This window comes from Haliotis asinina, chromosome 11, assembly GCF_037392515.1.
Source record: "Haliotis asinina isolate JCU_RB_2024 chromosome 11, JCU_Hal_asi_v2, whole genome shotgun sequence".
Taxonomy (NCBI): domain Eukaryota; kingdom Metazoa; phylum Mollusca; class Gastropoda; order Lepetellida; family Haliotidae; genus Haliotis; species Haliotis asinina.
In genome coordinates, this window is record NC_090290.1 from 12,214,141 (window position 1) to 12,286,229 (window position 72,089).

Sequence of the window (72,089 nt, forward strand, 5' to 3'; positions counted from 1 at the left end):
TATCTCCATCGAAGTATAAAGGTTAGAAAACTGCAAAATCATACATTATACGAGTGAGTGAGTGAGTGAGTTTAGTCACTGGGTGGGATCGTAATAGAATTGAATGCATCGTAAATAATATCACATTCGTAATGCACATGGTCTCTTATTTATTGCATAGTGTATATATATACACCTGGAAATTAATCAAGCAACACCCCAATTTTTTCTATTGGAGCAACTTTGAAGTGTTCTGACAATCAAAATATGCCGGGTTGATATAGTTTGACACTTTTTTATTCAACAGACGATCTCTGACAAACAACTTAAAGGGAAAAAGTATCAAGACTTTGCTTTATTGCAACGAAATCCAAATTCTTAAAACTGTCTTAAATTCATGAAAAAATGGACACAATTTACTATTCATCCACAGACGTTGTTGTCAGGTGTATTAACACAAATGTCACATGGAAAGAAAGAACAGTCATCTGAGAGTCTGCACACCGACTTTCATCAATATCTAGTGTGTCCTCCCTGCGCACGCACCACCGATTCCAGACGCCTCCTCATTCCTTGGATGAGTCTCCGGATCTGATTCTGGGGGATCCTGTTCCACTCCTCATGCAGGGCAGCCGTCAATTCGTTGAGATTATGGACTGGTGGGTCTCTCTGCCTCACACGACGGCCAATAAAGTCCCACAAATGTTCAATGGGGTTGAGGTCAGGGCTCATGGCAGGCCATGGAATTCTGTCAATTGCATTTTGCCGCAAAAAATCATTTACAGCATGCGCCCTGTGAGGTCTAGCATTGTCGTCCATAAATATGGGTCTCGTTGCCAGAGGATGGTTCTCAAAATGAGGTACCACAGCCCTGTCAAGAACCTCCTGTTGGTAACGAACACCGTTAAGGTTGCCACGGATGGTAATGATATCCAACTTGCAGTTCATGGAAATGCACCCCCATACCATAACGGAACCTCCCCCAAAGGCCACAGTCTCCTGGATGTTCCGTGGAGCCATTGCTGTGTTCCTCTGCCTCCAGACCCGAGTACGACCGTCCACCATGTGCAGCAAGAACCGGCTCTCATCTGAGAAATGGACCTTCCTCCAAGAGGCAATGTTCCAGTGCAAACGGTCATTACACCAGGCCAGTCGGGCTGCCTTATGGGCTGGAGACAGTCTGGGTCGCTTGATTGGCCTCCTTGCCCGGTATCCTGCAGCTTTCAGACGATTCCGAACAGTCCTGTTCGAGATGGGTCTCCCTGGAAGCCACTCCTGTCTCAACCGAGAGCTCGAGTCGAAGGACCTGCGCCGTACAAGTCTCAGTAAAGCTCTGTCCTCCCGGACTGTGGTCTTCCTGGGTCTTCCTGGTCTAGGCAGGTCTTTAACTTCATTAGTGGCCCGGTATTTTTTCAAAAGTTTTGAAATTATGGAATGATGTCGTCCGATTTGAGTCCCGATTTGTCTTAGAGACATACCAGCATTCCTCATGCCGATTATTTGCCAACGAGTGGCCTCTGATAATTTCCTACGTGCCATGACATTGAAATGAATGAAAAACCGAATGCAATCGACAACCTGCGCTTGTAAACACCCCAGGGAAAAAGTGCATTTTTCGAAAGTTGAGGTTAAAGCAATGCACGTGCGCTGTGCAAGCTTCACGCGCGTCATATCAACCCATGAAAAGCTCATGCTGTATGTCAATACATCAAAATTGAATAATCAATCATCAAAATTACTTCGTTAAACTTTGTTAAGTTTTTATGTGTCTTTGAATTTGGTGTTGCTTAATTAATTTCCATATGTATATTTTGTGACTGTTGAATTTTGTAATGAAAGGAGGGTATAGACTTTGTCTGGTCGGGGATTCAAATAGAAATCTTTCTTCATGTTCTCTTTTCTGATATTTGTATACGATGGATAAACAAGCAAGACCTCCTGATAAGCACAATATTTACAAAATCGTTTTTCCCGGGGTATCCCTAAATGTCTACCTAGTTCTATTAGAAGATCATGGGAGTTACATCTGAAGCAAGCTAGAGATGTTCGGAAATTCTTAACATGTCTAGAAGATATTTTGTGTAAGAATGAATGATTTAAATCAGGAGTAATGGATAAACTTATTGAGTAAACATAAACATGCATGGATATAAATCATAGATACGAATCGTGTTTAATGATTACGTCGCTTTTTAGCAATATTCCAGCAATACCATGAGAGGGGACACAAGAAATGAACTTCACATATTGCACCCATGTGGGGAATCGAACCCGGGTCTTCAGGGCGCTTTAACCACTAGGTTACCGCATCGTGCCTATAATAAATGAAAAAGCTTTCCTCGTGTTATAAAGACTGTTTAGCCACAGGGCTGTGGTATTATAATCAGGAGATGGGAAGAGTTTCTGTTTAACATCTCCCTTGGAGATATATACTTACAGTTGTGATTATCACACATCAGGATACACAAACCGTCCCACACAATTCTCCTGGGTCAATATGTTAAACAACCAACCCATTACCTCTCCCTACTGACAAGACAAGATCGTTTTATCAAACGCCGTTTGAATTTTAAACACTTTGAGTGTAAAATATCACCCTCAATTTCGAAACAGTAGTGTAAATCTACATTTATAGACTTCACTCAACATAATAAACTATTGCGTCCTCATAGATCACTTCTCCTTAGAACTCGAGGAAACCACAATAGTTTGCAAAGCAGCCGGATACACGAGTGAGTGAGTGAGTGAGTGTGGTTTTGCGCCGTATGTAGCCATATATTCCAGCAATATCATGGCAGAGGACACAAGGAATGGGCTTCACACATTTTAACCATGTGGAGAATCGAACCCAGGCCTTCGACTTGACGAGCGAACGCTTTAACCAGTAGGCTACTCCACCGTCCCCAACTGAATACATGGAATATATGAAAGAATAGGTAAGTGATAAATATTCTGTTTAATCCATCATATTTTGAATAGGTAAAGGAGATATATAATCATGACGGAAGGTGAATCAAATCCTGTCGGGGCTGTCTACCAGTATTTCTATCTGCATGTCTCATCGCATTCATAGTTTCCCATTCACTTTCAATAGCCACTTCGTATTTAAAAAAATGGTTCCAATGAGAAGGTCGATAAAGACAATCTGGGATTACAGGGTAAATTGCCGGCGAATTATCCTATTGCAATCCCCAATCACAAGAGGTAAGAAATGTTCAGTGTTGAGAAACATCTTCATCTTAAGTCAATCTTCCATCTGTCTGAGGCAGTGAAAAACGATAAGCCGCCCCCGCTTCTTCTAATTAGTATTCATGCGTCGTTGTCCATATGGATGGGGTCGAGCTCGTCTCAGGCTCAGATTGTAATATCCGACACAAACAAGGAGCTCGCTTCTTCCTGAGCACTGTTGTTCTTCAGATTAGGACCGCTGTCTGTGAAATTTGGTGGATTGGGTTAGCGTTACTTGACTGTAACAGGTATTCGACAGATGCGTTCTGGCAGCTTCATTCTGCTGAAGAAGGCTGACAAGACATCATTGCATTCAGGCATGGGTTAACCGGGGTCGTGTTGGTCGAGGTACTTCATTACTATTAATTTCGCAGAAATCTGTTATTACTGGATACAACTAAACTCTATTAATGTGGAAACTATTCGTCCGGACACTTTGGTTTCCAATACACGAGAATAAGTCGTTGTTCATCTATGGTCGTGTTGGTGGAGACGTGAATGGGTTTCAGACATATAACGTATGTATGGAATGGATACCGGGTCTCGGGAGTGATGAACGAACCACGACATACTTTACCGCCATACTTTTCCTGTAGTTACGGCGCTACATAGTGTCACTCCTACATCTACACGAGTAGAGAAGTAGGAGATATCCCATGTTCAGGGATATCATATAGGCTTCACTCATTGAACCTGTGTAGGGAGTTGAACCCGGGTCGCCAGTGTGACAAGCGAACGACCTTACCACTGGACTTGAGATGCTATTGGGATGCTACTCTGTGACTCAGTGAACCCCTGTCAAATGGTATTTTCTCCAAGATATTCCGTTGTGCACATGTATTGTTTCTGTTACGCCAAAATGGACTTCTGCCATCAGGCATGAACAAAAGCAATCGTGTAACTTGGGGCCCTGCTCCATGACCACCATTTTCAGTGATATTCACCTTGACACACAGCGACTCGCGCTGATGTGTGCTCCCCATGGTCTGGCCCTCATCGCCTGTCGTGTTTAGACGATTTCGGATCGTTCTGTTGGCCAAATGACGATATGGAAGCCATTTTGTTTTTAACAGGCTGTCACATGTGATCAACCTGGACCTTGAGGGCCCTTAAGGTCACCATTCGTTGCTGATTACTTCCGGTCCACTCTGTTGATAGTCGATGACGGACAACTAAGGTCTCTAGCATTAGCCCTCGGAAACATGTCTGTACTCTGCATACAAATAACGTGCCATTTTTGAGGAGTTGTCAGGAGACATCATATTTGCCCATCAACAACGAAATCAGCTGATGTTCCAAGTCATCGAGCTAAAAAAATAGTTTAGTAATATTTGCATAATTATGGGCACTCGGATTGCACATGAAGCTCTACTTTGGTGATCGCATGTGCATTTTTCCATGTGTACATATTAACTGCTTTTGTACATGAATGATTGCAAATTTGAACATTCAGCATAATTGATTCGCAAAGGTCATAAATCTATGATAAGAATTCGTAATCCTGCAGTGTCCATGGAAAGGGGTCTGACGCGTTGAGTACCACTCGATTCGTTTTATTGTTTCCCTCTTTTTCAATTTGCACTTTAAAATATATTTTCGGAAAGTACTTATTGCAATTCATGCATTTAAAACAAAAGAGCTAACAAACAAAGCTAACAAAGAGACAATATGTCCCATAGAACGAAACATTCGGACGCACTGTGACAATGTTTACAAAACACTGGATATAGAAAACCCGTGAAGACCCGGGTCTCAACAACCCATGTTTGTCGAAAGAGGATCGGGTGGTCAGACTTGTCATCATGTCCAGGTTACGTGGATCGAGGCTCAAGCTGTCGATCATTTGATTATATGGTCGCGATTCGATTATTTACAAACCGCCGCCATCTAGTTGAAATATTGCTGAGTGCGGCGTAAAACAAAACAAAATAAAACAGCGAGACCCCGCATTCCGCCAAGACGCGATTTGTAGAAGGGCCAAATTAACCCTTCCGCTAGGTAAAAGACCATCGCTTGAGAAAGTCGGTAACGTGATATGTATTTTCTGCCTCGCGACGATCACGGGTTTAAGTATCAGTGGAGAATTCCACTGATTCGCTCTCCTGTACGGCTTCAACCCCGACAAGGGTTTGCTAGGCTTCCTCTTTTGTCTACTAGGAGAACTGAATCCTCCAATTATCTCCACCAAGCATGTGTTAAGTGGGCCGATGGCAACAACAACGCTCATGTCGTTGCTGGAAGGGGATTAACCCTTGTATTTGTTCACAGTAATTTGGACGCTGGTTACAAAAGACCAGTCAGTAATTTTTGTTAAAGAAATGAGAATAATTTAAACCAAGAGAGGTAGTAATTTCCAAATTTTTAATTAGTGAGTGAGTGTAATTCTATCCTGCTTTCATCGGTATATCAGAAAAAGGAGTAAAGTTGAGATGGGCATTAGTTCGGCAATGTTTATTTAATATAAACATATTTATATAACTTCGGAAAATTTGTTCGGTGGGGTAGCCTTGTGGTTAAAGCGTTCGCTCGTCTCACAGAAGACCCGGGTTCGATTTCCCACATAGTACAATGTGTGAAGCCCATTTGTGGTGTACCCCGCCGAGTTAGCTGGTTGGTTGGTTGTCGTCGCAATATCCCAACCACGTGGACGCGGACTGTAAATAATCGAGCCTGCACCAGACAATCTAGTGATCAACAACATGAACATCGATCTACGCAACAGTGATACGATGATCTGCGTCAACCAATCGAGACTGTGTAATCCGGATCTTCATGGGTTCTCAATATTGTTGGAGTAGTGTTGAAAACGGCGTAGAACACAGCTCACTCACTCACTCACTCCAAACAGCACGAAACGCCAGATACCTGACAGGTTTCCCATTAAGGTTTTTGAGAAACCTTCCCAAAATGTCAGGCGCATTTTGTTCAATTCCGATTAAAAACCAAATTTGGTCTCCAATAAATAATGTCCATCTGGGATATGTTCCCGCTGTATTAATTCATTGCAGCATGGAAATATCAAGGAGGTTTCCTGAAAACCGAAGCTTGACTCGTTTATGCTGTTAAAGAACCATCCATGTTCTTGCAGAACGAAGTCACCTCACTTATACAATTTGAAGAAGCAACCATAAAATTAAGTGCATCCGTGGATGTCGCACTGTACAGCCAAATTCAGCAAATAGGGAACGCAAATTAACCAATTCACTGAAGGCATAGAGGGCTTGACGCATGGGGCTTACGACATGGCAACCAACGAAACTGTCTAAACACTGAATATTTCTGGTGTCCCCCGCCGTAATGTTCCTGGAATATTGATAAAAGTTTCGTAGAACTAAATTCATTCACTCAATCCTGAGCATTTCTCGTGTTACCCAGCCGTTATATTGTGGAATATTTATAAAAACTGCGAAAAACTAAATTCACACTCCTACAAATTGGTATTGCATTGATTGTAGGATAATTCACTGACAATGTACCCTTAATCCAAGATTGTCTTCATCGTTTTTCTTTTTGGAACCTGTTTAAAGACGTGGTGGTTATGGAAAGTGAATGTGAGAATGTGAATGCAATGAGACAGAAAACTGCGAGAGAGAACAACCTCAAGATTGAATGCGACACTCGCAATCTGATACGTGGGTAGATCGTCACTCGGTAATTCACAGAGAGTCATCATATGATGACAGGATATGATTCGAAATAAGTCGACACTCTCCATCTGCTTCTCGTGTTGGGAATGATCAATCGAACCCGTGTCAAGAGCAGACGCTCGAACAACAGGGCTAACTCCATGTTTTAGTTGACACCAGTGATATGTTTATTGAGTCAAAAAAAAAGCAACGCTCCTTTCTATATGAGATGAGACTTTGCATGTCTCTCGTCAAACAGTGACCCTCCATGTTGTCCTTCAATCGATACAACGGGATCGGGTGGTCAGACTCGGGGAATTGGTTGACACATGTCATCGGTTCTCAATTGCTCCTCAGATCGATGCTCATGTTGTTGATCACTGGATTGTTTGGTCCAAACTCGATTATTTACAGACCGCCGCCATAAGGCAGGAATATTGCTGAGTGCGGCGTAAAACTAAACTCACTCACTCACTTCCATCGGTACCTCGAGACCGGCGTTTCTGGAGTGAGACAAACATTGTTTGTGGTTGTTTTATGGAGGCATGGTCATTTCTTGATGGTCTTCATCTGTCTTTACAATGATTTTTATACGAAGGTGGACATCTGCAGCCACAAGAGTTAAAGCCCTCCATTCTTCATTACATCTTTCGAAGTTACAGGATATATTCTGTTGGCATCCTTCCAGTACTCCCATGAACGAGCTTGAGAGTATGCACAAATGTCTCGTGCTGTTCCGATAGGCATGATGTCTTAAAGAACGAATAAACTCATTTTTTTGTTCTCTTTTTATCAGTGGGTATGAAAGACTTCTGGTTAGTCATAAACGGAACACCATTGTTTTAAATCACTTGTTGCTAAAAAGCCGTCTGCTGCTCTCTCGCCCGCAAACGAAACCAGAGACGGGTTACGTAATTCTGTCGCCAGTGCCCTGCAGTGACGTCATAGAAGGAACGAGTTTCAGTTAGTTGTACAGAAAATGTGTAGGAAGCTCGTCATTTTGCTGATTTCACAACGTCACCAAAGACATTCCGGATTGTTGTGCTGCCGTCAATTGCTCCTTGGGGTCGAGTGATGGTGTCACTAAGCACAGATTTCCACCGGACCCCGTAATTTGTGCTTAAATTGGTTGTTTGTGTGTGCGAAGCGAGCGTTGTGAAAGTCTGTGGTATATACTAAATCGGATGGTTCGCCCCCTACCACGCTTCAATTACTGAAAATAGTGCTCAAGTTTCATTGCTGACCATAAGGATATTGCATGAATATAACGCTTGCTTCCACGGAAGCGAGGTTGTGGTCGAAGTGACAATATTATCGTAAGTAATATTATATCGACCCCCATCTCGCTTCCACGAGTGAAATTGTTATGTTATAAGCAATGCCATGTAAAATACTAAATATGTCCATCAATAAAATACATATAGTACTACCAGTGAAAAATAATTTTTGATTTTGTAAATCGGTGAAAAAAAACTTAAATAACATTTATTCTCAGACAGGGCGCCGCCATTTTTGAAAATCATGACGTCACGGACTAAAGTCCATTTGAATTAATGAAATTATGGTTTGTTTTTATCAAGTTAGAAAATCAAAAATACTTTCTACTAGTAGTTAAATATGTGCTTGAATCATGACCAAAGGGAGTTTTCATGACAACATAACATAACATGTAACATGTAACATAACATAAGCGGGGTCGAAGTGAAAATGCTGCTTATACTACTTCACTTGCTAAATTTACTTGGTTTGTAAACGTTCACTCACCAGTATGTAGACACTTGTCAATATTCGTGTTTATATAAACAGTACCTTTTGACAAATTCCCATTTAAATCCACATAAAAGTGATTAATCAGTCAGCGTGTTATCGGTTAATTATTTGATCGATCCAGATACAAGAAATGCCAAATGGCGACCTAATCTGAATCTCGGGTAATCTGAGTGGGTACCACTAATTATACCCTTTATAAATTTATTAACTGAGCATCAAGTGGATGATGACAAATAACGTGTAGGTTTATACCACCTGACACGAATTACAGCCTAGCTACACCAAGTGATTTTGACAGAATCGTCTATGAAAACAAGGGTTGTAATTCGGAAATTAGGTAAAGCAGGAGACTAAATCATAACAGATTGTGAGAACATATAGCTTTCATTTTTCACAACAGCTGTCGCAATTTCAGGTTTGTACAAACCTGTAAACGAAATGGTTTACCTCCTGAAATGTAGATGAATTCGGCATAGACCCGCATATCTATACCTACTATTACGTCACGGAGACGCGCCGCTCTGATTGGTCGAAATTACGTTTGCGACTGAGAATTGTGCACTGTTGTCAAGAAGGTCGACTTAAGGTAATTAAAGATCGAAATGTGCAGTTTTAGTGAAGGGGTTTCATTTCTAACGATGTCAATGAGTGATTATGTATTTGCACCCCCTAGAGTACATATGATCTTTAATGCATGCTGATAAAACACTTAGGAAGTGAAGCAGCCCCAGACGAAGAAGATTATCTACGTTGACAGCAGCTGTTTGCTGCACACAACCGCATCTGTGAGACAGGACGGTCGTGCAGGCGTAAAGACAGATGCAGATAAAGATGTAGATACAGATGGGCAGCTCTGATGCAGGAGCTGGTGACTACAGGTGACACACACACTCCATGTTAGCTCAAGGCGTTGGCCGTAACAGTTTGTGTGTCTGGACTGTACCAGTGTTACCCCTGCCTGCATGTGTCTGTGGTGTTGCCCGTGTCTGCCGTGTGTCCGAGTGGCTTTGCCCGAGTGCATCTGGATGGTGTAACTCCTGTCTGCATGTGCATATGTAATGTTTTGTCTGCAGGTTTTTGTCCGTGTTAGATGTGTATCTGTATTGTTTTGTCTGCATGGTTTGGTCTGTTTCTGATGTGTATCTGTAATGTTTTGTCTGTTTCTGATGTGTATCTGTATTGGTTTGTCTGCATGGTTGGTTTTGTCCGTGTCTGATGTGTATCTGTATTATTTTGTCCATGTTTGTATGTGTCTGCATGGTATTGTCTGTGTCATCACGGCGTTATCTATGCCTGAAAGTGGGCCTGCATGGTGTTGACCGACACCGGTGTTCAACGTATTTGACTACAATGTATGTGGCGTTCTCCTTGTTTATAAGTGCACCTCTACTGTTTTCTGTTTGTGTCTGACACCATGTCTGCATGGTGTTAGTAGATCTGTAAGGATATAAGCAGGCACAAATCACTATTCCCCTTTATATTACCTGCGCCACCGGTCCGGTCACTTCATGGCGGTGTTGTGAGGTCAGTCAGATGTCCGAGACCTCTGGAAACTCGCTGCCTCAGATACTCTTGCCAATATATCACAGAATCCATTTAACGTCTGCATTGATAGCATTGTAATCATTGAATCTGCCCCGTCAGCTATTGCCGGAGTAGGTCAGTGGGTTAGCTGTAATTATATACCTTGTCTGTGACTTTACTTTAAGTCCCAAGGTCTACAGGAACAGAGGCAGTAGTAACCGTAATGTGGCTCTCATATCCAGGGATATTGCCTGCACACGGCGCCACGTTCAATTCTATCCCCGGTCATAGAACACTGTCGTACTTTAAGATACTTTTTCAACTCCCATGGGATCATATAACCATGCTGAATGGGCGCAATGAACTAAGCAGTCACATTGCCAGTACATCCTCACGGGTACCCATTTTGCAGCTTTGGGAACCAAGAAATGTGTCAGAAGACCACCTCCTAAGTGTTGTGGGTAGGTCATGTGTTCGGTGACCAGATCCTGGATGTAGTGGGTAGAGGATGTCACTGGAGACCACCTCAGTGTTGTCATGGGTATTGCATGTCTCCAGAGTGTAGTGGGTAAAGGATGTGTCCGGAGACTCCTGGGTGCAGTTGTTTGAGTGTGTGTCCAGAGACCACTTCATGAGTGCAGTGGTTATTTTGTGTGTCCGGAGACCACCTGCTGGGTGCAGTGGTTAGAGTGTGTGTCCGGAGACCACCTCCATGGTGTAAAGCAAACACTCTAACCACTAAGCTTCGTCACCGCCCCTCCAGATCTGAGATCCAATCTGTTATTATCTTCAGTTTTTCCTATAAACAAGAATCCCCTGAAATACATCAAACAAGGCGATGTGTAAAACATAACCACAATAAAACACCGTTAATTTCCACAACCACTGAAATGTTGCGTATCTAAATACTTTCAACATTTGTACATTAAATGAAATCGTATATTCACTGATTGAATTTATGAAAAATTTTCCTGATTCCATAAATGTTGTTTTTTCCCTCCGGTCCATACCTTCAGGAAATGTTTTTGAAACTGGAGTTATTCCTAAGAAGTTGGATATCACACAAGGTTTGATATTTTTCCCCCTTTCTTGTCTTTGTAAATTTAGGAGATAATGCAAGCTCAAAAGACAGTCTTGTTAGACATCACAGTTGTCCGTTATCTGATGCCATATCGTGGTAAGGCGTGATGGAAGAAGCGGTAATGCTTGTGAATGGTGACAGGCTGCATTAACTTAGGAATTAACACTCGATATGTCTCATTAAAACGGATACCATTTCTCTGGCTTCTTGGACACATTTTCCCGACGTTGCTTCTGTTATTAGATCTAGATGTCAATCACTTCAAAACAAAAAGCTATCGTGTTTACCAGTAACACATCAATGGGAAAGGGTCGAAAAGATGTTCATACGAAATTGAAATTTGTTAATGAAATGTTTAAAGCTTTAGATGTCTATTATTGAGTCGGCCATTGTGTTACGTCTTATGTTATATGTATTTAAGATATTTTGGTACAGTTTACTTTGTTGGTAGTTCTGGTACAATAAACTGTTCTCTCCGGGTCTCGGGAAATGCCCGATTGACAAAAAATACCACTTTGGTATCTTGTTTGCATACCATGGGTAGGTGATACCATATATATTGAACAATAAACTTTAACTGGCCTTAAGCCGATAGCGTAGACGGTCTTTGGGGAAATGTTGACGGGTACGTGTTTCTTTTTAAATTTCTTGTGTTTATTGATAAACTTTTCATTTCCATTGCTGATGAAATCCCTGGATTGACATCACGAGCATCGATCTTTGGTCATGGAATACCATCATTAGATCTCGATAGTAAAACAGGAACGCTGAGCCTCTCTGCTGATATTCACCTGCCATGTAGCACGTCGAGAGGATGTATTGCGCTAAATAAATGAATATGTTTTCAAGAAATTTATTAATGAAATATTTAAAGCTTTAGATGTCAAGAATACCTTTTGTGAGACTAGTACTGTAAATGATGGCTTAATTTCATCAAAGTATAGCACACATGCTCGTGGTTTCGTTACAATACCCGCGATGCTTCGTGATTCACATTCATGTAGTAAGGATTACACAGGGTTTATGGATGCCAGCAGATGACAAACAGATATATCAATAGTAATGTTAATACTTGGCTGCTTCATTTGAAAAAAAGGATCGTCCTTCTTATCTATCTACACATGTATGTGAGTCTGAACATAGTCGCCTGCCAAATGGCGCCATTGTCAAACACACACAGACAGACACACACAGACAAAGAGAGACACAGACAGACAGACACAGACAGACAGACAGACAGACACACACACACACACACACACACACACGTACACAAACAAAATAACAATAAGAAAAATGAACATAAAATAGACAATACAAAATGTACACAAAGGCACTCAGTGTAAGCTTGTGGGAACTTGAACACAAAAGCGCATGTAAAATATCTCAAAACCGTGAACACAGCCCTGACTGGCAAACATTCAGTCCATGAGCTCATTACGCAATACATCATTCCAAAACGTTTTTGTGTGATGATTCCCTATACCTTACACTAGACTTGACTACTCCTGTAGTTCTATTGGTTCCATTAAGATATCTGCAGATATTTCACAGTGCTGCCGCTGAGAGGAGAAATATCGAAAGACTGGCTCTGATTTCGCATGTGTCATCAGGAATGGGTTATGCGTGATTCACTCCGGTGTATCAGTGTTCGAGCAGAAACACCAGGGTAAGTCCGAAAACGCCGCCTAACACACACACGCATGCATGTAGCACTCAACTACTTAACATGTAGCCATATACAGTGGAAGCTGTCTAAACCGGCACTCATTGAGACTGAAGAAATAATCTGGTTTAAAGAAAGAGATAGATTGTAGAGCTGATGGTAAATGAACAAGCCACGGATGGGTTTGAGATTGTTGACAGCTTGCCGGATTGGACAGATGCCGGTTGACAGCTTCCACTGTAGCTGGACAGTTGTACGGCGTAAAACTAATACTAAACTAAATACTTCACACATCTTCAGCTGCTGCTACTACATCACCACCACAAGTAACGACAACAGCTCTTTTACTTCTCCTGCTACTATTTACTACGTGTACAACAGCGACTGTTACTACCAATACCACTATTTCTCCCACAAGTACTTAATCTTGTCTTTGCCGTGCCTGTTCGTCATGAAAGACCTTGGTTTTGATCTGTCCCGCACTGAAAAACCCAGCCATCTTATATGACTATTAATAGAATAAACAGGTGCCGTCGATTCAGCCTGTTTTGATACGTGGCCTTTGTGTACATGGTAACACAAACGGTAAATTCGGTCAGCAAGCTCTACAAGTTCTGAGCGGAGACTTTGTCACTGAAATCGCAAAGGTCATGATATTTTGAGCTTCTGAAGCCGGTAGTTCCTAAAGAACGGCTTTGATTTTGATCTATGTCTGATTTGTATCTGCATCTATTGACTTGAAGTACGTGTACAGCTTCATGGGGATATTTACTGTGATCAATGGTGAATTCGTCCTTGAACAAACTTGGTGTGTTGACCTCTTTATTTTCCTTTCCTTTTGATTTTGTGCTGATACCTTCCAAGGCCATCTACATTGATGCTATTGTTTGTATTGCAAGCCGCAGTGGACAAATCACGGATCACAAAAAGCAAACCAGCGATCGATCAACTTCGATCATTTATTTAGCTTCTGATGCGTATTCACGTTCCCCGACATCTTTGGTACGTTGCCCGACATCTTAAGTACGTTGCCACTGGTCATATCCGATGAGTGAATGATTCAGTTTTACGCCGCCCTGAGCAATATGCCTATAAGGCGACTGTCTGTAAATACTCGAGACTGGACCAGTCAGTCCAGTGATCAACAGTCACCACAGTTAGGAAGTGATGGCATGTGACAATCAAGCCAACATTTCGTGTTCTGTGGTGGTGTAGCTTAGTGGTTGAAGCGTTCACTCGCCACGCCACAGATCCGAGTTCGATTCCCAACATCGGTACAACGCATGAAGCTCATTTCTGGTGTTCCCCGCCGTGATTTATGGCATATTGCATATAGTCTGCACGATGTAAAGAATTCATTTTGAAAACATACAAACGCTGATATTTGTTTTGGTGTAATCGCTGGCCTTATTTTGTGAAAGGGTACAATCTCGGCGTTTTAGATAAGACTATGGGATTGTCAACGCTATAAAACAACACATACAGACGTTCATTCACACCAGGCGGTAACCATGGCGATGTTTGCGGTGCTTCTCGTAGCTGCGTTCCTTGGAGCAAATGCTGAGAAACGTGAGTAGGGACGTGTGATGCCTGTAATACAGCTGGTGTTATTGGCTATTTTCTTTGTTTCTTTTATTTTTTTTAAATTGTACATTAAATATGATATCATAGTAATGAGACGCGGTCACTCGCCATTTCTTGTTTTCTAATGGATACTTCTGTTTTTCGCACAGCAGACAAAAGGTATGTAGGAAGGAGGCACACATACCGGTTGTGAGGTCAACGCAGATATATATGCATGTATGCATGTATGCATGTATATTTGTGTGTGTGTGTGTGTGTGTGTGTGTGTGTGTGTGTGTGTGTGTGTGTGTGTGTGTAACCAGTTCTATTCAGAATATAAATATTGCACCAATACAGAAATTTACCTTACCAATATTAAATCACCACAGCTTAAGCGAACGCATACTAAATTTAGACGCTCAAGCGGCACGATTTGCCAGAACTGCAAATAGATATTCAATGTCCAATCTCTAATTTATCGCCAGAAGATGAGTACCATTTACTACTTATAAGTCCGAAATATTTAGAAATAAGAGAAAAAAAACCACGTGCCTCATTTTTTAACAATCAACCATCAAGATATTAATTATGGCTGCTACTTTGCATAGAAAATACTGACTTATTGTTTAAGGTAGCCCCTGTATTGTACCACATATTTACGTTGAGAGAAAAAAACGTAAATTGTAGATGGGTTTTATGGATTTGTAGATGCTCCCATTATTCGCGGATTTACAGGTGGTACTTAGGGACGTCAAACTCATGCTTTCGTTTAAAAATACCAATTACACAGGCTATTCGACACTCACTAGCTTTCACAATTTTGTCTTACAACAGGTGTCTCAAGTGTCTACAGGGGTTGACAGTTTAGTTAGGATGTGAGTTATGTCAGTCACGTGTGAGCGAACTGACGCAGGGTCATTAATACACTAAAAAACATGTATGGCATCGGCGGTGTGCATGCGTCTCCTTTTGTCCGTCTAAGCATGAAGGTCGTTTAAGTTATATTGGAAACTCTTCAAATGGGTGTCAAGTTAAAATGGATTGATTTAACGCCACTTAGTGTCGTTACATGACAAAGTAGCTGTTTGACGTGGGAGACAATCCCGGAGTATACAGACATTCCATTTGTGAAACCCCTGATGCTGATTATAGCACTGACAAGGGGTTAAGTAAAGATAGAATGAAGTCAAATATATTTGATTGGTACTTGGATGTCACTCGCTTTCAGCTATTTCGTCCCCATCGTACCAGCGTCTGGTGAACTTCTACAAGCACCTGCTCCCCAAAAGTCCTGTTCTACTGGAACTATGGCAGGAACATCTCAACAACTACACTGCCATGATGGAGGTAACGCACACGCAAACCTACACGCCACCGCAGATTTGCTTTTAGAGCAGTTACACACCGTGTCCTGTGTAATGACAATGATAGTGATTTAAGGTGACAGTTGACATACACTCTGAACCTCTTTACTGCGTTCCCCTCAATGCCAAACTATTGCTATAGGAATCATTTTTATGTCTTTTGCGTCGCCACCAAATCCTGAACATGGGGCAGTCGGTAAGGGTAAGAAACTTAAGAAAGATACAATTATCTGAATAAGGGTAGTTCGGATGATGGGAAATACAGAAAAGCCATGATCGTGAAAAAATGGGGGAAAATGCAGCCATTTGGGAGCATTGGGCATCGCCATCAACCGTTGCAATACTGCTATAGCCCTCAAGGTCGTCAGATCCAAAGCTCTGTGGTCTCGAAATCTGACATCAAGACAACACTGTTTCATGGTGATATTCTTACGTCAATCAATACTTTGTTCTGCAGCAGAAGCGGGCAGTATACAGATATCCCGTCCCAAACTTCAACTGCCACACCACCACGCCTTGGGGAGGGCGTGACGCAACTTCCGGTCAGTACACTTCCGATCTCTACATAACGTTGTCAGTCAATAACAGGTTTAGCTACTGATGCTTTAGTAATTGATTGTCCAGTATTATACTTATTCATAGTTACATTCACGGAAGCCTGCCAAAGTATGCGAAGTACAGCATTGGAATTCTGTCTAAATGCACCTGAAACAGATGATGGTCAACTCGAACTGTGTTGGGTTGTCATATCGGAAGTGGAATGAGGTAGTGTATGAAACAAGCCAGAAACCCACCAAGCTTCAGGTCTCGTAACTTCCAAAAGTTATTAAATTAGCACTATTGATTAAATGGGTTTAATAAGACCAGATAACAGGGTATTTTAAATTGACTGAGAACACCTGATATTTTTACCATACCATCGGTCTGGCAAACTGCAAATTTAGACCGTCAGAAATCTAACCGGTCTAGGGCGTTCTGTCGGGCCGTGTCTCATACCTAAGGTGAGGACAGCCTACTGGGTGGTGGCTAGGATAATTTATTCTGGGTGGTACTATTCTACTCAGGGTGGGGGTGAGTAGTAGTAGTAGTAGTAGTAGTAGTAGTAGTAGTAGTAGTAGTAGTAGTAGTAGTAGTAGTAGTAAAAAGTAAAAGTAAAAGTAAAAGTAAAAGTAAAAGTAAAAGTAAAAGTAAAAGTAAACGCCTTGGGTAACAACCGCCAGAAAAGCCTGCTGTCAGCAGTCAACTTGCTAGTTCCGTTTGATACTGAAACTGTGCAGTTTAAACTGGGACTAAAGTGGTGTAGTAGTTGCAGTGACGTTGTTTGCGTTGCTGACGAACTGTAACGGTGTCGAGTCGTGTCCAGACAAACTCGCGCGGTCCTACCTGGAAAAGTTTAGCAACCGCTTACCTTAGTAATTCACATGAAGTTTACACCGCCGCTTTTAGCAGTATTCCATCAATGTCACGGCGGGTGAGACGAGAAATGGGTTTAACATACTGTGCCCGTATGGTGAATCGAACCCGGATACTGCTTGACTAGTGAACGAGTTAATCACGAGGGTACCTCACGAACCCAATGTCAAATGAAAATAATAACCAGCATTTACTTCCTGACCAAGACATCCAAGTTTGGTTTGTCTACACGACATCGTGTTCATTGGTTAGTTCAATACCTGGAATGGAAATACTGAACATACTTCATCATTACATACACGTCCTAGAAATGCCCAAAGTAAGAAGGTCCTTCAGACTTCCCAGTTCCTTAAAAGCGGTTGTAGCGCTACAACGACCGTAAGTCAATGTTAAATTATGGGAGTTACAATCATCATGGCTCTAGTGGGAACAGGGCCCAGGTGTATCCTAGCATATTACAGTGCTTTAGAAATAAGCATGCCAATAGTGAAGCCTATCCTAACAGCTGATAGTTCTGTTTTAGTCCATAACCTTCACCCTGGTGATGTCAAGGTCGTGGGCGCCATCGGAGACTCTCTCACGGTAGGTATAACTGTGGGCGATGCACTGGTTGTTATCAATGACATATATATAATGTAAAGTATATCAGATCAGCACTTTGTGCTCAGTGTTGGTTTATCAAGTTCAAGTTAAAATCAGTCTGTGAAAGACAGATGTGTGAAACCCAACGGACATCAAAGAATGTGATATCAGCAGCAATTGCATTCTAAAATTAACAGTATGTATAAATAGAAAGGCAGTATGATATGTAGGCAGTGATGTAGCATAAATGACAGTGATGGTGATATGCACTTCGCTGAGAGCAGTCTCGGTTGTGCATCTTGGGTGAAAAGAAAACTGCTGGACTCGTTCTCACGTGAGATGTAATTTGAGATGAAAGAGTTAACTCCCCTATTACACGCGTGGAAAACCTACCGAAACTTTCCCACCTCAGACATACAAGAATAATCCGAAAGTATGATAATCTTAACAAAAGGTCTGGCCTTCAGTTTAAACGGACATTTTCCTTCGTTACACCATAAGACAAAGTTATGTTCATTGTTCTTGGAAGTGTTTTATCAGCGCAACTGATCAACTGACTTTGGACAACTTAGACTATATAAATACAATAAAATTATTGTACTTTTTGATCTTTTCCTCATGCCTAATATATTACACGCGTCTTAAATAAGCATGTCCTCGTGAAGTAAGCGGTTCCATCACCCTGACAACGGTAGTTATTTAAATGACCTTCTGTGGGTGATTAACCTTTCTTCAATGAACTTTCCATGTTTTGTACCAAGCGACCCCAAATTACGTCATTTTAACGATTTTTTAATTATTACAAACTAGTTTGCAAGACGAAGGAAACAATTTGAAAATTGCTATTTGATTCGCAATAATCATTAATTTGAAAATTTAGACGATCTTACAAACCTTCGTTATAGGCAGGTAACGGCATTGACGCTAGCAACATCCTTGGTGACCTCGTGGAATACCGTGGACTTTCATGGAGGTATGACATCCTCTCAGACATATCACAGTGTAAGCACTCACCTTGACCGGCATATTTGTGGTATGTTTCCCGCCTGTCAGGACCCTTACTACCTCATCCAGATTATCACACATATGGTATAACGTTGTGTAATACATGTAGAAGTATTATTCGCTTTACTCGTTTGACAGTCTATGTTTACAAATTTCACTATTAAAAGTTTTGTCAGCATTGCAAAACTTGTGAAAGCATAACAAATGTCCAATTCAAGCAAGCGGATATTCGAATTTGAATGTGTACCTGTTTCTAAATCACCTGATACTGATGTTTCAGTATTGGCGGCGACGGTAGCCTAGAGACAGGGGAGCTTACTCTGCCAAGTAAGTTTCTAGAATTCCCGCTAAAGAAACGCACGTCTTACATACAAACCCTGGACCAAGTATACCAATGCAACAAACCCAAATTCTAGAATATGTGGCAAGTCTAGATTAACACAGTTTCTGAAAAATGAAAAAGTCTCTGGCTTATGAAAATAATTTCGACTTATTCTGTACAACATGGTCATGTCAGAGGCAAGATGTTAATGTAGCGATTCGGAGGCCATTTCATTCTCCTGACACAAGTTAGTTTGTATTACTGCTAATATTTTTTCATGTGTGTGATAGGATAATGGAAAACTTTATAAATGTAAGGTATGTCATGTGGTATCCGGGATTTGGGTGTTAGTAAACCTTACTATCGTTAACCTATTAATTATAAGATGCCCGGTCCACATTGTAAGGGGTGATGTAAGGTTAAGTTAAGCACTCGCTTGGTCCGTTCGCTATTCAGCGTTTACGAGATCAGACGGCCTGGGCTCGTAAAAACAACACTGCATTCATGTACTGACACTCGGGCATGCAATGAATAACTCAACAACAGGTTCTATACTCACTAAGGTTTAGTCGGTCCCTCTCTTCATGACAAGCTGACGTGACCTGCACAGGATAGGGCAAGGTCTTTACCAGATATGATCGATCGCGAAACGAAAGGTCTGCTGACTTTGCAATGCGTAGCCTTTCTGGTGCTGACGGTATCTTTTTTAAGGTTCTCGGCGTTTCTTATAATGTGCATATCACCATGTAATACAAACAAATAATACCGATTTGAAACTATCCCAAGTTGAATTAACGTCTGAGATTTGGATGTTCAGTTGGCAAGGTATAAGTATGAGGATTCGCAATCTTAATTTTACTTTATTTGGTTTATGTGTTTGTTTAAAGTGAAAATTATCGGAGTGGTTTCACTGCAAACAGACTATAGGTGTCTCTTCCCCCAAGGTAACTAATACCAGCCTTTCGCATTAACGAGTGGTTCCTTCACATGATGTTTGATGAAAGTGTCCGTTATAGCAGTGTCCAGACTTTCGGGGTTTCCAGATATTCGAGTATCGGTGCCACATGTTAACTCGATGTCGAAATGAGCAGGTTGAGATATTCACACAGGAATCGACACACGCACCCATGACCTCAAACTTTATCACATAAACATGTCTTTATTAGGTCAAGCAAACCTTATCAGATTTCCACATACCTGTTTTTGTTGTAGGACACAAATGTATATTTTTATCCAGTGCACGTAGGTTTCCGTAAATTGATAGATACCTAATAAAAACAAATCAAAAGATTTATTGGCATAGGAACTGTAACTCACCCTTACCAGGCTGTTTTAATGGAGACATGTGCAGTTTACGTCACTTAAATGCCAGCTTGTGTTCCGAATGTGGTTCAGTAACTAGTACATTTTATTTTCAGACATTTTGAAAAAGTTTGACAGGAATTTGTACGGGTATTCCCTGAAGACAGGGGGACAGAGCAGCGCCAATGCTATGTTCAATCTTGCCGATCCCGGAGATACGTCATAGTGAGTATACGTCATATATTGAGGGGCAGGCATTTGATTATTATTGTGGTTTTGAATAACTTTTTCAGGAAAAAACACGAAAATAATATGTTTTCATCTGATTTTTAAATACTAACTTTTATCATATGAGCATGTCGACATTCCTGAAAACATTGTATCTAAAAAGCTATATTTGGTTTGACGCCGTTAAAAAGTCATTGTTATGTATGAACACTCCTCAGGCCACGGCTGTCGCTGTTCCATAGAGTGGTCCCACCTTTGTGAGTTTATTCAAATGAATTTATTCAAATTGCCTCTGTTCACCCAGAAGAAAATGGGTACCCGGTGGGATAGGTCATATGACTAGTAATCTTCGAGCGCCTTACATTCAGTCGGGTCATCAGGGGTAATAATGGTCATCATGATGTATGCACTTATAGCATGTCCAAACGGGTTGGAAATATATAAGCGTTATACGAGTTATATTCGCTTATTTTCATTACTAGTCGCCAGTCAACATATACTATTCCAAAAAAGAAACACATAGACGAGAAAGCGGTTGCGAGAATGTTGCATTTTCAAACATCCCGTCCACGAACAGGGTTTAGTGCATGAAATTTTACACCAGTTTCGAGGAAAGTAATGTCTATGCAACCAAATGGATATTTTAGATAACGGAGACGTTGAGCGCGATGGTGACGACGAAGCACGACCCCGGCGTCAGGTTTCCTGGCTCTCAGACCAATCTTGTTCAACCCGTACAATTTGACCGGATATCCTCTAAAGTCCAGGCACCTTGGCTGCTGTGCTCTCACCCGTGGCAGTACGTTCACGCAACTGTAGTACTCGGATTACCGTTCTTGATCTGCAGTGGTTACTCGAGGTCTGCCTGTACGGGGACGGTTATTTGTTATACCTGTTTGGTTGCATTATATTATGCTCAGACTAACATTCAGATGTCTGGCGACAGAAGATTGGTAATCTCCAGCACGCATTCTTTCAATGGCGATGTTCCTTGTCGCAGAGTCAAGACGTGACGCAGTGGTTTGACCTTGAAACGCCTTCAAAACGAATGCCAATTTCTGAAAGTAATCTGGACATTATTGCCAGGCAGTGAATGCTCTTTACTGCACAATGTCAACTGGAAGGTGATTTCTGTTGCATTGTGACGATGCCTTTCTCACCCTTGTAAGAAATTTCATCAAGACCAACATTTTCAGGTAAAAGTTTTACTTGTGTAAAATCATGTTATCAACATTTTTGCTACATATTTTGACGATTGTTTGAACAAAATAGGTAATTAATAGATTTTACAATGCAAATCGCCGATGCGTTTTTTGGGATAGTATATGAGTTGCATTGAAGGGACGGAACACTTTACCAGTTTTACCAGTATTTCTTCCGTCGCATAAATAACAACTGGCACTGAACCAAGACTCTTTCTTTTGACCTGAAACTGGAGACTACACAAGTTTTTTTTCAAACCATGTGAAATATACGGACGGAGAAACAGAAATGGTATCTGTAGAAGCCTGGTATACACTCAGTGTTGAGGAAACATGACGAAGGAATGGAGTTCAACGATAACCCAGAAGTGCAGTTAATTAGCATTATGACTGGCGCATGTTTACGACAACAGACTGCCAGAATCTGTTCCTTGTGATGCCGCGGCGGAGGAATATCAACATGAGACGTTGTGCTGAGATGTATGAAACCCCCAAACACCCCCATCCCCATCCCCATCCCCACGTAACGATCGCTCAAGAAGGCTAATTGATTTGAGGGTCACGCTGAATACCTTTCAACTTATTCCTGAGTTGATGGACGGACATAAGACGTTGTGATCTCAAACGCCCATTCTTAAGGTCACCACTGCCCATAAAAGTGTATGATCAGTACAGATACGACAGTACGGGTTCATATTTCCGTTTGTGACCTCATGATAAGCTCATGATAACTATTGGGCCATTTAAAGATAACATATTATTGCAGAGCATTCCATAAAGGACCATTTTCCTATCTTCGTGTTAAATATTTTAATTTCATTGGTCAATGACGCTTTAACAAGTTTCTCAGGAGTGTGACAACTGAAAAAAATATTATCCCCTGCCACAGTAACCGTCAAATTCTCCACTGAGAGGCTAACAATCTGCATGAGGTCATACTATGACACATGCAGTGTCCGGATTTTAAAAAATGTTGTCAAACTTTAGTTTGTCGTGTGAAGGCCTCTTTAACATTCCAACTACTCGCCCCAACACCAGTTTCAGAGTCAAACTGTTGTCGAGAAATAGGATCTGTGTCTATTCTCACCAACTTTTCCATCAAACGTTCGGTTCTGTCGAACTCGAGTGTGACATGTGAAGTGTTGTCAAACTCGCGTTGTTCAGAAGCGACCAATCGCAGTCAACGAAATCGTAACGTGACCTCACCGAAGTAGACTTGGCGCTCAAATGACACGAAAGTTTGACAACTTGCGTGTGACGTGTGAAAGCGCAAGTTTGACAAATTTTAAAATTTCAAAAATCATGTCTTGTCAAACTTTAATTTGTCGTGTAAAACCCGCTTAACTGCTTCTCATCAAGTTTTCATTCAGTTCCATTACCCGTGATCAATGTTTAAGTGTCATTCTCAGAGGAGAAAAGAACCAGGCTCACTGTATGAAAATATACATCTAATCTCCAGCTGTATGAAATACAGTAACTACAAAATGTCATTATTCACCGCTGAATCTACGAAAGTATCGTACTTGAAATGTTACTCTTTTTCAGTGACATGCCCGGACAGGCACGAATGTTGATAGACAAAATGAAGGCCGACAAGAACGTTGATTTTCTCAATGACTGGAAAGTCATCACCGTCTTCGTTGGCGGCAACGATCTCTGCGATTCATGCCATGACACAGTGAGTTTGGGAAGCGACATCGATATAGGGTGTATTCCCTGGCTGAATACCATGCATTGAAATAACACAATTTTGTCGAAACATATTGTGGAATACTCTAAGGGACATTCTCGCGATCTAGGATTCTCGCGATCTCGACCTTTGGAAACTAGCTAAAAATGCTGAAAGTGCGAGAATGAGAGATCGCGAAAACGCGAGAACGCGAGATTTGGTCAACATTCTCGCGTTCTCGTGTTTTGGGGATGTTTTTAGGCATGCTCAACGACAGCGTGTAAAACGCGAGATAGCGAGGACGCGAGAAAATGAAATATCGCAGTCTCGCGTTCTCGTGATTGTTTTTTTTTTGTGTGGCCTTAATTGAAAAGTTGAGGTTGCGAGATTTGACAGCATGTACAAACGTCGCATTCTCGCGTTGTCGACTTTTGACAAGAAGTGCTATGTACCAAAAAACACGAGAATGCAGATCACAAGAACACGTAATTTGATAATTGTCATCCAGAAATTATTTTACCTTTCGACTTTTCATAAATTTAAAAAATGCCAAATTGAATCAATGAGATCTTTTGTGGCTGTCTCGAAACCAGACAATCTCGACGTAAAGAGGTTTAACTGTATCAACCGTCTACGGGTGAATATGAGTGTCTCTTTTGATACAAAAAACTATGTACACACATTGAACCAGTTTGAACGATATTTGTGATTTTGACGATGCATTCATTTTGTTGCATCCAGTTAAGAAATAGAATTGTTAGATATTTTTGCAAATACACAAAACTTTTAAGTGCATAACTTGAAAATACACGACTTTCACCTCCTATGGTTTGTCTGTGCTTCTCTGCATGTCTTGTTTAGCCCACCAAGGAACACACTGGTAACCCACAAAAATCGCTGCTTGCTGGGTACCCCATCGGGCCAGAATTGACATCAGGTCTGACATACGTGGTCGATATTCAGACTAAGCCGACGTATATGCCGACTTGGAATATTTCTTGCTTTTAAAGTCCTGTAAATAACACTCACTCACTCTCTCACTCAGGCCAAGTACGCTGCCAGCAACTACGGCGCCAACATCCGTCAGGCACTCGACCTCTTCCACAAGGAGCTGCCTCGCACCTTCGTCAACCTCGCCACCATCTTCGACATCGCCCCTGTCGCCGCGCTCAGTACAGGATTCTTCTGTAGCTTTGTCCACGCGTTCGTATCCTTTACATATCCACATCCAATATGTCCATACACGTTGGTTGTGAATATGTAAAGACATCTGCAGCCATATAAGTAGTCTCATCTATTTTGTACTGCCCCTGACAGTTCACGTACGTACACCAACAGATTCGCATGAAGTTGGTCTAAGCTGTTTTATAACTAACGGAAAAAAACTCATATCAAAACTCTGTTTAGTAAGAGAGCCAAAACCGTTTACACTATCTCGATTCCGACTGTATTGTGACCATATATTCCGAAATCGCTACCTCTTTGTAATGGATCCAAGTGTTCGCCAATCAAGCTATCATTTTTGGAGTGATCTGTTCATAGCCAAATCAAGTGATATCTTAACCGGCCTAAAGTTTGACAAAGCTTTCAATTTCAGAGTTGTCGGTCTATTTTCACCAACTTTTCTGTCAAACTGTTTGACGTCTTAAGTGTTGTCAAACTCGTGTTGTTCAAAAACAATCAATCGCATTCAAAAAATTGTCACGTGGCCACATCGATGGCGACACGACCCTCAAAATGACAAGAAAATTTGACAACATGTATTTGACGGGTGAAAACGTTTGACAACTTTTAAAGTTTTAACAGCATGAAGGCCGCTTTATATCAAAGTCACTTCAAGTACTATTGTTGTCTGACGTCACCATGTCATCACGTGTATTACGTCACAGTTAGTTCATGTGTTGTATTACGTCACAATCCGTTCATGTGTTGTATCGCAATCACACCCAGTATTTTGTTACATTACTGTCTCATCAATTATTGCATTAAGTCAGAATCACATCGACTGCCGCAAACGTCACAGCATCAACAATCGATTTGTGAAGTTACAATATTTTCAAGACTTGTCTAACGATTTATTCACATTGGCAGCTTGGTGTGCGACTGTGGAGACAATCGGAACAACGCTGGCTATTTGCGGGACCTCGCACATGCCTACCAAAATGAGCTGTCGACTCTCGTCGCCTCCGGCAGATATGACACAAGGGATGACTTCACCGTTGTACTCCAGCCGTTCTTCACCAACACCGAACCTCCACCAAAGGTGAGTGAAACAATCTCAGGGGTTAAAAAATTCCATCGCCCGACGCCCGGGACAAGTCAGTTTTCATTTCGGACAATCAAATAATGGTATCTAACTTGTCCGTGAGCTACTAAATAATTTCATATCTGCTCAAAAACTACTCATGTGGTGTATTTTTTGTTTGTTTCTTAAATTGAAGCCCTAACACTTATGCTCATAGAGTTTTAGTCTTAAAGCCACATGGTTAAGAATGCAATGAATCTTAGCTAATGGCACAGTGTCACACATTTTCGACACTAATATATCATATAGACATTGCAGGCCTATGGATTCTCTTAAGCATTCCTATTGATGCAATAAAAGATTTAGTTTTCCTTACGACTTGCCTGAAGTCGATAATTGAAATTTTGAGGCGAACAGCGTGCAAACAGATTACACTCACATATTTGGAATGTAAATGATAGCTCCATACATCGAAACCTGTCGCACACGGTGCGGTTGGTTTTTGCCGAACTGGTCTCAATCACAAGCTGCGTTCTGGGATATTAATATTCGTGAAGATATATATAGGGATATAACTATGGGGTTCGCTAGAAATAATGTTCGGCCGCTAGAGGGCGCGAAAGTCGATTTAATGCAACAATTATTCATTCGAAGTTCTAATGTAATAGTGTAATTTAAATACGTAAATCTTTGTGGAATTAACTTTATGGTAGCTTTCCTGAGGTCTGATAGTTAGCATTGCTGAAAGAAATGCATTATGTATTTTTAATGTGGTGTGACATTGTGCCTTCAAATCAACACGCATATTGTACTGGTTTGGATCTGAAAGACGTGGTGAACCTCCCCAGAATATCACCAGCCCATACTTCAAACTGACCTACCTAGGCATTGTTTGTGTTTCGCATATAACACATAAATTCAAATGCATGAATTCCTTTGTGTTTAGTCACAGTATATAAAATCGATGCCAGGGTAAAAGCAAGCATTAAAAAACGGATTTGACCCAAACAATCCAAAACCGTACTTGGGTGTGAATACTTCCCAAAACACTACAAAATCAGCATTTCTTGTTGGTTCAGTTTTAGACACTGTCATTCCTGTAGATAGGTCTTACTCGACGTCCTTGACTTTCACCTTTCTGCTTCAGCCTGGCCAACCAGGTGACATTGACATGACCTTCTTCTCCCCCGACTGCTTCCACTTCAGTGGTAAAGGTCACGGCGCAGCCGCACTCTCCTTGTGGAACAATATGGTTTGTAATGTGTGCTTCGTGCTTGCGATTCATAATCAACGTCAGTGTGTGTGAGTGTGTGTGAGTGTGTGTGAGTGTGTGTGTGAGTGTGTGTGTGAGTGTGAGTGTGTGTGTGAGTGTGTGTGTGAGTGTGTGTGTGTGTGTGTGTGTGTGTGTGTGTGTGTGTGTGTGTGTGTGTGTGTGTGTGTGTGTGTGTGTGTGTGTGTGTGTTTGTAGCAGAGCCGCATGAACGTCCGGGTTAGAATTGAACTTCAGTAACCCATGCTTGTCGTTAAAGCCGAATAACGGTATCGGGTGGTTTGGCTAGCTGACTTGATTCACATACGTCATCGGTTCCCATTTGAGCAGATCGATGCTCATGCTGTTGATAACTAGATTGTCTGGTCTGGGCTCCATTGTTGCAGACAGCCACCATATAGCTGAAATATTGCTGAGTGCAGCGTAAAACTAAATTCACTCACTCAATTTTGCAGGGGTGTAGTGTCTGTGACTTTACCAATGAGACTAAGAAACTGTATTGCTTAACTTTTTGTGAGGAGTATATATAGAATGACCATAACACAGAAGTACAGTTAATCCCCAGTCATCTGTTTCAGATTGAGGCAGTTGGCCACAAACAACTCGAGTGGCATTTAGATCAGCCTTTCCTCTGTCCCGGAAGTTCGGTGGGTGAAAATTCTATCGTTTTGATTTTGTGGCAGAGATAATGTTGCCATTTTACAGTTTTTAGCCAGGAAGGACAGTGAGTCCAGTCCTGGGTTACACTTGAAATAGTGATATCCTGATATACGCGTTAGGACAAATGGTGTCAAGCATCTGCTTGACAATGATACCATGTGTAGGATTTACCAAAACAGGTGTCATGTGACTTCAACAAAATTATCACCTTGCCTAGGCTTCAAAACAAATAATGTCACAAGTAACCTTTAAGCTTTATCAATAATGATACTTATCATTTGCCGTCTTTAAAAAAAATCGCCAATGCAGGTGGTCTTCAAAATTAAGGAATAGTCTGATTTGTCTCGATTCCGGAAATTTTGCTATACGGTGTTTGGTGTATGAACGCCAATCATATGAACATGAGTAGACGTACACAAACAATCTTCACTAGAATGGGGGTCCACGATCATGTTGCTGACCCGTCAAATAACTCAGATACCGTTAAGTACAGAGTGAAATACAACTGATTCTCGGCCACTCATGTTTGTTTCCAGAAGGGGCAAGATCACTGGTTCTTTGCGACGACGAATAATTAGTTCCAGGTGCGTGCACAATCAACTCTTTTGTATTAAAGGTACACATCGACCAATCATCTGTGAATCAAGAATATACTTTGAAAGGTCGTGTTCCTCAAATAAAGAAGTTGATCTCCATATATTCTCGTCTATATGCATATCACTTCTAGTGCCGTGATAAAGACTCGATAACAAGTGTAAGACGTTTTAAGATAAAATGTTATCCGAATATCTCACCGTTGCATTCTCTTTATGCATAAACTCCGACCGAACATATTTCTCTAAACAAGGACTTTAAGGCACAACACTCCACCCTGAAAACTGTACAATGAGGAAAGACAGTATTGTTTGAACATTAATCAGCATTTGTGTGAGCTTTCGATGACTACCATTGACTTCTCGAGGAGGACAGATCGATATTTTGCCATGATACAAGGTGCCTGCTGCTATTTTTCACTGATTTACATATTAGCTGCATGCCCTATTTTACGCTTACATCTCAAGAACTGCACAAAATATATTGACGAGAACGGAATATGGCATTCAAGAAAAACTTCACAAACTCATGATACAAACTCAGAGCGAAAAGTAAACGAAACAAGTGACACGTGACGAAAATAGTGACTTTCAACCCCAAATGTGAAGTTTTCCCACGATTTGCAAATATGGGTGTCCCAGGAACCCCCAATTATTAGTTCTGAGGGTTCTTGCAGGCAACATGAGGGCCCTGATAAGTAACAGCCAGGAATGAATCATTGATCGTAAGGACTGATGGATGAAATGAGGCACGTAACCGCTCTGAAATAACGAGAAACTAAAACCAGCTATAGATATGTGTATGAATAATATTGTGGTCTCAATGATTTTTTCTGTCTCCATTTGTGCGTACTGGATGCACATTTGAGCGGCGTAAAAAACCCTGCTAAAATAGTTTTGTCGTCGCTAAAGAAACTCTTCATCACTTGGCGCATCTACAGCTGATACCAGCGGCCTGGAATTGGTTCTGGTGTTTGTGACACAGGCAGTCTGCAGTTGAAACCGTAAAGGGAATATGATTCATTTTCTTATCTTACACATGTATGTCGTTCTCTGATTGACTGAACGCTGTTTTATCGTTTACAATAACATTTCTATGTATCTCTCTGGAAATGCCGAACTCATTTGATATTCCGTGGTAGTAATTCTTTATCTCGAATAACAATGAATCACGTATCATGTACAGAAATGACTGATATTTTGCGAATGCTAATTGACAGAAGGGAAATAACTCTAAATCTGGTTTTTCTTGACTGCAAAATCTAGCGATGGCTACAAAAAGATTTGTACTCATGCTTCAAACAAAATCAAATGAACACTGGGGTGTCCATTGAGGAGGACCCATGGGTTGAGTCACCCTTTATGTTTGTGTATGTCCCACAAACAAACATAAGGGGTACATCAACCCATGTCCCCTTCGTGACCAGTGAAAATCTTATAATGTCCATGAGATGAATTTTAGGCTCTTGAATTTATCTACAGATTCAGGTCGGGGTATAAATCTGATATCGTAACCTTATCGTACTCTACAGTCATCCAAGGGTCGACACGTATCAACTACACCATTTGTCACAGAAGCTTCATAGAAAACCTGACAAATTCTAGAGCTAATAAATAAATTACCCAGACTTGTGAAAACACGATGCAGGGTGAAAAACACTTTCTCTGACCATTTTCCTAAATCACAGAAAGGCTTCTGTGCATGTAATATGATACCGTACGCTATTATCACTCGTGATATCAATATCCTGTATATTCCTAGTTGATCAACCGCATGATCAACAGCATGAGCATGAGCATCGATCTGCGTAATTGGGAACCGATGGCACGTGTCAAGCAAGTCGGCGAGCCTGACCACCCGATCCCATTAGTCACCTTTTATGGCAAGCATGAGTTACTGAAGATCAATTCTAACACGCATCTTCAAGGGTATGAAAGGACTTGAGTGGGTGAGGGAGGAACACATACGTTTACCTTCACTAATACTTTCAAACATGGAGCATTTTGAGGTTGAATGTTGAACGCGAGAGCTACTTGCGGAATGCTATTATCAGTTATTTCGGGATACTTCGATAGGCACATGGCATGAAGAGTTTGGGCCAAGCTTGTTTATCTCACCACAACCGCCCCCCACTCGCCCATTTCCGTAAACAGCTTGTCCCGGAATAGCAGTGGCTGGTCACGGCACAAGAGCTATATAACCACACCGTGGCATCACGTGACCATACTGTGACCATCACGTGACCATACTGTGACCATCACGTGACTACATTGTGCGCCTATGAAGTGCGGGAAGTTTCGTGCGGTGTCTTGAGTTTCGGTAGGTTTTTCTGCACGTGGGCCCCCCATATTGCTGATGTTTACCACACAATTAAGTAGTTGTTTAATAATACTGTAATTGTTAATATTTTAGAGGTACTCTGTCCACAAAACACTTAATGTTATAATCTTGAATGTTCGCTTCGTCTGAATATCGCTGAAAATCAGGACAATAAGTAATGATGTTTCGCAAATCATGCTGATGTGTTACCGTTTATCATAATATATTTTGAAGTAAAAGTTATTTTGACAATGTATGCTTCCAGAAGAACAGTTACCGAAGGCACTGTCAAAGTCTCATCCAGTGCATATAATAGTTGTGCAATCTGCGATGAAATGAATATCAAGTATTTCTATGTGTGTACGATGTCTTCAGTAACACCTAACGTTTTCTTTAAAAAAGGGCTTCACTAAATGTACCTTTGTGGGGAATCGAACCCGGGTCTTCGGTGTGACGAGCGAACGCTTTAACCACTAGGCTACTCCACCGGCCGCACACTAGATCAACATCTAAATGGGATATATAGTGCATTGCCTCTCCACCTTATCAAATGAAAAGCCATTTCATTCAATATTGACCGGTGTTTACCTTTAACCCTCAACAGCTGCGGGCCCTATGGACCCTCAACCATGAAAAAGTCGTGGGTCGTGATCAATAAGTGTAGGTCCTATATGTTGAAATGGAAAATTAATACTATTCCTAGTTATTGGTGGTTCACAAGCTGTCGGCCATAAGGACCGGCAGAAAACAAAAGCTGTGGGTCAGGTGGGTTTCCAATCGGCCTGTAGACTAACAGCTAGTCTCTGAAATGTACATATTTTACGTTCATAGTGAAAAAAATAATACAATGAAATGGAGCCCTGAGACTTCCTTCATCTTCCTGAACCTAAGGAAATCTAGACTTGCCACATTTTCTAGACTTGTGTGGGCTTTCTTGGATATATATACTTCAGGGTCTGTACGACAGACTAGTAGGATCCATGTTGACGCTGATGGATCAAAACCACTTAATACATATTTGATAAAACACTGTATTAATTTGCTACGGCTGTTATAGTGCTGGTCAGATGACCCGGGTTCGCTTTCTCACGTTGGTGTGATGTTACTGGAATAAAAGCCGTGTAAAGCCAAAGTCAGCCACTCACACATTACACGAGGGGTGTGGATAGAGAATAATGAAATTTCATTCGATGTTAACTTACAATTCATAGAAAACAGTGCAGTCATTACAATGAATATACCAAGACAAGTAAGACATAGAAATGCTTGCCATCAAAAGGTTACACTCACTCCAATATTCCATACTATTTAAAGCACTATTTGCACAAATTCGTAACGTTGACAAGATCATTAGCATGAGTTCAATGAAATTGATGATGAAACTCGATGAGAATTGATGGGAATGATGTGTGCACATTTGATGCATGATCCTGGTGCAATTCACATGCAAAACGTTTGCAGATAGCTTTTTTTTTTAAAAAAGGTCTTCACACACACACACGAACACACAGACACACACGCAGACACACAGACACACACACAGACACACACACACACACACACACAGAGGGGAAATAGTGAGTGTTTTGAGTGAGTCTATTGTTTGGATTGGAAGTATATGAGTATAGTGTTGCCACATGAAAGTAAATCACGAGTTGATGTAGGCTTTAGATGTTTACCACATCGCCGAACTAACAGGTCCCGGACTGGCGTGAAGAATCCAAGAAACATAGTGGAGGTGCATGCTATTGTACTTTCTCATTTTCAATATTATCAGGTTTTTAATTTATACAGTAGCATAAAATGACAGTAATTTCTTTTACCACCAAAACGTCATATAAACGAATATTTTACGTGCGTTTCCTTAAATACTTTCAAAGCGTTCCTTGCTAGGATTTTACGTGTTGTGGTAACTTACTGTGATGGTTGTAGCACGGGTTCAGTGTACATTTACATTCAGGTTTTATGGTACATGAAGTCGACGGTTAATTCAGCTTCTTGGACTCCTATTAGAGCACTTCCAAATATGGTTGAAGCAGATGACAGACGTTCGGGACACGTGGAGCATTTGTACTACTCATCGAGCTGTTTTTGTCTGGAAAATTTTATTCCACCTTTTAGGGCGTTTGGGTAGCCTAGTGGTTAAAGCGGTCGCCCGTTAAGCCCAAGATCCGGGTTCGATTCCTCACATGGGTACAATGTGTGAAGCCCATTTCTAGTGTCCCCTGGCGTAATATTGCTGCAATACTGTTAAACCCGGCCTACACGTCGTGATCTAGGAGGGTCACCTAATTCACATTCACGCCGTGGGGTAACCTGGTGCCGGACGTGTTCGGTCGTCAAGACGAAACCCCGAAATCGATTCCCAACAATGCGATGGACCCCCGTGGTTATATCACTGGGAAAACGGCGTACAACTAGATTCATGCTCCTTTTCTTTGTTGTTGTTCACCGCACTCCCTGAGAATCGGTTCTTGAGGTGCCGCAGTCGAGCCCACCTTAGACCAGGTGTGTAAACCTTGGAGTCAACTTTGTGTACAGACTCTTTCAGTGTTGTCACAACCCCTGGTGTACAGTACACAGCCCACTTCACTTAAAGAACCCATGAATCCGTTGGTATATGACCAGATGACATAGAAATACGTGCAGACACCTTGTCGCAGGTACACAACGCGCAATAAACCTGGACACGGTACTGTCACTGTGTGTCACAGTCCAAACAGATGTGAATGGGTACCTCGTGAGGGTGGCAAAGGCGCAGTAGCATGGTGAGGCTAGTGACCGCAAGAGTTGTATGATCCTAAGGACGCTGAGTTTGATAATACCGTGTACCGTTTGGACTGACGTCCAGTGATCGAGGGAAAACACAACAGCGCCCTGAGCATGTACTAGTTGCGTGCATATGTGCGCTATATAAAAACGCATGTCATCGTATCTAAATTGTGTAAATCCGTGCTCATTTCATTGATCACTGGATTGTTAACTCAAGACGTGAGTGTTTACAGACCTGGAATATTGCTCAGTACGGTGTTACAAAATAAACAAGTAAACAAGCAAACAAGCACACTATTGTCTTGAGGACCGGACGGGTAGCCTAGTAGTGAAAGTGTTCGCTCGGCACGTCGATGCCCTTGGTTCTATTCCCACCTAGCTTCAATATATGAAGCACATATCTGGTGCCTCTTTTTGATGCAGATGGAATATTGGGAAAGGTAAGCAAAATACATTGATCATGTGGGGGCCATATCATATCATACTACCTGGTCGCCATGGTAACCGGTCCGTATCCGACAGTAAAACAGGATCGACATCCTATAATGATCCATACCAAATCCTATAACGCTCCATAGAAATCACCTGCGGTTTTATTCGGAACGAACTATAATCGCTACTTTCTCACTGACCAAACGAGGAATCATCAACGATTTCGATGCCGTGCGCGACCAGTAATACTAAGCTCGTCTCTCAGGTGCGAAATAGCAACTGGCCCGCTACCCGTGACTGGTAAAAATCCATTCGGGCCAGTAAATCTCCACAGACATTAGCCCGATTGGCTTGTGAATTTCCATGGGGTCATTTTCCAAACATATCACTCTTTCCGACTTATTAAATCATGCAAGATTATGGCCTGATAGAAAATGTTGATACTTGTATCTTAACGGTGAAACCCGTGTCAGGTCGACAATATCTTATTCCCATCTATCTTGTAATCTTTTGCTTACTTTCTACATCAAAATGTCGGGCTAGTGAAATATGTTTATGGCTAGTACCTTTTAGGCATAGCTAGTCCGACTGGCTAGCGAAGTGTGGAAACTATTTCGCACACTGGACGTTCACCACATCGCTGAAAGCACCAACTCCATAAATGGTGCTAACAAACTTAGAAACATAATGAAAGTGTCCTGGCATCTGAATCAGTGCCATCTGATGGATACATTCATACATTTGTTCTTTCTTACATCAAATATAATCATGTACATCGCTCGTACGGTATTTGTCAAATAGGACTAATTGTTATGGATAACAACTTCTTTATTGCGTGATTTCGACGTTTCGATGCAGATTCTTGTACCGTTGTCAAGCACTCCTGAGACTAAGTGTATAAAACCTTGGCGTCAACCTTCTCTGCAGACTCTTTCCGTGTTGTTACAACCTCTAGTGTGCAGTACACAACCCAGTTCACTTAAAGAACCCATGAATCCGTTGGCAGATGACTCCTGCTTGACAACGGTACAAGACGCTGTATCGAAACGTCGCAATCACGCAATAAAGAAGTTGTTATCCATAACAATTTGTCCTATTTGTATACCTCAACTTGTAAAATGCCACTGAAACAAGCTGGCAATGGGACTGATTCCTCGGTGATCAAGGACTCCTCAGTCACCAAGGACTGTTAAGGGATCAAGGACTGTTAAGGGACCAAGGACTGGTAAGGTGCTAAGGACTGTTAAGGGATCAAGGACTGTTAAGGCACGGAGGACTCCTCCAGGACCAGGGACTGCTAAGGGAACGTGGACTGCTCAGGAACCTAGGGCGACTAAAGAACTAATTACTCCTCAAAAGCCAAGGACCCCTAAGGCACCAAGGACTGCCAAGGGACCACGTACTGCCAAGGGACCACGTACTGCTAACTGACTAAGGACTCTTCGGGGACCAAGGACTGCTAAGGGACCAAGGACCGCTAAGAGACCAAGTATTTCCAAGGGACCAAGGAGTCAGTCACAAGAACGTCAATTAGTTTGTTGTTTAACGCTCAGCATTGTTCCAGCTACATAATGGATTTAAATCAGCGGGTGTGTTTATGGTTTATATGTATGCATTATTCATATCAATGTGAACCTAACGTAGTAACCACCACACGTTGCAAGGTTAAGTTTCCGCTTCAGATCTGGAGGACGTAAAACGTTTAGAGCAACAGGGACATAAATCATTGGATGCTGTTTAAACGAGTGCGGTTTTACTCTGCTTTCTGCAATATTCAGTCACATCCCAAAAGACCACTGTACCCAAGTATGATTATTTCTTTTATTGACCGATGTACTTGACTCATGCTTCACACGGATTGGTTTGTTGTAGTTTCGCATAAAAAAGTCAACCTGTGTTTTTGAAGGTTACGGAAAGGGACGAGGAAATGAAGGCGGTGCACTTCTGTGGTACTCATATCGGAATATTCGCCAAATCAGATTTAATGGATGCTTATCCGTGTAGATTGCTTTCGATGATGGACATTGGTCGTTAACGATGGAAGGAAATGACTCCTGGCCCTGAGTACAACTTACAGGACACTGACCCGTGAAGGCGCAGGTAAGAATAGGCCTTCAACACCCATGCTTGTCGTAAGAGGCGACTAGCGGGATCGGGTGGTCAGGCTCACTGACTGGGTGATTATATGGAAACGATTCTCACCCACACAAGAACACAAGTCACAAGAAAAATGCGCGTCTTCACTAAGCAGTAAATGGGTACCTGGAGGGATGAGGCGGAAAGGTGACGTATTGTTAACCTGCAGGTGCCCACGGCGATATATGTCAATCATTTTGCGCAGGTATGTAAACAGTAAATAGATCAGTAACACACAAGACTACGGTCGGGATGGAAGTCTTTTATCAGTTTATTCTCAAGACATTAGTGATACTTGTCCAGTGATGAAAAAATAAAAGGTCTGAAGTAATGTCAAGTAATGTCACGTGATGCCATGAAATGACACGTGACCTTATTTTCACATGGTCACGTGGTCAGTGCTGCTATTTACACAACGGAATTCCTCGGGGTCAGGTGTCAGCCGAGTGGTCGTCACCGATATCCAATCGCCATCTCAGGTGCACATGTCAGTCTCAACCGGAAGTGACGTCAAAGACAGGAAGCAGGCGCTCAAGAGGTCACAAGAGCCATTTGTCGTAAATAACAAAGTCCGTTTCTTTTTCTGGAGAGACGTTCAGTTCATCTGAAAGACATACATGTCATTAGTCTAAGGGGGGCATCTGGACATTTATATATCAGTACATGAAGAGCCTTTTGGACATGACAGAGAGTACTTGAAAAAAACATAGCTGCCAACATATGTCTGCCTCTCATATTAGTCAGGGTTCAACTACATCTAGAGAACCCTTTACACGTTAGAAAATTGATCTCAGACGTGTGTAAACGAACTGTCTTAGTAAGTTATTTGCTAACATACGGTGACTTCTTTGATCGATATTTTTAGAAGCTGAGCTAATGAAGAATGATGACAATGTTTATGGATATACAACTTCGTGTATTCTGTGAAAGGCGACGCTTCGACACAGATTCTAATGTCGTTGTCACGTGCTTGAAACATAAAAGATAAAAGATGTTGTACGTCCATAAATATCGTCATGGCTCTTATGATAGAGTGCATAATTCAAGTTTGAACACCAAAGCATAGTTTGGGAATGTTGATCAATAAACACACTGCAATTAATAACAAGGCGTTAAGTTCGCTAGTCAAGAAATGTATTAATTTTGGTTAAATTTTTATACACTTACACGTATCATGTTAAATCCACTGGCGAACTCAAGGCTGTCGAATTTATGTTGTTGCTTTATGTTAATATTAAAGAATGCAAATTGCTGTTTGTCCGTTATCGAGTTATGTATTTATGATACTGACGGTCTGCCTTTATACTAATCTACAAGTAGAAACAAGGTTGAACACTTTTACATAAAGCAGCACACCGGTTTTTACAGTTATACATAACCGACAGTAGCATATTCCCTGCCATCCACAGAAACATGAAACAGACTCTCTAATTTGAAATGACAGATACATCAAAGTGATTTAAAAACAATTTGATGTTTTCAAAATACCATGAATCATATTCAGCTCTTTAGAAACTCACATCAACAGAACCACGAAACAGACAGACATGTTGACTTTTAAGAAGACGTGCAATAGCGTTGCCGGTTAAATTAGATTCATGTTCTCTTTCAAAATCCCAAATTAAGGTTATTGATAACTATTAACACTGTCATTGATGTAAACTATTTTATGCTACCACGACCATCACTATCAATACCACTACCACTACAGCCACTACAAACACCACTATCACCAGTACCATTGCTACTAACACTGAGACTACTAGTACCACTACTACCATTACTTACACCAGTGCTGCTGTTACTACAACTACAACAACTACTACACTTACTACTAAAACAACTACTACTACTGCTGCTGCTGCTGCTGCCCCCGCTGTTGCTGCTACTTCTCTAACTGCCAGGTATCACAATCCAGTCAGTGACTCTACAGTGACTGCTCCAACTTACCAGCTAGCGTCCGTTGTCCGAGAGGTCGGGCAGGTTGAAGAGGGAGTCCAGAGTTCCGCCATTGCGTTTGTTTGCCATCTCAAGTCGGGATCCGTACATTGTCAGCTTGATGATCCTGGCAGCCAGGTGAATTACCTCCTGGGTCAGCCAGCATCGCAAATTAGTGGGTGAGTTGGTGAGTAGGTGAGTTGGTGAGTAGGTGAGTAGGTGAGTAGGTGGGTTGGTGGGTTGGTGGGTAGGTGAGTTGGTGAGTAGGTGAGTTGGTGAGTAGGTGAGTTGGTGAGTAGGTGAGTTGGTGAGTTGGTGAGTAGGTGGGTTGGTGAGTAGTTGGGTTGGTGAGTTGGTGAGTAGGTGAGTTGTGAGTAGCTGGGTTGGTGAGTTGGTGAGTAGGTGGGTTGGTGAGCTGGTGAGTAGGTGAGTTGGTGAGTGGGTGAGTGGGTGAGTAGGTGGGTTGGTGAGTTGTGAGTAGGTGAGTTCGTGAGTTGGTGAGTAGGTGAGTTGGTGAGTAGGTGAGTTGGTGAGTAGTTGAGTTGGTGAGTAGGTGGGTTGGAGGTAAGTAGGCAGGTAGTGGGCACATGTAGGTGGGGAGGTGTGGTTTGGTGGACTGTCAGTTTTAGCTGAAAAGATGTGTGAGAGTGGGTGCGTGTTTGAGTGAGTGAGTGTGTGGGTGAGTGAATGGGCCAGTGGATGAGTGAGTGAGAGTAAGTGAGTGTATGAGAGGGTGCATGAGGGAGTGAATAGATGTATGAGTGGGTAGTTCAGCGAGTGAGTGGTTTGGTGAGTGGATCAGCTGCTGAGTGAGCGTTAGTGAGTATGTACGTATATGACAAAATGTGTTTACAGAGAACTTTACAGTACTTAAGGTAGGTAGAATAGTTCATGGTAACCAAGAACATACGACAGATCAAACTTCCTAGTATATCGAAACCGTTCATAATTCGAACGTCAACCGCAGTAAGGTTAAATCCAAAAGTACTAATAAGCCTGAGGAACGAACGCCTGATCTGTTGAGTGAGTGAGTGAGTGAGTGCGTTTCGGTTTACACCGTACTCAGCAATATCCCAGCTATATGGCGGCAGTCTATAAATAATCGAATCTGGACCAGACAATCCAGTGATCAACAACATGAGCATCTATCTGCACAATTGGGAACTAATCACATGTGTCAACCAATTCGGCGAGCCTGACCACCCGATCTCTTTAGTCGCCTCTTACGACAAACATAGTCGCCTCTTATGGCAAGCATGGGTTGCTGAAGGCCTATTCTACCTCGGATCTTCACGAATCCCTGATCTTCTGAACTACAAGATACGATCATTATGTTTCCGTGAACATATATGGTTAAGGCAAAGGCATGTTACCTGTCGAGCCTTCTCTTCTAATTGTGACTGGTAGGGACGAATCATGGCTGCCGATGAGTCACGTGACACACACGCGAGGAGGAGGAATGCCAAGATCAGAATGTACTTACTGCACGATACCATTTCCTGGAAAATATGAACACCAAATGGAACATGGAGACCAGCTAACATAAGAAGATCTTTATCTGAGTGAGTGAGCGAGTTTAGCTTTACGTCGTACTCAGCAATATTCCAGCTATATGGCTGCGGTCGGTAAATAGTCAAGCCTGGACCAGTCAATCCAGTGATCACCAGCATGAGTATCGGTCTACGCATTTGCGAACCGATGACAAGAGTCAACCAAGTCAACGAGTCTGACCACACGATCCCGTTAATCGCCTCTTACGACAAGCATAGTCGCTGATCTTCATCTGGAGCTGCTACATGAAGTGAGTGAGGGAATGTGTGAGTTATTATTTTGTATCGCTTTGAGCAATATTCCAGCAATATCATGACGGGGGACTCCAGAAAGGAACGTTTAACTTCACACATTGTATCCATATGGGGAATCGACTAAGGTCTAGCGTAACGAGTTAACCCTTGAACCACTAGGGTATCCCATGATTGTATGCTTGGAGCCGAATGGCGTGGATTATTGCTGGTATTGTTGATGGTGTAGGTATTGTAGTAATATTTGAGCCAATTCACGGCACTGGACACTAGTAATGAGAGTCACAGACTGCACCCAAGTCAGGACTCGAACCCGGGTTTAATTAATGACAAATGAACACCTTACCCACCTGCGTACCTCACTGATGCTAACTAAGGACTAGTCAACTTATTGAGTTGAAAGTTTGTGCACGGATGACCCAGATGAAACAGTTTGGACAGTTGAGAAAAAATATGGGCAGAGTTCTAATCCAATTTTGTTCTCAAAACATATATCAAGGAGGGGTTCCTTGACCACAGCCATTTCTTTAACTTAGTTCCTTGTACTGTCGTGCACGCCATCTATCAGTAGAGCCGCGAGCGCATAAGAGAAAGGACCGAGTGGTTACGGAAACACACGAGCGTTGACAAATATGTAAATTGTTTAGTTTAAATATGAGCCACAGACAATGCCGATGAATCAAGTAGTGAAAAAAATAGCCCAAATCCTTCTTGAAGTTGTTCTGGAATTGCTAACCTTTCGACCAGAACGTATTGTGAAGTGATCGGGAAAAGATGGCAATAAATATTGATTAGATTCGTAAAGTTGTCATCGGCATTCCGTGAGATTTGACGTGATTTCACCCATGGCCTCTCCCGCCCACGCTCTAGCCTGCCATTGGTTGCTTGTTGAATGCTATTAGGCTGGGGAAATTGTCATTGAGAAGAAAACACGGAACCAAACATGGACACATTGATCCAGCCGTGTGCCGCTGATCCCCCCTTTGACAGTCCCATTGTTTTTTCACATTATTGTAAATTCCCAAATGCTATGATTTGAAACAAATATGCGGATTATTTACAACAATGCTAACATGTCGACAACCACAGCTGAGACAAGAACTGGTAACTGTTTAAAAGCGTTCCAAATTTCAACATCTAAATTAAAAATATATGCATTTCATGTCAGTATTTGATTTATTGCTTTCGTTTAATGGGTTCCTTATTTCCCCCTTTTCAAGCAATTTTGATAAAAGTTGCTAATACCAATTCACCTTTATCACTTAAATTCAAACTTTTTGAATGTTTGTAGGGAGCTGAATTGATTATTGCTTTAAGCATTCAGTTTAATTTGGTAAGGTTTAGTGAGTGAGTGAGTTTAGCAATATTATTGCTATATGACGGCGGTCTGTAAATAATCGAATCTGGACCAGACCAGATGACATGTGTCAACCAAGTCAGCGATCCTGAGCATCGACCTGCACAATTGGGAACCGATCACATGTGTCAACCAAGCCAGTGAGCCTGACCACCCGATCACTTTAGTCGTCTCTTACGACAAGCATAGTCGCCTTTTATGGCAAGCATGGGTTGCTGAAGGCCTAATTTACCTCGGGACCTTCACGGGTCGGTCAGGTCTAGTAGAAATATGCGTAACGTAATATGGCCCAATGTTCTCATGTTCAGAATATTATGAGTAGTGCTATCCATGAGATAAACTTGATACCAACATTCGACAATGTGATGTCCATTGTATAATGGGACGGTGGGGTAGCCTAGTGGTTACAGCGTTCGCTCGTCACGAGGGTTCGATATCCCATATGGGTACAATGTGTGAAGTCCATATGTGGTGCTCCCGCCGTTATATCTCTTTGATATTACTAAAAGTGACGTAAAACCGAACTCACTCACTCATCGTGTAATGAATAATGTTATTCATATTAATATTAAGATTAAATGTTAAGATGTTAAGATCCGACAGATATGCAAATGAGTGAATCCTGCAAGAACTATTTTTAATCAACACTGACTCTTGATTCGATACCAGCTGGTTCAATAACATTTATAAATACTCCAAGAAGTTAATACAGGCTCCATCCTGTGTGAGACCCCAGGTATACAAATATGGTTGCATGTCTTTTTGATTAACTGACAGTAATTATCAGGAGGTTAATTGTATCACACATATATACTGGCTCTGCAGCCACTGTGAGTGATGAGAACACTCTTCATCTTCGATTGCTGTAAAGATGACGGTTATAATAAGTTGGGGTTTACTCTGAGGCATCGGAAGTATAATATCTGAGGATTATGTTACTAACGATGATTTTGAATTAGTGGATATCAGTTGCCCTCATCAGTCAGTTTAATCTGTTAGGACAGCCACGACCATATGTTGTCATGCTTTGTTCTACTGTCGTTAGAGCGAACGGATAGATAGATAATTATTTATTAAAGTCTCACCTCATTTGGTACTAATTAGTAGGTATATATATAGCATACTATAAGCCACTCCATTTGGAGTTATGAGAGACTATGCTTTGTTCTACTGTCGTTAGAGCGAACGGATAGATAGATAATTATTTATTAAAGTCTCACCTCATTTGGTACTAATTAGTAGGTATATATATAGCATACTATAAGCCACTCCATTTGGAGTTATGAGAGACTATAAAAGTCTATAAAAAATATACTTATATACACAATATACAAAAATAGAGAGACAGTTAATGGTATAAAATATTGCTCTGGATATTTAAAATAGTCTTGCGGAATTTGGGACTTAAAAGAGCTCATTCATTATAAGATAATACCCCTCTGTAACCCTCCGTTTGACAGTGACCTTTAAATATCTGAGGGTGACCCAGATAATCCAGTGATTGAAATGATGAGCAACACCTAAATCTGTCGGGGTACGATGAAACTGATCAACCGCACCACATAGTTTTACGCCGCTTTTAGCAACACTCCAGCAATGTCACAGCGTGGGGCACAGGGAATGGGCTTCACTCATTGTACTCATGTGGAGAATCGATCCTGGGTCTTTGGCGTGACGAGCGAACGCTTTAACCACTGGGCTACCCCGTCGCACCAACACAGCCTGACCATCCGACCCATGCAATTGACTTTGATGAATGCTGACTGATGCTGAGGATCTACTGAACCCGGAAGTCCCATGCAGTCATCTGGGGACACACCTAGACTAGTGCAGAGTCGCCTCCCTTAGATTTGCAAGACCATACGAGGATGGGTTCGTGCCCCAGGTCGGCATTTTAGTCTTTTCCTGGTAGTCATCACTTTGCCCGTGCTTGTTCAAAGTCGACATATACAGATAGCTCACTTAGTCACACTAGATTGAAAATTTAGAGAATAACCAACAAGGTACAAGTGATTATGGGAAATATGCCAGAGCTGAAAGAATGTTCACAGTGCCGAGGCTTTTTGCGTTATTATTTTAGCAAGTCAGGGCGCATGAACGTGTGCCTAGGGACAGGTGCAGTATTGAAACACACAACGGCAAAACATCTGTCAATTTTGGTTCAAAGTCAACGGTTAAATGCTGGGAAATGTGAAAGACAACCACCCCACGAATGCTTCTACAAAACGTTTTCTGTCAAGAAACTCAACAAGTTAGAAGATGAAACGAGATTTCGTTCTGTGGAAGGCGGGAAGGATAACTCCAGTCGGAATCCGAGAGAATAGGATCAGGAGGCCGACCGACAGAGGAGTCATTCGAGATGTTGAAATGGAATACACCACCATAAACTGGACCTAAGAATGTTGTATCAACAGAATGATTTACGGCATGCCACCTAGAGTGTGACAACACGATGGCAGTCTAGGACAGAAGATCAGTAGGTGGAGTTGTGGACTTCAAAGTGTTTGACAAGAATTTAGTGATGGACTGATGTTGTTTCTCATTCACTGACCAAAAACTGTTTATATGACTGAACATTTTTGTGCCCGGGAATGATTTGATGTGGTACACCATTGTCAGAGAAGGCCTGGATGAGGCGTTTACGGGATCGGGGTAAGCCTAATGGCGGCCATGCTTGTTCACAAACAAAATGCAAACGATAGTTTTCGGGGGTTTTTTTTCTTGTAAGGTTATTCATTTTACAAAGATCTCTATTTATAACGCAATTTTATTGTTTTATTGCAAAATAATGTCTTTTAAATAGAGTATTCATATTCTTTCACCTTTATATTTTCTTTTCTAAAAGAAAGAGTACAACACGTAATTATCAATGAAACGGATAAAGGGTTGTCAGTGAAATTGATTCATGAAAAGTAGTTCCGTCAACCAATCATATTTCTTCTCTGCTTAACTGACAAACACCGAGAATCATCAAATTGATGAAGAAGATGATGATGAAGATGATGATGAAGATGCAGATGATGGTGATGATAATGGTGATGATGATCAAGATGATGATCAAGATGATGGTGATGATGATGGTGATCATGGTGAACATGATGATGCTGATCATGATAACCTTGGATATCATATCGAGGTGTCTGAATGAAACTGATGGTGAGTGCCTGAGTGAGTGTGGTTTTACGCCGCTTGCAGGAATATTCCAGCAATATCACGACTACTACAACCTCGAAAATGATGATGATGATGATGATGATGATGATGATGAAGATGACGATGAAGAAGACGATATCATACTGATGATGATGGCGACTACAACGTCGCATATGTATTGGTGTACACAGACAGGTAATGTCTGCACGTCCAATAACGCCCCAACACAATATCAATACAGACAAAAGAAGAAGACTCAATGCTAGTTTGTAACGGAAATAATCTTACGGGCAGTACTAGTTCAGCTGCTGTCACTTCTGTCCTCCTCACCTCGTAGGAATCTGTATTAATTACTGTTTCATTATGACAGAAAGGCAAAGGTCTGTCTCATAGAATAGCTGATCCACAGTCTGGCAAACATATGTTGGAGTGTATTAGAGGAGAGATAACATGCGGAGTTGTAATCTTTTCTATTTGTGCGACATATGATGATCCTCATGTTGACATTATACGCTCTAATCATGCTATTGAAGGAATACTCGCCTATCGCCAGGGCTACTGACAATGGGTCGGGATTAATGTCGGCTTCATTGATACGAGTTAGTGAGGGAGATTTTACTCCATACTTTATGACTGCACGTAATCAGATGATGTATGCGGTTGTAAGCAGTTTCATCATTTTTTCGACAACAGTTGGATGAGAGGACCAAAGCAAAGGATCAAAATAAGATCGAATGATGGAACTGAACCCACAGCAGGATTTGAATCTTTAAGGTAATGAGTGTGTGAGCGAGTGAGTTTAGTTTTAGCAATATTCCAGCAATTTCACAGCGGGGGAAACCAGAAATGGGTTTCACACACGTTACCCATGTAAGGAATCGAACCCGGACCTTCGGCGTGACGAGCGAATGTTTTAACCACTTGGCTACCCTACCGCTTTAACACAACCTGACCATCCGACCCATGCAGTTGGTTTTTACGAATGCTGACAGATGCAGAGGATCTGTTGAACCCGGAACTCGCACGATGACACACGTCATTAGGCAGCCATCTAGGGACACAGCTAGACCAGTGCAGAGTCGTCCCCCTTAGACTCACATATTTTACACATAACGGGTATCGAACACGGGTCTTCGGCGTGATGAGCGAACGCTTTGACCGCTCGGTTACCCGACTGTCCGACGTTGTTGCTGAACTCCATGGGGATCACTGATATACCCAGACAAAATCTGGTGGTCTTGTCACACCGCAACCCCTTTACTATCGGCCGTCGTCAACATATGCAGCTGCTTCAATGAATTAACATAACCGTCAAAGCCATGACTGATCATCAGCGACTCAAGGATGTGGTAAGAGAGGACTAACGGGATTAGCTATCCCAGTTGCAAATAAATAAAAAAATATCATCCTATCAGGCCGGTCAGATACCTTGAAGACAATAAATGTCATTGGTATTAATTTTGTACGTCTTTGGATATTCATTTCAAACTTCGAGACATTTCAGTCATGAATAAGACTCTCTGTACTGTGCAAGGATGATGCTGTTTTCGATGACCTTTATACGGAAGGCGTAACTTAGATCAAACAGATACACCGAACTTCAAATTCACCTTCTAAGAACCAATCCTCTGCCGTGACATTATATTCGTGTATGAAATATTAATTTTCTTATTCGACTGATGAAATAGACTGTACTAAAACCGATTTTGTATTTCATAAAAGACAAAAAAGATATTGATGATTTATAGTTTTGTAGCAGATTGGATTCAATCACGTCTTGTTTTAAATCCTATAACCCCCAAATTATCCAATTCTTAATTCCCCTTTGCAAACCCTTCATTTAGCAGGAATATTGGTCAGTGAGGCTTTAAACGACAAACAAACAAGCCTTCTGTTAAAGAAACCTTTTTCTCTTTGTGGGCGGTGGGGTAGCCCAGTGGTTGAGCGTTCGCTCGTCACGCCGAAGACCAAGGTTCGATTCCCCACATGAGTATTATGTATGAAACCCATTTCTGGTGTCCCCCGCCGATGTCGAAGGACTGTTACTAAACGTGGCGTAAAACAAAACTCATTCTTTCTCCTTGTAATCAATTCAGAGGTCACCTGTCCGCTTGAAAGGGGTTATAAGTCGGGGTTTAAATCGCTTATTATCATGTCGGTGTCCATGCCTTGCTTGCCTACCTCATTAAACTGCCACTCCGTATTTAAATATATTCCAGGTTTATGGAATGAATAATCTATAAATAATGGAGTCTGGACCAGACAAGCCAGTGATCAACAGCATGAAAATATTTGCCACTCCGTATTTAAATATATTCCAGGTTTATGGAATGAATAATCTATAAATAATGGAGTCTGGACCAGACAAGCCAGTGATCAACAGCATGAAAATATTTGTTGTAGTGATATACGCGCGACAGAAATTTTAGTTTTATCAACTAGCCACAGTCTATTGGGAAAAAGAAACACATCTGTGGACATTCTACCTTTGGATCATTGGAATTCAGTGATGGCACCTGGTGTTCAGGAAAAGAGTAAATGTCTACATGTTGCACCCACAATTTGCATCAGTAAATATGTTTTGCCAGTACAGATATTTTGAAGAAAAAACGAGACCATTCTGCAGACATTCGCCAACTATGACAATCAATAGTGTCGGTATGCGTGGATTCTTTAAGAAATATGCTCCATGCAGGTAGCAAAGGTACGGTAAGTCCCCATGGACCCTAGTATGGTGATCTACCTTCAGGTTGTGGTGGTCTATATTGTATCGTCGTCTAGAGTTCAACTCTTTTAGATTTAATTACTAAGAATTTAAATATCTATTTGTGATAATCTAATTGTTTTATTGTCCTTTGCTCACAGATGTTTCCAGATTCACTATTATGCATACTATTAATGGTTCTCGTCACACGATATGGCTGAAATATTGCCGATGTGACGTTAAATATTAACTCACGCACTCTATACGAAGTAGTTGCATACAACAAAATTTCAGATGAATTTACTTTTTATCTGTTTCGAGATTGTGTATCTGTAAGCTGAGTTAAGGTGTATTGGCGATGTAGTCAGGTGTCCAAAATGTTTTAAAAACGACTTGCCACAGGGCAAGTGACTTAAAGAAGTCACTTTTTATCTGTTTCGAGATTGTGTATCTGTAAGCTGAGTTAAGGTGTATTGGCGATGTAGTCAGGTGTCCAAAATGTTTTAAAAACGACTTGCCACAGGGCAAGTGACTTAAAGAAAGTAACTTGTCCTGACTAATTTTCCACTTGCCGTGATTTTTATGACATAATCATGATGATGACACTATAAAAAAATAAGTCATCATGGCATTTGGTGTTAATGTTTGCTGGACTATTTATCGAAAAGTAAGATTATTTGATTGCCTGAAATGAAATGACTTGTCCCGGGCGTCGGGCGATGGGATTTTTGAACCCCTGATAATGTCTTCCACATTTCTTTATTAAGAGATGTGTCTAAGGGCAAGGCGACTCCATATGTCTCAGGGTAGAATCATTGATAGAACTTTGAATTATTTTGGTGTGGTGAATAGCGATCTGTGTAAAGTCTTGGTGATACATCTCCGGTCTTTAAACAAGTTAGTAGAACTGCTGAGTAGGGACAGTTACACTATTGCTAAATCATGCAGACACGTGATATCGTCCACTTTCCATCTACACACAGATGGGTAGAAGTGATTATCACGCCATTCTGGAGCATCAAACGAAATTCAAGGTTTCAAATGATGTCCTAAAGTAATTTCCATGTTAACACAATAGCAAAGCGTGACAAATTTTTTAATGATCATGTTATGATTGTGACTTGAGTTGGTGTTAATGAAGTACTTTTTTAGTTTAGTTTAGTTTTACGCCGCTTTTAACAAAGGAAACTAACAAATACGTGTGGTGGGTCTCAGCACCAAACAATATCCTATCTCATCAGCCAATATGTCACACAATAATTGTTTGTTGGTCTCAAAGAGGACAATAGTCCGAATGTCAGAAGGATATCTGTTACAATTATGTCCTCAACAGGAGCTCAAAAGCATGTTTGTTGATGGTATGATCATTTTTTGTGGTAAAGGCCATAGGATGGATGAAATGTTTTACTTCAGACCGTAGATTGGGGGTAGCGATTTCGGGCAATGTTTGATGTCATTCGTTCAAATCTCCAAAGTTTGCACAGGAAGCAAACGGTATACAACTGAAAGAATAGTGTTTTGTTTTATTCTTTAAAGCCGCATCCAATACTTTCAAAGCCATGTGACGGGAGTCCGTGAATTATCCGGCATCAAGCGATTTGCATCTTGAATTGTTAAAGTTGCAAAGCCGTCGGCGATTTACTAACAACGTTCATTCATGAGTGACAGAGAATCCGCATTCAGATATGTACACTTATCTCAAATATTCCTCGTCATTTCTAAGAATCAGTATTCCTCCAAACAGATGAAGGAAGTCTATTGTTCCCAATGTGGGCCTAGAATTTCGATTCTCGCAAGGATAGTCATAAGTCAATGTTAATATATAGCACGTACGACTATATATCCCAGAGCTGGGAGACCTTCGAAAATCTAAGCCCAGATATGAAACCATTCTTTGACGTCATGAACATTAAATGACGTCATACCGTCTTGTCAAAGCAGTGACCAATCAGCAATGGCATGTCCCTATCACGTGTGTAAGTACAACAAAGTTACGAGACTCGCTACTTCAATTTTAATGAATATCAACGTCAGTACTGACACATCCTGTACTGTACAACAGCGATCAAATGTCTTGATTTCAGCCTACGTAAAAAGTATTCGGGACCAAGACGGTTTCCAAGATACAACCCATTTTCTGGTTACAGAGATAAGAAAATGAGTGACTAAGTGAGTGAGTGAGTGGGTGAGTTTGTTCTACTCCGCTTTTAGGCATATTCGATCAATACCCCTGTCATGGACACCAGGAGCGGGTTTCCGATTTATGACGGGCTAAACCCGGGTTTTCTTGACAACCACTTTCACCACTGGTTTACCTAATCACTCTGAATACACCTACGAGCTACAAAGGGTTTACATAATAAACCCTAACTTTGAGAAAAACATGCAGTTTAACCATGTTCTCAGCAACTCCTGATAAACTACAGTCATATAAACGGGAAATATTCAACGTTGTATCGCCTTTCTTTTTACTGAATACGTTTCAAGACTGAAAACAATATGTTTCTAAAAAGTAAACGCTGAATTCTGTGATATTCAATTTGAACATGATTACTAATATCGATTTCCTACTTCATTGTCACTGTAGATCCATTTCATTTCTCCAAAAAGTATCCAAACTACATCACAAAACATAACATGCAACGATAATAAGATATGTGTGTATATTATCGGCAGTTTGAAATACCACCTCATCACAAAGACGAATTCAGCTTTTTCTTTAGTAATATCCTACCGTTTGGCTTTCGAAGTATTCATGTGAAGGGTTTTTTTTCACATTGACACATACCGACGCAAACCCGAGACCAGGAATAATATAAAACCGAAATCGGCTAACATTCTTTGAATGGCATTAATGTTGATTTGGTGTATTGCTGTCACAATCTGCTGTGTGAAATATGTAGTAATCGGTGCCATGTCTACGTAAAGACTTTTTGCAAAAAGTCTATTCTTTATGTCATTTTGTTGAAACAAAATCACCAAACCTCCCCTCTACATCCCCACCCCTCCCCAAGAAAAACAGAAAGAAAAAGAAGAGGCTAGGTAAGGTCATTTAAACATCTCATATCTGAAGGTAAGTAATATCATTCGAAATAAATCCATATATTTTGATGTTTGTGTTTACCAAGGAAATAAGTCCTTCTTCTATTGCTTGAGTTAATATACCTATAAACGGCAAAATCGTAATTGATTAGTAATAAAAGATTACTCACCAGTAATGTCACTTCTTTCTTTCCCGTCCAGCAGAAAGTTCCAGCTCTTGATCGTGCGATCACGGAGTCCCCGTGGAACCTGAGGCTTCCTCCAGCTTATATAGTCTCAAAGCCAGTCACCGCCAGGGGGCGTTAAGTGATGACGTAGAACCACGTGACGCCCAGTGCAACAGATTTCAATAGATGCGTGTAAGGCAGCAATGATTACTTACAAGATATCATTAAAATATTTTAGCCGCATGGATGAAGAAACTGGTGTGTGTACTTCTGTAACTCAGTAATATAGAAGTATTTGACTTTGGAGGCTTGATCGTTTTTCAAAGCGTTCTTGTGTACCAGTTAGGTTCAACATTTTCGATCGTGCTAAAAATAAGAAACACTCTCGTAACTTATATAACACTATGTTTATATTTAGAACAGACAATTACAGGAGAGTTGCCAAGCATCGTAGTAATTTGGAAACAAGCGTAATGCTGTAAATTACTCATAGAAAAACATAAATGTTATTCTGGAACCGTATTATCCGGACTGTCCATAGTTCTGGACACCATGGATACCGGAGGATTGCTTTTGAGAATTTATAGCTGAATGCATACTGGTTGGAATAACGCTTTTTTTTCTATATATTGACATTTCACGAGATTTGACACTGAGGCTGTAGACGGTGAACCAGAAACGTCTACGTCGTCAATCGGAATATCTCACTGCTAAAACCAAACAATCTTGTCAAAACCTAAATACCTCCATGTTAGTAATTAAAATAGACGAATAAAGGAGTGTTGCTAGGCAACAAGCTTTTGTTAATTACTCACAGAAAAAAGTCCAGTTATTCTGGAAACTCACTATACGGACTGCCTTTAGTTGTGGACACCACGCACTCCGGACGAGTACTTTACAGCCAGCATTTCTGGCATGTCGTAAACATTTCTCGAGGTTTGACATTGAGGTTTAGATGTCACTATAGCAAAGTCAATGTCGCACCACGCACTCCGGACGAGTACTTTACAGCCAGCATTTCTGGCATGTCGTAAACATTTCTACAGATTTGACATTGAGGTTTAGATGTCACTATAGCAAAGTCAATGTCGCCAATCTGTTTATAGCAGAGTTGGGTTCTAGCTTGATTCAACGTCTTTAAAACTGCTAAAACCAAACAACGAAAGATCTCACTAATATAGTAGAAGCATTTGACTCTACAGGCTTGACCTGGCTTGGTGCAGTGGTCGGGTACAACATCTTAGATCCTGCTAAAAATAAGTAACCTGCTCGTTACTTATATAACTCCATGTTCGTATTTAGAATACGATGTATACGAATATAGAAGTGTTGCCATGCAACGCCATGCAGCCCAGGAACCTAAACAACATTGTCGTAACTGAAATAGTTCCATGTTTGTATTTAGAAAATGCGAATATGGGAAAGTTGCCAGGCAACGCAGTAGTTTGTAAATAACTGTACTGTATGTGGAAATTTCATATGTTTTGACATTGAGGTTGTACAGGTTGTACTGGCAAAGTCAACATCGACAGTCGGGACATCGCAGAGTGATTATAAAACGCAGGAAACAAACATATGATTAATCGACTGATCGATTGATTGATTGACTGATTCATGCACGTCGTTATCGTTATAAGGGCGAAATAATCTTAAATACGACGTTTAATCCTACTTCACGTCACCTCACCTTGTTATTTTCTTATTTATTTATTTATTTATTTATTTATTTATTTATTTATTTATTTATTTATTTATTTATTTATTTATTTATTTATTTATTTATTTATTCCTGTAATTTCTTATGCTATTTAATATTAAAAATCCTTGGCAGATATCAGAAGGCTTGTTTAAACGTACATTGAGTAGCTGTGACTGAAAAATAGCTGACCTTATATAAGTGAACCGCCCTACATCAAACCTCAACTGATGCTAAACCAATACAGACCTTAAAAGTTTCTCCGGACTTCCGTAAAGGATGTTGTGCTTCACTATTTACACATTTTGACCTCGCTGTCATATTCCGGAAGTTTAACTTCCCCAATAACGACGTTCGGATTAAGAAAGTATCAGAATGTGTCAGTTAGCGTCCGATCTGTCCATTACGCTTCGCAGCCGGCTTAATGTCCCTTATGGAAACACCGTCATATTAGTGCGGACATTGAGGTGTCTCATTATGGCTTCCGCGGTGGCTTTTAGTGCACGAACTTTAACACGCTTTGTTTTGATGCAAATACTCATTTAAATTAACTGAGACGTGTTATACATATACGCGAGAATCATCGTTGTCAGCGTTGAGCCACTGTGGAGCACGTCGTGGTTCCTACTGCAGGAATATTATCAAGTTGTGTTTTGATGCACTTTCACTTTTAAATTAATGTTGACTTTGCTGTAGAGCATGGCAATGCCTTCACATTTGGAATATATGCCCATATCATTTCTGCGTAGAAGTACCGGTCCCCGAATCATTCTTGACATTTGAATACTCAAAGATGAGTTGGTGAAATATCAGTTTAATTAGTTCTTCTCTTTACAAATCTCATTGACATTTGTTTTGCTCCCAGTTGTTTCGACATTGTGTTCTGTTCGAAAACATTTCAGCTTCATTGTGACAGATACGGACTTGTACAAAATAAGATAATTTCAAGGTAATTTCATAAAATTTATTTTGAAGTGCTTCACGAAACGTTATGCTTTCTCTTGAGTCGTGTGCGTTATCGCTGTTGGTTTGTTTAAGTAGAAGGGTCCATCTACGCAGGATGACATGTGTCAGCCATGTCGGCGAGATGTTCACCCGATCTCACTTGTGCTTCAAGTATGGGTTACTGAAGACCAATTCTAACAATGATCTTTACGGATTACGTTTAATGATGATTGGCAAAAGTAAACACAATGCACTGTTTAGTACAGGTACACATTATCAACAAAGACGAATGGCGATAGTCGTAAAATAACTGATTGGCAGACATGACTGAGTGGTAGACATGACTGAGTGGTAGATATGATTGACTGGTAGAAGTGACTGACTGGTAGATATGATTGACTGACAGATGTGACGTAGATATGACTGACTGGTAGATATGATTGACTGGTAGAAGAGACTGACTGGTAGATATGATTGACTGGCAGATGTGACGTAGATATGACTGACTGGTAGATATGGTTGACTGGTAGATATGACTGACTGGTAGACTAGTGGACATCACTGGTTGATATGACTAATTGGTAGACATGATAGACAGGTAGATATGACTGACTACTAGACATGATAGACAGGTAGATATGACTGACTGGTAGATATGACTGACTGGTAGAAATGACTGACCGGTTGATATGGATGACAGGGAGACATGACTGACTGGAATTGTGCACAAACAAAGTGGACAATCAGCAACAGCCATTCAACTGATGGCTGAACAAAACTCAACTTCACTAATGTTTGGACGGTTTGTCGTGAATATTGGCGGAAAATCCTGAAGACGTACAAGTGTTGAGTGAATGGTAGTACAATTACAAGCCACAGGACGGACGCGGCCTTGACTGAATGCAAGGGATCATGTTCCCATTCTAAATAACAATACAATTCCACAGATGTGACCAGTAATTAGTCTGAATGGATATCAACAGGCTGTTGTTCACCGTCTAGCTGTTCATGCGCTAGACAGACAGTGATCATTGTGGGTTTATATTGCACAGCGTCGAGTTGTACCTACACCACCCAGACAGTGATAGGTCGGTTTAGGGATCAGGGTTTAGGTTGTACAGGACCAATCTGGATCTAGATTAGGTGTCTGAATCTGTTTAGAATTCTTTGTCGCACTGTATCTGTGTATTGACAAAAATGCAATATATTGCAATATATTGTAATGTCGTTGGTTGAACAAAGTTGCCTGCCTTAGATGTTCCAGGATGCTCTGTGCGCGGATTCGAATATTGACTGATTATGATTCTTTGCGTGATGGCTCTTAGTAAATTGTATTGCAATATACTGCAATTTGGGCACTCATATTGCGATGTACATTACGATATATGGGGAACGTAAGTGTTGCGTAAGTCGATCATATTTTCGACATCATCACTTCCTGTAAGAATATATGTTATGGTTCTGATAGCAGTGATCTCAAAATTAGGTTGCATAGTCAATGCAAAGTTTCTATTTTCGTTTTTTATACAATGTATAATAAATTTACATATGCCTTTTGTCATTGAATAAGGAAGGAAAACGTTTGTTGTGAATGAAAGTCTGTAGGTTGTAATTTTAACAATCAACAAAATCCCCCAAACTTCATAAATGTTCTTTACCCAGTATAACTCCCATCAGAAAAAAATATTGCAATACGTATATATTAAAAAAACTTATTGGTGTATGCAGATAAAAAAATAATTCCTTGAAGTCGAAGATTGCACAAAACCAAGGTGTACGTGATCCATCCAGAATATGGTTGTTGAAGTTTTGCTGTCTGAGTTTGTGTTGTACAATAAGTTGTACATCAAGCATCCTGATAGCTTTCGTAGGTTTCAGCTGTCTGCGTTTGTGTTGTACAACATCAAATTGTGAATGAAACACCATGACAACGGTCATACGTTTCAGGTGTCTGAGTTTGAGTTTTAGAGCGTGAAGTTGGACATGAACTAGCCAAACGCTGATAGTGTTGTTAGAGGATCGATTATTTATTGGATTGACTGGATGATGGTGCAAACGCAGACATGTTTATATCCGTTTACTTTTAGTGGAAAAATCTACGGGTTTCCCTATTAATTTTTCTAAGAAAAGATTAGGTTCTCCGCAGATATTTCACAATGTATTTGATTTTGAAATATGAGTAAATGGTTTCATAACCTTTAAGTACAACTAAAGGAAATAAAATAGTTTTAAATAGTGACCACACATCCCTGTTCATAATCCTACGGAACATCCACTGAGGAACATCGACATTTGTCTTCGGACTTCATCATGAGCAAGTGTGCATGACTTACTGCACGATATCTTTGGCAAGAGGTGATTACTGGACTCACTAAAGGTATCACCTTGTGGCGTATTCGTGACTAAGTTGTACCAGTTGTTAGCGTGGTCAGACTCACTGGCTGTGTTCACCTGCGTAGATCTATTCGAGTTCTTCACGACTACATTTTCACATTCATTTTTCTTGGTGATACCTGAGTTCAAAACGATTGTATTAATATTTTAGATATGTCTAGACACCATAATTAAATTAATCTTGGTAAGAGTCAGCTATGTTTGATATTGTGTATATTACGGTATCATTAACATCGTGTTCTCGATGTAAAAATGGATCCCACGTCAGTACAACTGCACTGAAGACTGACCAACAGATTGGCCAAATTAATGTACTCATCAATGTAATGAACTCACCCTTAATATGAATTGTAACCACGTGTAATACATAACCTCCCCAGGGTGACGTCATTCGATGTTCATGAGCTAGACCGACAGTGATCGTTGTGGGTTTATATTACAAATTGTTCATTGTTTACGAGGAGGGTCATGGGTTGATGTAGGGCGAGGGGCGAAGGGCGGGGGAAACATTAACAAACATCGAGAGTACATCAACCCATGGGCCCCAAGGGACCAGTGAACAACGTATTTATCTTACAGAGCACCTCAATGTGAAATTAAACTGTTAGGAGTATGGGTATTGGAGCGTACATTTCAGCAATCCTGTGTGAATCAACCGATTCGAATCTTGCATGTTGCTGTTTTTCCCGCAGGTATTTGCTTAGCAAAATCGCCACTGAATAATTCCCTCTCTCAATATTCACAGGGACTTCATTTGAACTTTTTGTCAAATATATTCATTGGAATGCGAGGCAAATGTTTTCGTAGCCATTGCTAGATTTTGCAGAACACACACACACACAAAAACCCAAATCTATAACAATGTTATCTCCCTTCCATCTATGTGTGCATCATTGTTATTCGAGACAAAGAGGTACTACCACGAAGTAGCGGATGAGTTGCCACTGGTAGCGGGCTGCACTGAAATGTACCTCGATTGTAAGTGGTGTACATTGCAAAATAATGGAAGAGCGCCTAGCAAATCAGAAAACGACATTTATGTGTGGAATGCACAGTGAATATAGACTTGTAACTAAACCACCCTGAGAGTGATTGCACGGTTTAGGCATCTGGGTTTAGGTTATACAGGACCAAATGGTGCTTCCTGCTTAGACGTCTGAATCTGATTACGATTTTGTGTCGTATTGTATTCGTGTATTGGCAAATAGTAAGTTGCATTGCAATATGTTGGTCGTTGGTTGTACACAGTTGCCTGCCTTAGATGTTCCAGGATGAATATTGACTGATGATGTTCCTTATGACTGAAGCTCGCGGATGTAGGTGCCCACCATTTCATGACCACTTTATTTATGATAGTAACCTATGACACGAAAATGTGTTTTGGAAGAAGTAGGAATCGTACAGTTCATTTGTGTGTTTGTGGCAATGATTTTGTCGGGTTTATTTACAAATAATGGGCAGATTCTATCTTTCCAAAAATTCAGACAATGAGACGTAATGCATCTTTAAATCTACGCCAAGACAAACTGACACATTCATCGTTCCCGAATTTGGACATTGTTCCGAATAGGCAATGGATATAAGTATAAACTGTTATTATATGTTTCCAAATCATAAGTAGACGTTCTAACATTATGTACGCTGCATTATGGGGCACTCCGCGGGTTGTGGGTAGATTCCAGTCTTATGTAGGTTTCCACTAACAATGATGACATTTAGAGTTCTATATTAGGTGGAAATTCTTCTTCTTATGTCAAGTCATTAGTTAGGCTGTCAGATAGCCTCCTTGTCGTGAACTCGATATACAGACTTCGGGCCAAAAGAAACTTCACAGAAACGTTTGAAGGTGGCTAAATGAGATTCAAACCGACAAATGACAATTCGTTTGTTGTGTATGCGATACTTGTGTCATTGTTACATTCATCGTTTTCGTTTGTTGTGTTTCCCTGTTTGTTTTATGGTCGTAACATATTGGTAGCGTTTGTAATTGGTTTTCATTAAGTTATATATCTAAGTGCATTCTTATTTGCCTGGCAGTTTTAGTGACTGTCGAATTGCTTTCCCAGACGAGTATGAAGATTAATATCATTCTAATGGATTTGACATACGAATTATGTTTCACAAAAACATTAATGTCAAAGATGATAATGAAGTCACTTCAGAATGTTGATTTTATGAGTGAGTGAGCTTAGTTTTACGCCGCACTCAACAATATTCCAGCTGTATGAGGGCTGTCTGTAAATAATCGAATCTGGACCAGACAATCCAGTGATCAACAGCATGAGCATCGATTTGTCCAACAGGGAACCGATGACACGTGTCAGCGAAGTCAGCGAGCCTGATCCCCTAATCCCGTTAGTCGTCTCTTACGACAAGCATGGGTTACCGAGGCCAATATTCTAAACCGGGGCATCAAGTGTCTGTAGACTTTATATGATGGAAATATCACATTGTATTTGTGTGGTCTGTTTAATGTCATTTAGCGTTAAATGAATTTGAGTAATGATAGCATTCAGCTTTCCAGTCAGTGAACAGTGGGTACAAATATTTACAAAATCAGAAATATTAACAATGAATACATATTTTACTCATATTAACTAAAATGAAGTTTTGCGAAGGTACCCTGCGAGCGGTTTGATGTAAGATGGTTTTAACCAATGTACAAAACGTACTGTTCTTATCGGTTAAAGAATGAACGAGTGAGTGAGTCTAGTTTTTAGGCCGCTATTACCAATAATCCCGCAATATTACAACGGGTTCAATAGAAATGGGCTTCACACATTGTACCCACGTGGGGAATCAAACACGAGTCTTTGGCGTTGCGAGCGAACGCTTTAACCACTGAGCTACCCTAACGCCCTAAGGAATAAACAAAACGTTTAGTACTTTAGCATTTCATTGAGTCGCAAGTACCACTTCAGTATACAGAAGATGCCACAATGAACCTTTGATCTGATCTCGACTTTCAATTTGAAAAAGTCATCGTGTATTTGACTTTCTAAATTTCATGTGAATTGAATTAGATATTAATTTTATACAGATCGAGCATTTATTTTGTAACCTGAATACAAGTGCCTCGCTTTTTGCTTGCAAAATTCTTCTTGATCTATGTACGTCTCTATAATCTTGACGTGTTTCTTTGTTTTGATGATTTGAAATCCGAAGCCAACCGAATCTTCACTGATTGTATAACGTAAAACTGCAGCTTAAAAATTAATAATAATATATTCAGCTCAGGCAAACACTTTAACAGAAACCTAAACTGGTGCGGTTTTGATAATATACGCTTGTTCGGTGATAGATTTGACTAGCGCATGACAGGGAGGAAAGAAAAAATGTGATATTCAGCATACCCTAAAATCAACCTGAAATATCGTAACGTCAAAACCACGTAAAAACCAAAAACTTTAAACACATGCAAAACGAAACTGTGTTGGCATTCATACTGTTCTCGTAGCGTTGCAATGACAAATCATAGGCATCGCGAGAATTACGCCCCTTTGTCGTGTCAGGGTGTGCTGATCTTTCTCTTCCATACTAACCTGATACTGTGCATCTTGATCTATAAGTTACCTACATGTTAGATGATAACAGTGTATTAAGCGGAAACGATGTTATCAGTGAAATAATCTGTAAAGGTTGTTGAGTCATGTTATCACTGTAAGGTTAGATTTGTTTTTTAAAAATCCAAATCAATTTTAATAATGTGACATTTATGAATAAATCAATCTTTATTTCACACTGAAAAACCACAGCCCTGCAGCACAATAGATTATTAATCTGTAGGTAGTAGGAATTCTTTCTGAGAATACAAGCTTTGTGAATGTATGAGGACAATATTTTTAATTGTGATGTACTGGTATTATTCTTCAATGACCTACATGTATACCTATGAGTTTCAGGGTGCACTTAAGGATATTTCTTGACACTTAAAAAGTGAAATTATAAGTTGTACACACACACACACACAAACACACACACACACACACACACACACACACACACACACACACATATATATATCGTTCAAGTTCTGTTTTCTTCCTTAATTCCTTATCTCCCTCTTTCAACATATAAATTATACGCAGAGCAGCGGAATCTCGCCAGTGAAGTTTTATTTACCAACCAATACACTACTACCACCAATTCTAATGTTACCGTATGCGCCTGATGTTGCCATATGAATCTAATGTTACAATATGGGTATATTGTTTCCATATGTGTCAACTGCTCGGATGCATCTCTAATGTTAGCACGCTGGCTCTTATGTTACCATATGGTTCTAATATTAACATGAGTTAAATATTGCTCTAATGTTAATAATGGTTCTAATACTATCATATGGCTCTGGTTCTAATACTATCAAATGGCTCTAATGTTTACCGTATATGTTACCATGTGGCTCTAATGTTACGTATGGCTCTAATGTTACTATATGCAATTAATGTTACCACGTGGCACTATATATTGCTCTAACGTTAACATATGGCTCTAACGTTAAAGACACCGACCGGCATGTTACAACTGACTTTGGTCAATCAGCGAGGAAGTGGCTGTTTAGTCTCCATGGTAACAAAATAAATAGCGCACCACCAAAAATTTCTCAGAATTAAAATTTTCCTACAAAATACTATAGATCATGAGAACAGTTTGCTATTTGTGAAACAATCTCAGTGTAAACGGTTCGACATATTTTTTCCTCATCCTTTAAATGCGTACGGCAGGATATGGTAACTCATGTTTGTCGTAAGAGGCGACGAACGGGATGGGGCGGGCAGGGTCGCTGATGTGGCTGACACACGTAATCGCAAATGCTCAGATCAATGCTCATGTTGATGATCACTGGTTTGTCTGGTCCAGACTCGATTATTTTCAGATGGGTGGATTATTGCATGGGTGTGGCGTAAAACTAAACTTGCTCACTCGGAACAGTTTGCGGCAGCTTATAGACTGAATGCGAAAACGTTCTGTGCAACCCTGCATTAGCATCAGGGTACTGTTTAGACAAACCGAGTATATTCATACACGCCGATTCGATCGTGTATATATGCATGGATGTTAAACTCAAATTATGCTTTCATGTTTTGAAAGTACCACAACGTCATACATGGCGTCTGTGTTGACAATCATATACTTAGTCGCCTTCAAATGATACGTTGTCGGCTCCTATATACTCAGATGAATAACACACACGGACATGTATAATCATGTATGAGAACCAATTCATATCTCGCTCAGTGTAATCTGCATCCTCGTTGTCAATCATCAAGGTTCGAGATAACGCGAGATTACGTATGCACAGTCCATCTTTGGCCGCCATTTGCAATCTGTCAGCGGGAAGACTTCTTAAAATCGACCAAGTGAAAACGGTGAAAGATCAGGTTGGATTTTCTTATTGGCATTGACAGTAAAGACGTTCGACTTTCTTATGTCCCACAGACTGATAATTGAGAGAAGCCATACGCCGCAGTACAAAGAGAACTTAGCGTAGAGTTGGACATTTTTTGAAAGTGATAATCACCAAATTCTGAAATGTAATTGCTGAAACCTTCAGTTCGTTTTCTAATCAAATGAGGAGAAATTGAAAGAAATGTTTACACCGGTTTGACTTATTTTTTACATGTTTTCTACAATGTCACACTGAAACAGACGTGTAGTTGTATTGACGGGATGACCTGCGAGTTGTATGAGATATCAGCCTTTTTTGTAACTTCTTATGAAAGATTACAAAGTGAAATCCCGCTAGTCTGGACCCTGTGTTCAGGCACACAGTCGCTTCCACTGTCTAATCGATAAGGCGAGTTTCCAAAGTTAAGACACAACTGCCTTGGTGTTCAATAGAGCATTTGGTCACAGATACGATACTGATACGAGTGTCTGGCTACAGATCAGACACCGGTTTCACGAACACAGCAATCACAGGTAAGATTACAGGTCCAACCCATATTATGGGAAACACTGCTCAGTGGCAGTCCTCACATCTTTTGACCTGGCCAGAATATACAGACTGTCCAAAAAAGGGAGTGGGACACGAGTATTCTTAAAACACTGATGACCACTGCGGTAGGAACGTAGAGGATTGCGGATGAAGTACTACTGAAGTTTTTCGGATCATGGCCAGGAAGGTAGTATGGTATGGTATGGTATGGTATGGTATGGTATGGTATGGTATGGTATGGTATGGTATGGTATGGTATGGTATGGTATGGTATGGTATGGTATGGTATGGTATGGTATAGGTTAGTGACAGTCGGAACCTGGGCGTCACAGCGTAAGTCCTTGAACTATTTAAGAGGCGTGGCGATCTGTTATACTGAACAAGTGTGTTTACGGACACAGCTGCCTCTATGGTCAGTGGCGTGTTTGATGACAGATCAAACACTATGATAAATGTGTATTACAGTTTTAGTTTAGTGTGTTTAAGGACACAGCTGCCTCTATGGTCAGTGGTGTGTTTGATCACAGATCAGACACTATGATAAATGTGTACTACAGTTTTAGTTTTGTGTGTTTACGGACACAGCTGCCTCTATGGTCAGTGGTGTGTTTGATCACAGATCAGACACTATGATAAATGTGTATTACAGTTTTAGTTTAGTGTGTTTAAGGACACAGCTGCCTCTATGGTCAGTGGTGTGTTTGATCACAGATCAGACACTATGATAAATGTGTACTACAGTTTTAGTTTTGTGTGTTTACGGACACAGCTGCCTCTATGGTCAGTGGTGTGTTTGATCACAGATCAGACACTATGATAAATGTGTATTACAGTTTTAGTTTAGTGTGTTTAAGGACACAGCTGCCTCTATGGTCAGTGGTGTGTTTGATCACAGATCAGACACTATGATAAATGTGTACTACAGTTTTAGTTTTGTGTGTTTACGGACACAGCTGCCTCTATGGTCAGTGGTGTGTTTGATCACAGATCAGACACTATGATAAATGTGTACTACAGTTTTAGTTTAGTGTGTTTACGGACACAGCTGCCTCTATGGTCAGTGGCGTGTTTGATCACAGATCAGACACTATGATAAATGTGTACTACAGACACTATGATAAATGTGTACTACATTTTTAGTTTAGTGTGGTTACGGACACAGCTGCCTCTATGGTCAGTGGCGTGTTTGATCACAGATCAGACACTATGGTAAATGTGTACTACATTTTTAGTTTAGTATGTTTACGGACACAGCTGCCTCTATGGTCAGTGGCGTGTTTGATGACAGATCAAACACTATGATAAATGTGTACTACTGTTTTAGTTTAGTGTGTTCAAGGACACAGCTGCCTCTATGGTCAGTGGTGTGTTTGATCACAGATCAGACACTATGATAAATGTGTATTACAGTTTTAGTTTTGTGTGTTTAAGGACACAGCTGCCTCTATGGTCAGTGGTGTGTTTGATCACAGATCAGACACTATGATAAATGTGTACTACAGTTTTAGTTTTGTGTGTTTACGGACACAGCTGCCTCTATGGTCAGTGGTGTGTTTGATCACAGATCAGACACTATGATAAATGTGTACTACAGTTTTAGTTTAGTGTGTTTACGGACACAGCTGCCTCTATGGTCAGTGGCGTGTTTGATCACAGATCAGACACTATGATAAATGTGTACTACAGACACTATGATAAATGTGTACTACATTTTTAGTTTAGTGTGGTTACGGACACAGCTGCCTCTATGGTCAGTGGCGTGTTTGATCACAGATCAGACACTATGGTAAATGTGTACTACATTTTTAGTTTAGTATGTTTACGGACACAGCTGCCTCTATGGTCAGTGGCGTGTTTGATGACAGATCAAACACTATGATAAATGTGTACTACTGTTTTAGTTTAGTGTGTTCAAGGACACAGCTGCCTCTATGGTCAGTGGTGTGTTTGATCACAGATCAGACACTATGATAAATGTGTACTACAGTTTTAGTTTAGTGTGTTTACGGACACAGCTGCCTCTATGGTCAGTGGCGTGTTTGATCACAGATCAGACACTATGATAAATGTGTACTACAGACACTATGATAAATGTGTACTACATTTTTAGTTTAGTGTGGTTACGGACACAGCTGCCTCTATGGTCAGTGGCGTGTTTGATCACAGATCAGACACTATGGTAAATGTGTACTACATTTTTAGTTTAGTATGTTTACGGACACAGCTGCCTCTATGGTCAGTGGCGTGTTTGATGACAGATCAAACACTATGATAAATGTGTACTACTGTTTTAGTTTAGTGTGTTCAAGGACACAGCTGCCTCTATGGTCAGTGGCGTGTTTGATGACAGATCAAACACTATGATAAATGTGTACTACTGTTTTAGTTTAGTGTGTTCAAGGACACAGCTGCCTCTATGGTCAGTGGTGTGTTTGATCACAGATCAGACACTATGATAAATGTGTATTACAGTTTTAGTTTTGTGTGTTTAAGGACACAGTTGCCTCTCTTTCATCAAATCTTCATCGATCATAATTTGACAGAAATGATCTTGCATTTTATTTGATAAATACTGGAAAGGCGTGAACGAAACGTTACTTTTATATGCAAATTGTGTATGTGGCTTATATTGGACGCAGGACTGAACACCTACTGTCATTATTGTGTTCCATTCGTAAACTTGGCACCAATATTACCATTTTCCATTTCTACCTGATGGAATTGGTACAGCAGGTAGCTGAGACAGGCCCTCGGCTGAGAAAAATAACCTGGTTAGATCCTTTCTTCAGCAACCTTCACGGGTCCCGTTATGCCACTCACTCACTCACTCACTCACTCGACCAGTGAAGGTCCCGGGGTAGAATAGGCCTTCAGCAACCAATGCTTGCCATAACAGGCGACTATGTTTGTCGTATGAGGCGACTTACGGGATCAGGTGGTCAGGCTCGAAGACTTGGTTGACACATGTCATCGGTTCCCAATCGATGCTCATGTTGTTGATCACTGGATTGTCTGGTTCAGACTCGATTATTTGCAGACCTCCACCATATAGCTGGAACACTACCCGTGCGGCGTAAAACAACAAACAGACCCAAACTGACAAATGCCCATATATCAGCCTCAGATTCATTTCCCGGACATCAAATTGTAAACAACCCCTAAATGTTTAAACCATAAACCATCCTCAAGTTTCACACAACCTGTTTTGGACGGAACCATCGTCTCTCCGGGCTGCACGGTCTCAGATGCTGGCGTACCCGCGATTGTGAGAACGTCATCCTTGAACTAGGTCAATGTTCCCGATAACATTACTACCGGCATGTGTTCGTGGACTACTTCAGCACGTCAACCTGTCTGCGCCAAGGACTTCCTCAAAGGTGTACGAACATGCAATCCGCCGATATGTGTGAGACACAGAGACGTCACACACGTCTCTCCAAGTATCTGTGCCATCTGATCAAATGAACTGCCCACCAGGCTATCAAAGTCAAGTCTTGGTTGTCGGAAGTCTTCGTACTTCTGCCACAATAAACAAGCTGATTACGCAAAGACGTATTCTTGAGATGTTGCACGGACGTTCACATTATATTCTTTCCAACCTGCTTTCCAGCGCCTACATGAAACATGAAAGTTTTGTCAGGATATTCGAATTCAGAAAATGCCCCCGTATTTCGTTTCTATTTTACACAGAATCCAAAATTAAACCAAAATAGGGGTGGCATCGTGGGAATGAATGTCAGTAACTCGGCGTCGACATCAGCTGTTGGAATTTGGAATGGCATGCCCTGAAACCTGGTTTAGACTTTCATATGCATTTCTCACACACTCTGTCACCCACAAACTCTCCCACGCCCATTATCTCACACACATTTTTTTTGCACACACACACTCTCAAACGCACACCCTTTCGCACACGGTCTCTCTCACTCACATATTCACTCTCACACGCTCTCTCTCTCTCTTACATATATTCACTCTCCCTCACGCACATATTCGCTCTCTCACACACATTTACGCTCTCACACACATATTCACTCTCTCTCACACACTCTTTCTCTCACACACTCTTTCTCACACACACTCTCTCTCACATATATCCTCTCTCTCACAAACTGAATTGATCGCCAGTACCTTATGCTTGTCATAGGAGGCGACTGACGGGATGGGGTGATCAAGCTCGCTGACTTGGTTGACACATGTCATCGTATCTCTTCTCGATCGATAGTCATGTTGTTGATCACTGGATTATCTGGTCCAGACTGGATTACTTACAGGCCGCCTGCACTTAGCTAAAATATTACTAAACTAGACTCTCTCACTGACACATAACATCTCCCTCTCTCTCTCTGACCCGTGAATAGGCCTTCAGCAACCAATGCTTGCCATAAAAGGCGACAATGCTTGTCGTAAGAGGCGACTAACGGGATCGGGTGGTCAGCCTCGCTGACTTGGTTGACACATATCATCAGTTCCCAGTTCCCAGATCGATGCTCATGGTGTTGGTCTCTGGATTGTTTGGTCCAGACTCGATTATTTACAGACAGCCGTCATATAGCTGGAATACTGCCGAGTGTGGCGTAAAACTAAACTCACTCACTCACTCTCTCTCTATCTCTCTCTCTCTCTCTCTCTCTCTCACATACACACACACGCACAACATTCCTTACTCCATATACATTTCTACTGCCGTCTCATGCCAAAAAAGTCACAATATCACCTTCTCTCTTTTACATACACACACAACATTCCTGTATCATCCGAGTCCACCTCCGTTTCCACTGCGGACCCATGTGAAAAAGTCACAATATTTCAAAATGTTCAAGTGACAATGAAAATTAGGACAGTTGTGAAACAAGATTCCTCATCTCACACTGCAACCCTCGACGCCTAGATCCGCCAATGGTTGATATTACCGCAGATATAACCCCAAGCGGAGATGTGGGTTTTCTGTCCTTGTCCGTGGGAATTAATAGTGTGGCAAGTATGCTTGTAAAGACACCTTCAAGAACAATTTAAGTGCAGGGTAACATCCGCCTATAAACCTCTTCCTGTCAGAAAATATTCATATCATATAACGTGACTGGATATATTTTCTAAATTGGATATTCTATAAATATACATACTCCTGATCTGAGAATGCGTTGTAATGCGCCTCGCGAAATAATTGTTGTTTGCTGTCCTTATAACCTGTTTCGTAAGCGTTATTAGTGAGGTAGGTTGTCATCATCATCACCGGCAGCATCAGCGTCATCATCACCACCACCACCAACCACACCATCATCTTCATCATTATCATCACCATCAAGAACAGCAATAGCACCACCAGCGGCAGCCGTATCTTCATCCATATATCTCAGTGAAATGAACTCATCGGTTCAGGGATCCGTACCAGAATCAACGGATCGTGGTGCAAGTCCTCGATTTGCCCTGTTCTTGAACCTCCCGTACTAATTTGCCCTGTTCTTGAACCTCCCGTCCTAATTTGCCCTGTTCTTGAACCTCCCGTCCTAATTTGCCCTGTCTTGAACCTCCCGTCCTAATTCCTTAGTTTAGAAAGAAGTGAGCGTCTACGCTGTCATCAGATAGATGAATTTATTTTTACAATGTTTAAATATTATTGACTAAATAAATATTGATGAAATAAAGTTTCACTGCTACATTGTCAAAACTCGTCAGATGGGTGATATTATAGTTCTCGATTAAGGATACAGCTTACAAATCAACCATAGCATGTGTTGTTTTAACGGGCCTTCATTACAAGAACGACATAAACTATTATATTTACCATGTACATTGTGTATAATTTGTATATAACGAACTATGGTTGTAACGGATTATTATCAGTTGTCACGTTAAGTGCGGTATGTTTTTGCTGTATGTTCCCAGATTTGCCAACAACATGACCGGTGGAGGCCCGGGGTAGAATAGGCCTTCAGCAACCAATGCTTGCCATAACAGGCGACTATGTTTGTCGTAAGAGGCGACTCAACAGGATCGGGTGGTCAAGCTCGCTAGCTTGGTTCACACATGTCGTCGGTTACCTATTGCACAGATCGATGCTCATGTTGTTGATCACTGGATTGTCTGTGCAGACTCGATTGCTTACAGACCGCCGCCCTATGGCTGGAATATTGCTCAGTGCGGCGTAAAACTAAACTCACACACTCATTGTCAAGTACATACGAGTCCGAATGAGCAACGCAGTGCGTTACTTCAGGCGTTCCTCCCCATACACACATCCCACCGTCATTGTACCGATTTATTTGCTCCATGTTCAATATCTTATATACCTGTGGAAACTTACTAATTCATCCTTATACTTTTTTTAAAAAAAATGTGCTGATTAAAGCGTGTGTCAATGCTTGGATACAACGAATAGTAGCCCAGTTCCTTCATCAGTAAAAAAGAATTTGATATGCCGTTCTTCAATAACTCACTGTTCATTTTTTACAGGTATTACAGTAACGAAACTGTAAGCAGTACTGAATTTTGTGCATACACAGACATGTACCTCTCGCTCAACAATATGTGTCCAGATAAGATGGAACAATATGTGCCCAGAATCCTGGAAACCCTTCGCCCCAACAGATTCCTGTCAGGACAGGTTACATTCATACAAGGACACTTATGAATATCAAATTTGTTTGTGAAGATATATCTGTTAAGACTCACTCGCTCAGTGTAAATCGACATTGTTCATTGTCTACGATATTACGCCGGTTACGGATTAGTCACAGAACAATTATGCTTACTTTAGCGGAATTTAACCCCTTCCCCTTTAATGATATGGTCATACTACCCGCCTCGGTGGCCCGTCATTTAACACTGCTCTAGCCCTACGAGGCCATAGTCATTAACAATTGCAGTTATCTACCAATTCAAACAAATGATATATTTTAGGCAGGTCACAGGGAGTCACGATGCATGGTACAGTTGAAATTCCTAATAATAATAATTTAATAATTGCTCACTTTGTTACTGAATAGAATTCAAAGTAGCATTTGAATATTTATCCCTTGTGATGGAAACAGTGGTGTGATATTACATGGACTTGTAGATCATCACGCATCGTGTTGTCAGTGATTCCAGAGTAAAACGACTGATGACGATGTATTGACAGTAGAAGGCGCATTATGTAATTCAGAAATTTAGATTGAAAGTGTTTGTGTACAACAGCTGTCACCAAGGAATTGTTCTGGAATGGTGGTAGTAGCACTAGCAACTGTGCAACCATCCTTGGATCCACCTTATTCGATGGATTTGTAAGCTACAAAAGTATTTGTTTATTCAATATTTTGTTGTTGGTGAATAGGCTGATGCGTCTTAAAACTCAAAATTGCGGCTGTGTCCTGGTTAATTCATGCATTTTCTTGTTTCTTCAACGAAACTTCAAGTTTGTGGCAGAACCTTGAAGCAACGACAAAGACTCGAAACAACGAGAAATAAATCGAAGCAAGCCAGACATAACTGAAGTAACGATAAAATACCCCAGCAACGCGATAATACTCAAAGGAACGGGTGTGAGTGAGCGCCTTTAGTTTTCGCCGAACTCAGCAATATTCCAGCTGTTATGGAAATAATCGAATCTAGACCAGACAATCCAGTGATTAACAGCATGAACATCGATCTACTCAATTTGGAACCGATGACATATGTCAGTGAGTCTGACCACCCGATCCCGATAGTCACCACTTACGACAAGCATCGGATACCGAAGGCCAGTATTCTAACCAGCTGCAGGACCTTCCTGGATGTGGAACAAACGCGAAACTACTCGAATAAACGAGAAAATAGTTGAAGCAACGAAAAAATGGTCGAAGCAACCAAAATATAATTGAAGCAATGAGAAAATACTCGGAAGCAGCGTTCGAAATAACCACTAGCCCTGTAGCCCGATGCTAGCTAAAACTTCCGCGGACTAGTAAAAATAAAATGAAGGTAGCCCGGTTTCCTGGTGTAAATTTTCAGTTTGTGAGCAATTCTCAGCGTGGCCCTTTCTTACCAAAAGTTCCTTATCCTTTTAGTATTTTTTGCTTTGTTTTCAAGCCGACAATTCTGTGCTTATTGAAACTACGCACGACGCTGAAATCCTTACCCGTTTCTAAGACGCATCATGATAAGAAGTGTTAAGAAATTAACATCAGTCAAAATAGCCGGGGCATCCGTCATCATTCGCGGATGGTGCCATGGTGTCGTTTCCATCCAGAGTGACCGACAAGAGAGTTTAACTGGACTGTTTCTGTTCGAATAGATATAGGCCTGAAATTTGTGCTGAATCATCTAGTCCTGACAATTTGTAACGTTGATGTTTAACTTTAAAGTTTATGAAAGAAATAATGAATAGCGACTTCTGGGAGTTTTGTACCTTTATTTAATTTGGCTAGTAACTTTTCATTCGGGCAAGTAACTTTCAGAACTTCCTAACCCGGTGTGATAGTGAGGAAAATACTCAAAGGAACGAAAAAATTGTGACGCAACGATAGAGTGATCGAAGAAACGTGTACTGTAGCGGAAAAATATGCTACAAAGGTAGCAGCGTTAGTTAGTTCGTAGTTATAAACCTTCAACGAGAGAATTGACAAAGGCATCTGTGTGTGTCTAAAGACCTGTAATTCTCTTCTTTTGGTTTCTTTCTTGTAAGGTAGACTGTTGTTTAGTTTAAAGTTTATTGTCGGTGAGAATTTCTGTCATAAGTCAGATTCTTGATGGTGTGAGGTCAGCTGTATATTTGGGGGCACGACGAGGTGATAATTTGTACCTAAAATGTCTCCATCCCAGTTGTATATATGTGAGCAAAAGCGACAAAACACTTTCTATGATCACAAGGAATCTATTTGCATGACTCCCTAGTAAACACTCCCTAGTAAACACTCCCTAGTAAACACTCCCTAGTCGTGCCTGGGTCCGATCATAAGGGTTTTGATTGGCCTTCTCAAACAAAGTTCACATTATCACCTTGCAAAAATAGTTTAAATGGTATTACTATATAGTTAGGAACCATTTTGGTTAGTGTTACCATGGAAATTGTAAGCTTTGTCACATGCGGCATGTCAGTTTTATCAGCTATCAGAACAAAAATTTCAGAATGACTTTGGCATAACATTTTTTAATTCCGCATGTAATGTTCAAAGGTACATTCTTATGAAACGAGGCCGCCATTCTCATAAATTCTCATTTAATTATTGTATTTACAAAGGAAATAGATTTCTTAAATGATTTGTAAATAGATAAATATTTTTTGAGTGGAAGTTTGAATTAGTAACTAAGATTAATTGTTAGTTGCTGTATAATGGAGTATTGTAAAAATATTGTTTTCCTACTCTTTTCAACGTAGAATATGTGTACTTTTAATATGTGGCTAGATGTATCTAACTTGCAAACAGCTGAGAGATGATGTAAACCTACCTAGGATCCTTGCAGGAAGCAAATGTACTGCAAGTCTCCATGGTCCCTGGTATGGTTATATACCTTCAGTTGTTATCAATCTACGGTATGTTTTTATACTGTATTTTCGTTTATAGTTAAAATAATTTAGATATAATTACTAGTCTTGAATTTATACCTTTCTTAATCTAGTAATGTCCTTCGTCAACAGTTTTTTCATAATTGAATAATGTGTTTTGTTCATTTATAACATTTTAAGTCAGATTATGACTGAAGTATTGCAGATATGACTGTAAATTCTCACTCACTCACTGCCTCACTCACTCACTCACTCACTCATTGACTGACTGACTCACTGACTGACTGACTGACTGTCTCACTCACTCACTCACTCCTTTTGTGTAACGTGTTTTCGCATGACAGTCAAGTACTGGTAAGTGCCGTCAGACCATAACACGATGCCCTGAAAGTTAGAATGAGCCTGACGTTAAACTATCGCTAAGTGACGAAGCCTTGTATCCGACGAACAGTTCGTCGCTTGTATGGCTGTTGGAGAGCGAACGGCTCACGTATGTCTGTACACTTTGACACACTCAGATTAATGTTGAGGGAACAAGCCATCTGTTATCTGTCAGACATCTTTGTTTACATGCCCCCCTCTCTTATAATATTAGTATTGGTAGCCCAGTGGTTAAAGCGTTTTGTCGTTATGCTGCAGACCCTTGTTCGATTCTCCACTGTATAATGTGTAAAGATAATTTCAATTTCTCCATGGCGTGTAACATTGCCTTTTATAATACAAAACTCTGATTAAAGAACTGGAATGAGTAAGTTTGAAATGCTTTTAAACTGTATAGATAAGCCATTGTTTAACGATTTCAAAAGTACCTCTAATTCTATTTTTTTAAAACCGTATTTCAGAGAGTGAGTGAGTAAATATTTAACGTCACATCTGCTGTGTTTCAGCCATTTTTTACAAAGAAAATGTCTATTTTATAAAACCATTCATCAAAGGACAGTAAAAATCCCAGACTATCAGTTTAAATAAAAACTAGTATCTGAAGTTAGAACTAATGGCACTCTTTGGATAAAACATAATCTAAAACGGGTAAAGATCAACAGCTGAAGATCAAACGCCATTTCAACTAAAATATACAGCAAGTGCCCTGGACCAAAGACAGTTCGATATACCCGGCATCTCGATATACGCGTTTTAGTTATAAACGCGGTATACTGCATATTTATAGTTCTACTCTTATACTGTCACAGTCAAGACTCTGCAAACGGAAACTCCGATCTCCCAGTCACTATGTTTCTAATTAAAATCGCTCGAAATATCAGATGTCAGTGCAAATGAAATCTGGATTCGTTACTATATATGCCGATTAAGTTACAACGTCACTTTCCGAGCAGAAGTCGTCCGGATAGCGAGGTGTTCTGTTTAGTAGATTGTCTGGATTGTGCGTCCTTAGACTGGGATCCCACCCAAGGGATAGTATGGTCCAAGGGCCTTCAGATTGTCATTTGTCTTGCAGAGCGAACGATGCAGAGAAAAATAGCATGTCCCCGCGAAAGGATGATAAACAAATAAAGAGAAATAAGCTGGCTCTCAAACTG

At 40.8% G+C, this 72,089-nt stretch overlaps 2 protein-coding genes across 4 annotated transcripts; one reads left to right on the top strand and one right to left on the bottom strand.

Annotated features, from left to right (window-relative positions):
- The first annotated feature begins 12,813 nt into the window (after positions 1–12,813).
- On the top strand, positions 12,814–28,487 carry LOC137255653 (phospholipase B1, membrane-associated-like). Of its 3 annotated transcripts, none has more exons than XM_067793128.1 (14): positions 12,814–12,877; positions 14,317–14,443; positions 15,666–15,784; positions 16,259–16,343; positions 17,738–17,796; positions 18,702–18,769; positions 19,082–19,128; positions 20,542–20,650; positions 23,401–23,533; positions 24,570–24,727; positions 25,616–25,787; positions 26,917–27,021; positions 27,618–27,686; positions 28,236–28,487. In XM_067793128.1, exons 2-14 carry the CDS (start codon positions 14,386–14,388, stop codon positions 28,275–28,277), a joined length of 1,224 nt encoding a protein of 407 aa, XP_067649229.1. In that variant the 5' UTR covers positions 12,814–12,877; positions 14,317–14,385; the 3' UTR covers positions 28,278–28,487. The 3 variants fall into 3 exon arrangements, with proteins under 3 accessions (XP_067649229.1, XP_067649228.1, XP_067649230.1); XM_067793127.1 differs by lacking the exon at positions 12,814–12,877 and adding an exon at positions 13,426–13,876; XM_067793129.1 differs by lacking the exon at positions 12,814–12,877 and adding an exon at positions 13,433–13,876 and having other exon boundaries at positions 16,262–16,343.
- A 7,721-nt stretch (positions 28,488–36,208) lies between these two features.
- On the bottom strand, positions 36,209–50,170 carry LOC137256233 (cerebrin prohormone-like). The gene is made up of 4 exons (XM_067793957.1): positions 50,119–50,170; positions 39,264–39,389; positions 37,903–38,040; positions 36,209–36,556 (listed from the first exon to the last, which is right to left on the bottom strand). The coding sequence occupies exons 2-3, from the start codon at positions 39,384–39,386 to the stop codon at positions 37,906–37,908; spliced, it is 258 nt and encodes an 85-aa protein (XP_067650058.1). The 5' UTR covers positions 39,387–39,389; positions 50,119–50,170; the 3' UTR covers positions 36,209–36,556; positions 37,903–37,905.
- Between the last annotated feature and the right edge of the window lie 21,919 nt (positions 50,171–72,089).

Excerpts from the sequence above, each read along its gene's own strand:
- LOC137255653 (XM_067793127.1), top strand. The coding sequence starts at position 13,655 with ATGGTGAATTCGTCCTTGAACAAACTTGGTGTGTTGACCTCTTTATTT. Across the intron at positions 16,344-17,737 it reads AGGGCGTGACGCAACTTCCG|TCCATAACCTTCACCCTGGT; the intron begins GTCAGTACACTT and ends GTTCTGTTTTAG. Across the intron at positions 25,788-26,916 it reads ACACCGAACCTCCACCAAAG|CCTGGCCAACCAGGTGACAT; the intron begins GTGAGTGAAACA and ends TTTCTGCTTCAG.
- LOC137256233 (XM_067793957.1), bottom strand. The coding sequence starts at position 39,386 with ATGGTATCGTGCAGTAAGTACATTCTGATCTTGGCATTCCTCCTCCTC. Across the intron at positions 38,041-39,263 it reads TAGAAGAGAAGGCTCGACAG|GAGGTAATTCACCTGGCTGC; the intron begins GTAACATGCCTT and ends TGGCTGACCCAG.